Raw genomic sequence first — 72,089 nt, 5'->3', positions numbered from 1 at the left:
CTCTACTTCTAGAAACCAGACCTCTACATGTGACCTTCTTGAGCATACACACATTTGACCCTACCCTTGTCAACTTAGCCCACACAGATGTCTCCTCTTCCAGGTCAGGAGTAGGTTCCAAACAAGAGTATCCCTTGGTTTGACACCTAAAAACATCTGTTCTTCAACCAGCAGCTGCATACTTGTTGAACAACATGTTCTAACATCACATAGAACATAGGTTCCACCTCCTTGGAACAAACCCTCCTTGAAATACTTCAAGGTCTTCATATACACTACCCAAGAGTGTAAAAGAATCAGTGATCAGGTGATTCTTACCATCCTGACGTGAGAACATCATGATGAGTGGACTTGAGGGGACTCAAGTAGCTTTGACATCTTCAGAGGTTATGATGAAATCTTGAATACAGCAGCCTTTCATCCACATGAGGGGAAACTACATCAGAGTTTGAGTTTTGCCAGGTATTATGCAGCGGAAATCATAATACAACTCAACCTAAGAACACACTTTTCACCAGATCAGCCTCCAAATCCATACCAAGTTTGAATGTGATTCAATACTGGCACAAATGTCCCATCCAAAGGCCAATTGCCAACCTCCAGATACAGGTACACATTATTCCTGTCATGAACAGTCCATCCACCTACTTCAAGGGACCATTCAGGGAAATTACAGAACCTTCCACTGGTTCCAACATAACTTCTTGCAAGATACCAGAAAGTATCACCCATAGATCTCATCCAGAAGCAGAACAGGATGCCTGCTCTGATACCAATTGAAATTCTGGTGTAGTCAGAATTCAGATGTTCTGCTCCAAGTCATGACATCTGATCTAACCTTGTAATTAATACAGCAAGACAGTTATTAACCCCTGTACTAATATGCACACGATCACAGATGTCACGACATCTCATTCTATGTCACCCTAGAATGGATGAACACCTGGTTCTGTGCATCAGGAAGAATGACTCAACTGAGATCTATCCTAGCACTCACTTCTGTTGTTTTCTTACTCAGTTATCAGCATGATGTCTTACTGTTGATTTTGGACATCATCTATTACATTGTTCCAGTGTGTTTGTCTTTTACATGTATTTCCTGAATGAACACGTTAATCTAATTACCACTTATTAGATTGCTAAAAACTAGGCTATTTGTTAGGTTCATTAATTGTAGGTTAGTAGTTGGTTTCCTGGATTTTAGCTCAGTTGTTGAATCCCGGAAGAATAGCCTGAGAAAATTACTGAAACAGAAAAACCAATCAACCTACATTTTAGCACATGCTGTTGGGAATGAATGTCACAACATTCAGTTCAACAACCAGAACATATGCTGGTTCTGTTATGTTCCTGGAAATGTACTGTGCTAAGTTTGCAGTGCTGTAAAAGACCAACTAGTCTCTACTTCAGTATCAGCTTTCAGTATCAACTGTCAACACATCCAGTTTGACAGTTTCACAATCGGCCAGGTCTGTTATCCTTGAAAAGAGCAGACTTAAATAAATACTGAACTGAAATCAACCTGCTTATTATTCAGTATACGATGTCACTGATGAATGTTACAACATGCTGTTTGACATTCAAACAGAAGGCTATATACCAGATCTGTTATCATCTTGATAAGCTGACTGGAATACCAGCTGAGGTATGACAGTAATAAACACATGCAGAAGGAAAACAAACACAGGAAATTGTTAACCCAGTTCAGTCCAACATGACCTACATCTGGGGGCTACCAAGCCAGGAAGAAGATCCACTATTAGCAGTATTAATTCAGAGTTAAACTCGCCTGTTTACAACTCTTCACTTAATCCCTACCCAATGCAATCTATACCTAGGAACTCCTAGATAGAAACCTCCAGTTTCCATTCCTATCACTACAAATACAATGTAATGTTAACACACCTTGAACTTGCTTCACAGCTTCATTCAATAACAAAATCACTCTTGCCTACAGGCTTTGAGTTACAAAAACTCTCAGCTTTTACCACTGAGAAACATATGGTAACCTTCCCACAAGTTGGGAGGTTTACCTTACACACACCCCTAAAAATCATTCTAAGAGGCTTACAAATACTAGGTTACAATGTGCTATTTATAACCTAATCACCCAACTGGATTTGGGCCTTCAGAAATCGCAGCAGACTTGTTCTTTGCTGTTACAACTTCAGCAGAAAAATTCTGCTACAAACAAGGTCTTCAATCCTAGAATCTCTCCATATATATCTCCATATTTTGAGCCTATATATCTTCTGATTGAGTCTTCAAGACCTCCACATGGGAGTTAGGATATTCACCAAATATCCTTACTAATCCCAGAATAAATACTGAATTAATTAATTCAGTTTTCTACACATGTACGATGTCACAGGCATGATGTCGTGACATCGTACATGACATGTTGGTCCAGATGTTGAACTTCTTCAACCCAACATATTAAAACAACAGAGATGATTACATTATTTGTTTTACAAAATTAATGCCAATCCTAAGGAATTAACACCCACAATAGAGCTTAAAGAACTACCTAAGAACTTGAGATATAAGTTTCTTGATGAATAACTCAACCGTTCAATTATAGTAAATGCCAATCTAAGTAGGGACAAAACCAATCAACTCTTAGAGGTCTTAAGAAAATACCCCACAGCTCTAGGTTATACCATCTCTGACTTAAAAGGAATAAGTCCCTCTGTGTGCATGCACCAGAGTATGCTAGAGGAGGATTCTAAATCCTCTAAAGAACACATAAGAAGGATAAATCCTATAATGAGTGATGTAGTCAAGAGAGAAGTATTAAAACTTCTAAATGCAGGAATCATGTACCAAATCTTGGATAGTAAATGGGTTAGTCCTGTACATTTAGTACCAAAGAAATGAGGTGTCACGGTCGCACAAAATGAGAAAGGAGAATCGATAGCCAAATAAGAAGCAAATGGCGCAAGTGCATAGATTATAGGAAGCTAAACAAAGTAACCCGGAAGGATCATTTCCCCTTCAGTTTATTGACCAAATGCTGGAACATTTATCTAGACACTCTTACTTATGTTACCTAGATGGATACTTTGGATTTTTCCAAATCCTCATTCACCCATATGACCAAGAGAAAACAACCTTCACATGTCCATATGGAACTTTCGCTTATCGACGATGCCATTCAGACTATGTAATGCTCCTGTAACCTTCCAACGATGCATGATGTCTCGCAGATTTCCTGGATGAAATCATGGAAGTTTTCATGGATGAATTATTGGTATGCGGATCCAGTTTTAAAAACTTCTTGAATAGCTTAGAGAGGATTATGGAAAGATGAATACAAGTTAATTTGGTACTAAGCTATGAGAAATGCCATTTCATGGTGACTGAAGGAATAGTCTTAGGACACATAGTATCAGAACATGGAATTGAGTTCGATAAAGCTAAGATAGAGATAATAGAGAAACTTCAACCGCCCAAAACAGTTAGATAAATCCAAAGTTTTCTTGGACACGCCGGTTTTTACCGATACTTCATTAAAGACTTCTCAAAGATAACTAAACCTTTAACCAATTTCCTAATGAAAGACGTCGAATTCATCTTTGACGAAAAATGTCTGGAGGCATTTAATCTTCTTAAGAAAGCACTAATCTCTGCACCTATTATGCAACCATCTGATTGGAACCAAACTTTCAAGATTATGTGTGATGCTAGTGATTTTGCTGTAGGCACTGTCTTAGGACAGCAAAAGGATAAGAGATTACATGTTATCTACTATGATAGCAGAACCTTAGATGAAACCCAACTAAACTACACAACTACAGAGAAAGAACTCCTAGTTGTGGTATTTGCAATAGACAAATTCCAATCTTATTTAGTTGGAGCTAAGATCATCGTATATACAGACCATGCTGCCATACGATACTTATTGAAAAAATAGGACGCAAAACCTAAACTACTTCGCTGGATCCTTTTATTATAAGAGTTTAATTTAGATATCTGCAATAAGAAAGGGACCGAGAATGTGGTAGATGACCACCTCTCAAGATTAGAGTACCTAAAACTCGACCATATCCCTATCAATAATGAATTTGCATATGATAGGCTGATAGCATCAGTAGACAATTGTATAAGTCACGAAGAAGCCTTAGATGAGGTAGAACAAAAGATTGAACTTTCCTGTGTAATGACTAGTGTACCTTGGTATGCTGACTTCGTCAATTTCCTCGCGACGAATATACTACCACATGGGTTGACCTACCAACAGAGGAAAAAGTTTTTCCGTGACGTGAAACATTTCTACTAGGATGAACCCCTTCTCTTTAAGATAGAAGCATACAACATTTTTCGTCGTTGTGTTCCTGAAGAGGAGGCACTAAATATCATAACTCATCGCCACTCTGCTCCTTATGGCGGGCATGCCATCACATCCAAAACCTGCACTAAAATCCTCCAAGCAGGCCTTTACTGGCCAACTTTATGGCGTGATATGCATGTCTTCATAATTAAATGCGACCAGTGCCAACGCACTGGAAACATATCCAGGCGCGATGAGATGCCCCTAAAGAATATTCAGGAAGTAGAAATCTTTGACGTCTGGGGTATCGGTTTTATGGATCCATTCCCTTCATCTATGGGAAACAAGTACATACTCGTTGTTATCGACTACATGTCAAAATGGATCGAGGCCATCACCTCACCTACCAATGATGCACGAGTAGTAATTAGGAAGTTTAAGAACTACATATTCCCTAGGTTCGAAACACCTCGCCTAGTTATAAGCGACAGTGGATCTGATTTTATTTCAAGAATTTTTGAAAAACTCTAAAATAAATATGGCATGAGACGTAGAGTACCTATACACTATCATCCACAAACCAATGTACAAGTAGAAATATCAAACAGAGAAATAAAACAAATTTAGAAAAACCTGTCTCACTTTCTAGAAAAGATTGGTCCTCTAGACTACATGATGCCTTGTGGGCTTATAGGACTACCTATAAAACTCTATAAGGACAACACCCTTCAATTTAGTCTATGGGAAATCATGTCACTTATCCTTAGAACTAGAACACAAAGCCTATTGGGCCATTAAGGCCCTAAACATGGACTATTTAGAAACTAGTAACAAATTAATGTTAGATATCCAGGAATTAGAGGAGCTCCGACGCGATGCCTATGAAAATGATATAATTTATAAAGAACGAACCAAAGCATGGTATGACAAGCGTATCACTAGGAAAGAGTTTCAGGTAAGTGACATAATACTTTTATTCAACTCTAGGTTACACCTATTTCTTGGTAAGTTACGTTCCAGATGGACTGGACCATTCGAAGTCACAAAGGTCATGCCATCTGGTTCAGTGGAGATTAAGAGCCAATCAACTAGTCCTTTCATGGTAAACGAACAAAGACTGAAACATTACATCAATAGTGATGTACCTACCTACTATTCTCGCCATGACTTAACCGAACCACCATTTGCATGTGCTAGCCAAATGAATTGGCGCTCATGTGCATTTGCTACATGCTAGCGCCAATCAAATTGGCGCCTCCCTAGGCTCATGTATGACACATATTGACCTATCCTGGCGCATGCATGGCTCTGTATGCTTGGTTACAAGGTTTGTATGCAAGACATGGTGTCGCCAATTAGACTGACGCCCATGTGCAAGCATTGCAAGCAAGCGTCAATTGGATTGGAGCTAGGGCTTGCATGTGTGACACGTGGCTTCCCTCTGGCTTTCATGCTGGACACATCACTTCCGTATTACTTGCATGTTTGACACATGAGTCTGAGTTGCTTGCATATTTGACACATCACTTCGGACTTGCTTGCGTGTTAGACTCATCACTTACCTATTTAAGTGTCTTACTATCTACATCCAACAATCAAAACATATTCATCTACAACAGGAAATTAATTTTCATTTGCACAAGAAATATTACAATGTCATCTTCACCAAAATATAGTATCAATGTTCACTACAATGGTGAGACTTATGAGTCTGAGTTATACGGGTTTTATTTTCGAAACATCGATACCATCCGACTTACGATCAAGAGATATTCAAATTTCTTGCATCTGAAAAAACAAATTGAATCCTTCATAGGATCTGGTATTGTGTCAAAGATCACGTATCAAAATCCAATTTTTTTTAGAACAATCAATGCAATTTTTTCCCGCTAAAGGTACGGGATGATGAAGATGTTGAATATATGTTTGTTAGTCAAGAACATTCTGGTTGCAATTGTATTGAGTTGTATATTACTATTCAACCAAGTATACCATCTCAACAATCTCAAATAACTAATCAGGATGTATGCGAGTTAAACGTGGGAAACATGTTCCGCACTAAAGAAGGATGTGTGCGAGCTATCAAAAAATTTCACATGAATAACTCTACTGATTTCACATTGAAATGCACTAATTCAAGAAGGCATGTCATCGAATGTCGTAACATCCTTTGTAAGTTTCAGTTGGCTGCGTCTCACAAAAATAAAAGAGACTCTTTGGAGATAGCTTCAATAGACCCACCTCACAGTTGCATTGCAACTAACGTTGAACAAGATCACCGTAAATTAAGTGTTGCATTGATATGTCAAGACATTTTGCCGCTTGTTAACAAAGACCCATAAGTGAAGGTGAGTATAATAATATCTCATATCAGAATAATATATAATTACACTTCATCTTACAAGAAAGCGTGGATTGCGAGGATAAAGGCTGTTGAACAGGTATTCGGCAACTGGGAGGATTCATACAAAGAATTGCCACGGTTTTTATGCGCACTAAAAACATACGTACCAAGATCTGTTACAGTTATGGAGACATTGGCAGCATTTACACCAGACGGAACCTGTGTTGCTGGAAATAGAATCTTTCACCGTCTCTTTTGGGCGTTTGACTCGTGCATCAAAGGTTTTGCATTCTGCAAGCCAATTATTCAAATTGATGGAATATGGTTATACGAAAAATACAAGGGTACTTTGCTTATGGAGGTTTCACAAGACGGCAACAACAATGTCTTTCCCATTGCCTTTGCTCTGGTTGAAGGTGAAACTGCTGGTGGTTGGGGTTTCTTTCTTCGACATCTCAGAACACATGTGACTCCACAAGCCAATCTCTATTTGAGTTCTGATAGACATGCTGCCATTGAGAGTGCTTACAATAACCATGACAACGGATGGCATGATCTTCCTTCTATCCATGTCTATTGCATTAGACATATCGCAAAAAAACTCCATGCATGCTGTAACACCCCGATAAAATATGATAATTATTTAAATTAAGTTAATAGTATATTTATTAATTTAATTAAATAATTGGAATATTATTGGATTATTATTATTGGTATTATAAAATTGGAATTGGAACATTTTTGGAATCAGTAAAGAGTCCCATTTAGAAAAGGGTTTTTCACGTGAAAACAGAGAAGCGACTGAAAAGTGGAGAAAGGGAGAAGAAGAGGCTAGGGCTCAAGAGGAGAATTCACGATTGTTGAAGGTCGAAGAATCAATTGCCGGATTAACTCAGGTAAGGGGGTTTATCGTCGTTTAATGGGTATTATGGGTTAACATGTAATAGGTAGTAATAAGCCATTGAATTGACCCTAATTGGGATGAGGAATGTTGTAAATGGTGATGAATAAGTTATGTTAAAACTGTAATTGAATCTATATGTGGGTGAGTCGTAGTTTTCTGGACGTGTAGCTTTTTACGGAATCGAAATCGGAGGTCCGGAAGTCCTCCGACGGCGAAAAATGCGGGGGATTCTGCATTCTGTTCGTGTTAGCGCAGGAACAGCTTTCTGTCTTGCGTTAACCGAATAACCAAGGGTGTTAACCGGTTAACAATGTTATGAATTATGAGAAATTGCTGTCTGTCTTGCGTTAACCGGTTAACCCAGGGCGTTAACCGGTTAACACTGTTAAAATGTGCCAGGAAGCGTGTTCTGTTTTGCGTTAACCGGTTAACCCAGGGCGTTAACCGGTTAACACTGTTGGAAAAGTGAAAATTTGATATTCAAATATTGTGTACATAGTTGATGATTGGCCTATATTGGGGTATGATATAGTAGGGATCATTTCCCGTTGTTTTGAGCAGTAGGGGTATTAGTAGAGTGTGTTAATACTGTAATTTATTATTTGGCATGACATGATATGATTCTGTGATAAATATGCTGATAATGTATGATGGTATGCATAATGCTGTGAATATATCTATTATGTATGCAATTGTGGATGGACTGTTTATGGCTTAGAGTGTGAGCATATGTCCATTGTGGATTGTTGTTGATGGTTGCATGCTAGGTGATTTAGCGTGCATAGTATGGCCTTTATGGTGGTAGCTAATTCCCATGGTGAGGAATTAGTGAGTGAGTTATTGTGGATTGTTGTTGATGTTTGCATGCTAGGTGATTTAGCGTGCATAGCATAGCCCTTGGGGTGGTAGCTAATTCCCATGGTGAGGAATTAGTGAGTGAGTCACTAGGTCTCAAATGAGTGGGACTAGTGAGCTTGGTAGCCGTATCTGGATTTGATCGGTGAGGTTGAACTATGTGTTCACGAATAGTCGGTACCGCATGCATGGAGTCTCATTGCATAATGTATGTATGACGTATAATATGAATGGATGTATTCCAATATTATACGTGTGTTTTGTGTTGTGTTGTGTTGAGTATGATTATGAGTTGATGTTGTCGTTGCTGAATGTGTGATATGATTAGGGTGATGAAATGTGTTAATTTACTTAGCATTACATGATATTTTATAATGCTTATTATATCGATTGAGGAACTCACCCTTACAACTATGTTTCAGGTAACGAGCAGTGATTGAGTAGAAGCTAGTGCTTGAAGTCTAGTGTAGTTCCTTAGTGGGTCATGCTCTGGTATATGTAACATCGGGACGGGATGTTTTACCTTGTTTTCATTTGGTTGTTGAATAATTTTACATGTAATGTGTTACATGGTTTGCATATCCGCTGCGAATTGTGCAATATTTTATTTTGATTATTAAATGAGCATGACAAACTATTTTGGTGAATGGTGTGAAGTGTCAACTGTGACACCCTGAAATTGCATATCTACTCTGATTTATATTTGTTGTTTTAATTATTATTGGGGTATTTTAGAAGGGTGTTACATTAGTGGTATCAGAGCATAGTCGGTCGAGTCGAGTCGTAATTATTCTGTTTCCCTGTATGGGATAGGTGTTGTGTAACCCTATTAGTACTTATTGTTTTAGCTTGTTGGGTTCTCAGAATAGAGATGGTTGGAAGAGGTAGAGACGATGCTGCGATTGCTGAGGCTCTGGGTATGCTAGCTGGAGTACTTGGAGGAAATCCGAATGTTGTGGGACTGGGAGCTGCTCGTCAACTGAGTGAGTTCCAGAAGAACAATCCTCCAATGTTCAAGGGAGCATACGATCCAGATGGTGCTCAGAAGTGGTTGAAGGAGATCGAGAGGATCTTCCGAGTGACTGAGTGTGCCGATAACCAGAAGGTCAGGTTCGGTACGCATATGCTGTCAGAGGAAGCAGATGATTGGTGGGTTGCTACCCGCACTGAGTTGGAAGCTGCTGGGAGTGCTGAGATCACTTGGGCGGTGTTCAGAGAGAGATTCCTGAGGAAGTACTTTCCAGAGGATGTCAGAGGAAAGAAAGAGATAGAGTTCTTAGAATTGAAGCAGGGCAACCGGTCTGTTACTGAGTATGCTGCTAAGCTCACAGAGCTGTCGAAGTATTACACTCCCTATGATGAGGCTACTGGGGAATTTTCAAAATGTGTGAAGTTTGAGAACGGGTTACGTCCCGAGATCAAGCAGGCTATTGGGTATCAGCGGATCAGAGTGTTTTCTGACCTGGTTGACTGTTGCAGGATCTTTGAACAGGATACCAAGGCCAGAGCGGAGAGCTATCAGCAGAGGGTTGATAGGAAAGGCAAGAATCAGAATGATCGTGGGAAACCGTATGCAGCTGGCAAAGGTTTCCAGAGACAGAGTGGGATGAAGAGACCTAGTGGGGGAGACTCCAGTGCCCCTGCTAAGTGTTACAGATGTGGTCAGGCTGGACATCGTATCCATGAGTGTACCAGTGCTGAGAAGAAGTGTTTCAAGTGTGGAAAAGGTGGCCACTTGGCTGCAGAGTGCCGGTTGAAGACTATGACTTGTTTCAACTGTGGAGAGGTGGGTCATATAAGTCCACAGTGTCCTAAGCCGAAGAAAGAGAACCAGTCGGGAGGCAAGGTCTTTGCTTTATCGGGTTCTGAGACTTCTGCAGATGATCGTTTGATCCGAGGTACGTGTTATATTAATGGCTTTCCTCTTGTAGCTATTATTGACACAGGTGCGACTCATTCCTTTATATCTTTGGATTGTGCTGTGAAACTTAAATTAGAGATATCTGAGATGCATGGGAGTATAGTGATTGATACTCCTGCGAAGGGTTCAGTGACTACTACTTCAGTTTGTTTAGATTGTCCTTTGAGTATTTTTGGTAGAGACTTTGGGATGGACCTCGTGTGTCTTCCACTAGTACAGATTGATGTTATCCTGGGTATGAACTGGTTGGTGTTTAACCGAGTTTATATCAACTGTTTTGATAAGACTGTGATCTTTCCTGAGATTGAGGAAGGAAAGAGTTTGTTTTTATCAGCAAGGCAGGTGAATGAGGCAGTAGCAGATGGGGCAGAGTTGTTTATGCTGTTAGCAACTTTGAAGGCTAAAGATAAACTGGTGATTTGCGATCTAGCCGTGGTGTGTGATTTTCCTGATGTGTTTCCTGAAGAAGTGAATGAATTACCGCCAGAGCGTGAAGTTGAGTTCTCGATTGATTTGGTACCTGGTACTAGGCCGGTGTCGATGGCTCCGTACCGTATGTCTGCTGTTGAGTTAGCTGAATTGAAGAGTCAGCTGGAAGATCTGTTGGATAAGAAATTTATTCGTCCGAGTGTGTCACCGTGGGGCGCACCAGTGTTATTGGTTAAGAAGAAAGAAGGTACTATGAGGTTGTGTGTGGACTACAGGCAACTGAATAAAGTGACGATCAAGAATCGGTATCCTTTGCCGAGGATTGATGATTTGATGGATCAGTTGGTTGGTGCGAGTGTGTTCAGCAAAATAGATTTGAGGTCGGGGTATCATCAGATACGTGTGAAAACTGAGGATATTCAGAAGACTGCTTTCAGAACAAGGTATGGACATTATGAGTATTCTGTAATGCCTTTTGGTGTGACTAATGCGCCTGGGGTATTTATGGAGTATACGAATAGGATTTTCCATCCGTACCTAGACAAGTTTGTTGTGGTGTTTATTGACGATATTTTGGTGTATTCGAAATCTGAAGAAGAGCATGCTGAACAGTTGAGAGTGGTTTTAGGAGTGCTACGAGAAAAGAAGTTATCTGCTAAACTGTCCAAGTGTGAATTTTGGTTAGAAGAGGTTAGTTTTCTTGGTCATGTGGTTTCAAGAGGTGGTGTTGTTGTTGATCCTTCTAAGATAGAAGCGGTATCTGAGTGGGAAGCTCCGAAGTCAGTTTCTGAGATAAGGAGTTTTCTTGGACTTGCAGGTTATTATAGGAAATTCATTGAGGGATTTTCTAAGTTGGCGTTACCGTTAACGATGTTGACTAGAAAGGGGCAAGCGTTTGTTTGGGACTCAAAATGTGAAGAAGGTTTCCAAGAGTTAAAGAGAAGGTTAACTACTGCTCCTATTCTGATATTACCAAGTCCATCGGAACCATTTGAGGTTTACTGTGATGCTTCATTGTTGGGTTTGGGTGGTGTTTTGATGCAGAATAAGCAGGTTTTAGCTTATGCTTCGAGACAACTCAAGGTTCATGAGAGGAACTATCCGACACACGATTTAGAGTTGGCAGCTGTGGTGTTTGTTCTGAAGTTATGGAGGCATTACTTGTATGGGTCAAGATTTGAGGTTTTCAGTGACCATAAAAGTTTAAAGTATTTGTTTGATCAGAAAGAGCTGAATATGAGACAGAGAAGATGGTTAGAGTTTCTGAAGGATTATGACTTTGGTTTGAATTACCATCTGGGTAAAGCAAACGTAGTGGCTGATGCATTGAGTCGGAAATCATTGCATATGTCTATGTTAATGGTTAAGGAATTGGATTTAATTGAGCAGTTTAGAGACTTGAGTTTGGTGTGTGAGAGTACTCACAATAGTGTTAAATTGGGAATGTTGAAGTTAACGAGTGGTATTCTGGATGAGATTAGAGAGGGTCAGAAATCCGATGTGCTTTTGGTTGATAAGTTGACTCTAGTGAATCAAGGTCAAGGTGGTGAATTCAGAGTTGATGAGAATGGTGTTTTGAATTTTGGTAATCGGGTGTGTATTCCGGATGTTACCGAACTTAAGAAGAGTATTCTTGAGGAAGGACATCGTAGTGGCCTGAGTATTCATCCTGGGGCTACGAAGATGTATCATGATTTGAAAAAGTTATTTTGGTGGCCGGGAATGAAAAGAGAAATTGCGAGTTTTGTTTATTCTTGTTTGACTTGTCAGAAGTCAAAGATTGAGCATCAGAAGCCGTCTGGGCTAATGCAACCGTTGGCTATTCCAGAGTGGAAGTGGGATAGTATCAGTATGGATTTTGTTTCTGGTTTACCGAGGACAATTAAGAATTTTGAAGCTATTTGGGTGATTGTTGACAGATTGACAAAATCGGCTCATTTCATTCCGATCAGAATGGATTATCCGTTAGAGAGATTAGCTGAGTTGTATATTGAGAAAATTATAAGTTTGCATGGTATTCCGTCGAGTATTGTTTCGGACAGAGATCCTAGATTCACATCGAAGTTCTGGGAAGGTTTGCAGAGGGCTTTGGGAACTAAGCTGAGATTGAGTTCTGCATATCATCCGCAGACTGATGGTCAGACTGAGAGGACGATTCAGTCACTGGAGGATCTTTTGAGGGCTTGTGTTTTGGAAAAGGGAGGTGCTTGGGATTGTTATTTAACTTTGATTGAGTTTACCTACAACAATAGTTTTCATTCGAGCATTGGTATGGCACCGTTTGAAGCTTTGTATGGTAGGAGATGTCGGACACCTTTATGTTGGTATGAGTCCGGTGAGAGTGTTGTGGTTGGACCGGAGATTGTTCAACAAACTACGGAAAAGATTAAGATGATTCGGGAGAAGATGAGGATTGCTCAGAGTCGTCAGAAGAGTTATCACGACAAGAGGAGGAAGTCACTTGAGTTCCAAGAGGGAGATCATGTGTTTCTTCGTATTACTCCGATAACTGGGGTTGGTCGAGCTTTGAAGTCGAAGAAGCTGACACCTCGATTTATTGGTCCTTATCAGATTTTGGAGAGGATAGGGGAGGTAGCCTATCGTATCGCTTTACCGCCGTCACTTGCGAATTTGCATGAGGTTTTTCATGTGTCTCAATTGAGGAGGTACATTCCTGATCCGTCGCATGTGGTCCAAGTAGATGATGTACAGGTGAGAGATGACCTGACTGTTGAAACATCACCTATGAGGATAGAGGATCGAGAGTTGAAGCAGTTGCGGGGTAAAGAGATTGCTTTGGTAAAGGTAGCTTGGGGAGGACCAGCAGGTGGCAATGTGACTTGGGAACTTGAGAATCAGATGAAGGAGTATTATCCAGAGTTATTCGCTTGAGGTATGTTTTCGAGGACGAAAACTCTTTTAGTGGGGGAGAGTTGTAACACCCCGATAAAATATGATAATTATTTAAATTAAGTTAATAGTATATTTATTAATTTAATTAAATAATTGGAATATTATTGGATTATTATTATTGGAATTGGAACATTTTTGGAATCAGTAAAGAGTCCCATTTAGAAAAGGGTTTTTCACGTGAAAACAGAGAAGCGACTGAAAAGTGGAGAAAGGGAGAAGAAGAGGCTAGGGCTCAAGAGGAGAATTCACGATTGTTGAAGGTCGAAGAATCAATTGCCGGATTAACTCAGGTAAGGGGGGTTTATCGTCGTTTAATGGGTATTATGGGTTAACATGTAATGGGTAGTAATAAGCCATTGAATTGACCCTAATTGGGATGAGGAATGCTGTAAATGGTGATGAATAAGTTATGTTAAAACTGTAATTTAATCTATATGTGGGTGAGTCGTAGTTTTCTGGACGTGTAGCTTTTTACGGAATCGAAATCGGAGGTCCGGAAGTCCTCCGACGGCGAAAAATGCGGGGGATTCTGCATTCTGTTCGTGTTAGCGCAGGAACAACTTTCTGTCTTGCGTTAACCGGTTAACCCAGGGTGTTAACCGGTTAACACTGTTATGAATTATGAGAAATTGCTGTCTGTCTTGCGTTAACCGGTTAACCCAGGGCGTTAACCGGTTAACACTGTTAAAATGTGCCAGGAAGCGTGTTCTGTTTTGCGTTAACCGGTTAACCCAGGGCGTTAACCGGTTAACACTGTTGGAAAAGTGAAAATTTGATATTCAAATATTGTGTACATAGTTGATGATTGGCCTATATTGGGGTATGATATAGTAGGGATCATTTCCCGTTGTTTTGAGCAGTAGGGGTATTAGTAGAGTGTGCTAATACTGTAATTTATTATTTGGCATGACATGATATGATTCTGTGATAAATATGCTGATAATCTATGATGGTATGCATAATGCTGTGAATATATCTATTATGTATGCAATTGTGGATGGACTGTTTATGGCTTAGAGTGTGAGCATATGTCCATTGTGGATTGTTGTTGATGGTTGCATGCTAGGTGATTTAGCGTGCATAGTATGGCCTTTATGGTGGTAGCTAATTCCCATGGTGAGGAATTAGTGAGTGAGTTATTGTGGATTGTTGTTGATGTTTGCATGCTAGGTGATTTAGCGTGCATAGCATAGCCCTTGGGGTGGTAGCTAATTCCCATGGTGAGGAATTAGTGAGTGAGTCACTAGGTCTCAAATGAGTGGGACTAGTGAGCTTGGTAGCCGTATCTGGATTTGATCGGTGAGGTTGAACTATGTGCTCACGAATAGTCGGTACCGCATGCATGGAGTCTCATTGCATAATGTATGTATGACGTATAATATGAATGGATGTATTCCAATATTATACGTGTGTTTTGTGTTGTGTTGTGTTGAGTATGATTATGAGTTGATGTTGCCGTTGCTGAATGTGTGATATGATTAGGGTGATGAAATGTGTTAATTTACTTAGCATTACATGATATTTTATAATGCTTATTATATCGATTGAGGAACTCACCCTTACAACTATGTTTCAGGTAACGAGCAGTGATTGAGTAGAAGCTAGTGCTTGAAGTCTAGTGTAGTTCCTTAGTGGGTCATGCTCTGGTATATGTAACATCGGGACGGGATGTTTTACCTTGTTTTCATTTGGTTGTTGAATAATTTTACATGTAATGTGTTACATGGTTTGCATATCCGCTGCGAATTGTGCAATATTTTATTTTGATTATTAAATGAGCATGACAAACTATTTTGGTGAATGGTGTGAAGTGTCAAGTGTGACACCCTGAAATTGCATATCTACTCTGATTTATATTTGTTGTTTTAATTATTATTGGGGTATTTTAGAAGGGTGTTACACGTGCAATCAAAGATAAGAACCTTCGCAAAAAAAAGTGGTGAATGTTGGTTATGCTTTAACTCAGCCGTCATTTCAATATTACCGTGATGAAATTAGACTGTCTAATGAAGATGCAGAAAGATGGCTGGATAACATACCAGTAGAGCAGTGGACAAAGGTATTTGACGGAGGCTGTCGATGGGTCCACATGACAACAAACCTTATGGAATGCATGAACAGCGTATTCAAAGGCATTAGAAATCTACCAATAACCGCCTTGGTCAGAACAACCTATTATAGGTTGGCTTCTACCTTCGCAATTAGAGGTGAAAGATGGAGTGCGGTGTTAATGTCTGGGAAATATTCAGTGAGTGTTGTATGAAAGTGATGAAAGAGGAGAGCATCAAAGTTATCACACACGCGGTAACAGTCTTTGACCGTCATAGACAAAATTTCAGCGTACAGGAAACAATGTACCACAATGAGGGGAGACCAAATTTATCCTATGCTGTCAAACTAAACAGAAGTTGGTGTGACTGTGGAAAGTTCCAGGCCTTCCGCATTCCTTGCTCCCATGTCATTGCAGCATGCACACATACTCGCCATGACGCTTACAACCATCTATCTGATGTTTACAAGACCATTACCGCCAGCAATGTGTATAACAAAAGCTTCTCAGTGCTATCAATGGAGGAATACTGACCTCCATATGAAGGTGACATAGTTTGGCACAACGACGAGATGTGAAGAAAGAAAAAAGGACGGCCAAACAACACGCGTATTAGAACAGAAATGGATACGACTGATAAAATGATAAGACTATGTAGTATATGTCGTCAACCAGGACACAATAAGAACAACTGTCCCAATCGAGGAGCAACATCTGCATCATAATCTTTTTGTAACCTTGGATTTTTATATATCATTAACTTTTTGTTACAACAAGGTTAATAACAAACATCACTACATCATAAGCAAACTTAAAACATAACATTTCTAACTGATTACAATAATCAAACTGATGTCATCTCGTCCAAACATCATTTTCCTAGCATCCTTATCAATTTTGACTCGCACCCAACCAAATATACTATCGAATCTCTCAATACTTCTATTTTTTTCTCTTCTGGTATTTTCCCATCTAATCAACGAATCAGCTCCCTCTTCAGTTGATCAAAACTAGTGATGTTCCATAAGAGCATCAACATTTGAGGTTTGTCTCTCGAATAAATCATTTTTCCATAGTGGCGACGAATACCTAACATGTTTGCAAAATAATGAAATGAGATGTGGAAAAATAATTCATACAACACCTCTATTTATAACAAAAAAATTGCACTTTACACTGAGACACAAGACCAATTAGCGCCTCCTCTCAAAAGTAACACATGGGCGCCAATTGGATTGGCAGCACCATGCGCCCTTGCCAATCCAATTGACGTCTCCTCTCTAACTTTAGGAGCTGACACCAATTGGTCTGACACCTCCTCTTAAAAATGGGATAAAAGTGAGATAGTTTGAGAATTTTTTTAAATCAGAATTATTTTCAGAATTTTTAAAAAATTAGGAATATTAGGATAAAAAATTCATCTAATAATCTTATGATTATTAGATGATTTTATTAGGATAATAAAACAACAACCAATATTTTTGGGAACAATTAATGAAATGTTGACCTTTCACCAGGATGGAGTCTGAATGTTAAGATGCTAAGAACATTATAAGGAAATGCTGACTTACTTATATTTGCTCATAAAAAGACAGGTCTATGAGGGCTGGCCTTATCTCTGTGTAAAGCTCGAACTTTGATTTCCTTGTAAAGTTCCCATCATCATCAAAGTTTTTTTTTATTTTATATATATATATATATATATATATATATATATATATATATATATATATATATATATATATATATATATATATATATATATATATATATATATATATATATATGTCTGATCAAACAGTACATGCAAAGCTATATGTAGGCACCAGATGAGGTCTCAGATTTATAAAAAGTTTAATTACTGATCATTTATTTTATTGTTTTTTGTCTTGAATTTTTTAACTTTTTTTCAACGCAATTCAATCTTTTAATATAGAAATCATTAAATAAAATCTCTATTCGCATTAGGCAGACCTTGTCAGTATAAATTAATTTTATTGGAAAAAAGTCTTTAGACATGTTTTGTCATTTTGTCATTTCATAATCTAATAGGTGATTTAGGTGTTAGTTGTCAAGGGATTATCTTAATAATATAGTATGAATTAACTTTTATTTTTCTTGAAGAAGATAACAACTATCCACACCTTTATTGTTGTTATATCTATTATTAATCAAATGTATATTTAAATATATACTTTTTAAGTGAAAAGTGTCTTTTGAACTAACGAGTTTACTATATGATTACTCTCTAAGATGTTTTTCATAATCTAAGCAAAGTTTTTAGATTGAATAAGACAGTCTAGATATGATCTTAGACAAGTTCCTCGAGCTTGATTTAGGAAATTCTATACTATAATCACATCACTTGGTCTTTCTTCTAATGACTGTGATTATGCCTTGTTTATTAAGTTTACTTACTATAATCACATTATACTTTAATTATATGTTGATGACATGAATATTGCATGAAAGGATGTTAATGGAGTTAATGAGTTGAAATTGCATTAAGCGAAAAAGTTTTGAGATGAAAGATTTGGACACTCTTTGCTACTCTTTATGTCTTTCAATTGGTTGTTTCTTATTCTATAGTATATTAGACGCCCGGATTATTTATCATATCAGTGACACTCAATTTTAAAGTATATTATCCTCTCATATTCTTGATTAGAATTCAATGTTTATTATGTTGTTGATTAGATCAATGATCTCACAAATCCTTAGTCTTTCGTATGATCTGGTATTTTTATTAGAAATTCTCTATATATTGAAAGAATAAGAAGCAATATAATGTGTTTCACTCTTCTACAAAAGTTATGTATTATGATAGACATTTATTACTATTGACATAATTTGTGTATAATGTGCAAGTCTTGAACTTAAATCGATCGAGGTTAGAATTGTGAACGAATCAATTTTTTTTATAGTATTTCAAAGACTCTCAAATGTCATGTAGGGAAGGTGAAACTTAGAATTTACAATGAAGAAGATGTACTTTTTGTTATGCATTTTTCTGAATCAGAAATAGTGAGTTTATAAACCAAGTAATGTTGTTTTACAAAGATGCGACTCTTAATGAAACACATCCTTCTAACAATAATTTTGTATGACAAATACCTTTTTTAGTCCCGTATCTTTAGGACGAGGTTCATTTTGATCCCTCAATTTTAAAAACGACCATTTAGGCCCCTCATGTTTTCAAATAGCGCCACATTAGTCTTTTCCATTATGTATGTTAGTCAAAGTCAAAATAAAGGGTCACTTGACATTCACCTGGTGCTGGTTTGGCGACCTATTCAACCAAAACCCATATTTCTTACTACACTCATACAATTTTCTAGAAATTCATCCCATTCTTGCAATATTCATACAATTTTTCAGAAATTCATCCAATTTCCACAACTCATTTTTTTCAACTCAACCATCATCGCTACACAAAATCTGAAAGTTTGAGCTTCATCATTTCAATATTCTTCCAAATCCCCAACATATTACAAAATATATCATAATCACTTGGAATAATATGAAAATTATGTGAAATAACTTACATTAGCAAAAAAAATATTGAAAGGAAATTTATATTTTTCTAATATTCTTCCAAATTCTAAAATATATTTTTTTTGGATATTGTCGCGTTACGCGAAAAACCGGCGGGAAAACGAAAAAACAGAGCCGTCACCGTGCGTTATTTATCCCAAAAGAGGGAAAGGAAACGCTCGAAGTAAACCTGGAAAAGACATGGTCTCGTGACCAGAGAAAGATGGGATTGGGAGTCGGTTATGCGAAGGGAAGGTATTAGCACCCCTACGCATCTGTCGTACTCGACGGGATCCACGCTCAGAAAGAATAGAAGAAAGGTTGCTAAAAACTGCTCACAAACTGCACAAGGCTGGAAACAAACATAGAAAGACGGAAGAAACGGGACTCGGCAGGATATCACACCCTGGGCCTACGTAGTCTGTCAAGCACAGACATCAGAGTCGACGTAGTTCGGGACAGGGGAAACGTGCTCGCTAGGATGTCGCATCCTATGCATACGTATCTTCTCTAACCAGAGAAGAATCAGAGCACTCGTAGCTCGGCTAACGCACGCCAAACAAAACACAAACACAAACAGGAAAACGACTGCCAATCGCTGGACTTACGTCAGACTCCACACAAACAAGCAAACATTGAAACCGAATGCCAATCGCTGGACTTACATCAGACTCCGAACCAACAAACACACACCCACACAGGAAACCAACTGTCAATCGCTGGACTTATGTCAGACTCCAACAAACAAACAAGACACAGGAAACCAACTGCCAATCGTTGGACTTATGTCAGACTCCAAACGCACAACCACACACAGGAAACCAACTGCCAATCGCTGGACTTATGTCAGACTCCAACACACAACCGCACACAGGAAACCGACTGCCAATCGCCGGGCTTATGTCAGACTCCAACAAGCAAACAAGAAGGTTGAAAAAGAAAAAGGGCGCCCGGAGAGATCAGCTCATCTCCTGCCTACGTACCTCATCTGGTATGAGGATCAGGGCGACGTAGTTCCCCTAAATAGGGAAAGAACTTCTGTCCTAACCAGAGACAAAGGGAGACACAAACTACTAGGGAGACTATGACTCGAGCCTAGAAGTTGTCATGCATACGATCCCTATGTTGAGGTTTCTATCCTAACTTGCACAGGAAGCAAGCTAGCCTATACAGCACAATAGCAAACACAAGCAAGCACACACACTATATACAAACAAGTGGCTCACACAAGGCTAGGCTTTAGTCAAGGGGTCAAATCTGCCTCGACAAACAAGCCAACTGGAAAAGGGTGTGGTTAGCTCTTAACCCTAACATTGAGAGCTATGGTGAAGCAGATGAAATGGGAAGTGAGGGTAAGACCTCACAGCTCTTATCCTTGGCCTGGGAGAGCTTGACTCAAAAAGAAAGTGTGAGAGTTCAGAATGTAGGAACTCTTCTCCACAGATGACTGACGCAACAGGATCTTGGGTTTCTATTCACAATGCATCAACACATGGTGTGTGAGAAAGTGAATGACACAACTGAATAGCAGGGGATGGATTGCACATCCCTTGTATCTGCCAATGCCTCTTAAGAGGTCTTTACCTGCTTGGCACAATATTAAACAAACACAAGCATTGCCTCTTAAGGAGGGCTTCAGACAGGTGCCTGCCCACATAACAGGACAGGTCTTCCAGACTACATGAAGTCAGAAGAATTATACCTCAGTGGTAAGCAAACCACAAGCTAGCAAAGCAAGTTCAAAATGAACTCAAAGCAACTTAGGTACCTGTGAAAAATCTAAACCAATCAGTTCAACTGTACAGACAAACAATCAACAGTTAATATCACACAGACAGATAAGCATCATCAGACAACAATGAGCAAGCCACAAGCACAAATGAATTGGTTCTCAAAGCCTACAAAACACACAAAGGTTAGCCAACACAACCAATAATCAAGCTCAAATGAAGGATCATCATCACTCATGGAGATGTACTTGAACCTGAAATCACAATCCAAATGGTAAGTCCAAACCACTAGGTCAAAGCCTAGGGTCAAAAGAGGATCAAAAAGTCAAAACAGAAGCTCAAACTTGTCATGAAGCAACTTCAAACACATATTGACCTATCCTAAAAAGGCTCACATCAAAATCATTAACCAAATGCATTTCATGATCAAGTGAAGTCAAAGGTGATTTCAAAACATCCAAATGGTCAACATGAATGAAAAATCTCAATCAAAACAGAAATGATTCCAAAAAACCTGGAAAAAATCATGAGCAATCTAGACATCCATAACATTCATCACACAAAAAATTAGGAGCATTGGACATCATTTGGCATGGAAATCACATTGCACAATTCAAGCAATCAAAGGTGTGACACAAATTGTCACGCCAAGTTAGAACAATCATAAAACAGAATTGGATCATGGGAAAAATGTCAAACCAAGGCCAAAATGTTCATCAACATGTCTAGAAGCTACACACAAAATTTCAGAGTCATTGAATAATTTTTGAGCATTTTATGATGAAAGGAACAAGGCAATATCATAAATGGATACATGTTCAATCACCCTAGGACAAATTATTTTTCCAGCCAAGCACAACTTGCAAATTTATGCTCATAAAAAAGTAGACAAACCAAGGAGCATTATGCAAAAAATTGGAGTGAAATTGATGCATTTTTCAATTTATAATGATTTTTCTAAGTTGAAGAAAAAATTAAAAATCAAAATGGAGCTAGCATGGAATAATGTGGAGGGAAAGTGAAAAATGCATGGCAATTTGAAAAAGGTCTCAGCCAAGAATCGATCCATTGCCAGATTTGAATTTATGCGCGCCAACCAAAAACGATGACGTTTTGGTCCTAACCCTAAGCGCTGGGAAACCACAATTTCGTAGCTAATCTCATGAAGATTTCGTAGCAAAATGGTAGCAAAACCGTGGCAGAATCTGGAAACGCATGAAGTTCAAGGTTGAAGATGAAGATCATGATGATCTTCATACGCATTTTTCCAGAAAATCACAAAATGTCCAGAAATCAATAAATTTAGCACCAAACGATTCATCATATCATGTACATTCAAGATCAAACATCAATTAACCATGGATCATCATATACAACTCAGATCGAAGCGAAGAAAATTTTTCATCCAAACTTGAATCGAGCATAACTTTGTCAATACATCACCAATTCACTCAAAATTTGTATCAGAATCATCACCAAGCCATGATCTACACAAATATCCTAATGAATCTCCACAATGCTTATTGAAGTGCTTGATGATGAATTTGAAGCTCAATTGCACACGAATCCAGCAGATTTTGCAAGTTCCATGGATGCTTCAAGCTTTGAATATGAACAAATATGGCATGATTCCTGCCAATTCCACGTTCAGATTTGCTCAGAAACACTTCCTAATCATGAATCTATCAAAAGGAATGGCTCTTGTGTGAAGAATTTTGAAAAAAATTTGAGAGAAGAATTTTGATGATTTTTTGATTCAGATCTGAAATTGTAGCTAATGACCAATACAGTTATGATTAACCATATATATGCCATGCTAATCATGTTTAGAACCTGCTTAAGCCAAATGCAATTAAGATTAGCAAGTTTGAAAGTGTATGTGCAAAATGTGTTTTTCACCCCCATGCATGAAGTAGCACGTGAACAGTACTCACTTATGATCCAAAGTCACTTAAAATAAGTCCATGCACACTTTTGAAATGGTTTTTTATGCTCATGATAAACCAAAATGAGTTTATGAAATTTTCTTCAAAAATCTTCATGAATAAGCACATGCCCATGCAAAGGAAATTCGTGTCATGTAATGGTACATTTGGAAAGTGCATGTTATGAAGATCAAAATGCAAAAAGAACCACTCATTTTGGAGCTTTGGTTGAAAAGTTATGCTCATTTGAATTTTCAAACACACTTTGCTATGATTGGATCATATCTCCTCATCCACACATTAGAAATTCATGATCTTGGACTTTTTGGAAAGGGGAGAGAAAGATCTTCAACTTTCATGTTGGACAAAATTTCATTTGAAGCTTTCTTTATGATGTAATCTTGAGTTGAAGTTGGTCCAAAACCTTTCCATTTTTGGAAAGTTCAAATTATAGGTCACCTGCTATTTTGGGAAAGTCTTGATCTGACTTCAAATTCTTCAATGTTGGTGTTTGAAATGTCAAATGAGACTTGTTTCCACATGAATGAAGCATCTCTAACCACTTCCCACCTTCAAATCCACAGTTGACTTTGCAGTTGACTTCTGTTGACTTTTATGGGCCTCAGATGAATTGATCATGCACTGATGAGTTCTGAGCCTTCAACACTTGGCCAAGCTACTTCAAAATGATCCTTGGGTCATGTGAACTCATTGTACCAACCCTAGGGCTTTGATCTCATGGAAAATGCTTTTGTTGCCTTGCACAGTTGAATCTCCTGACCAGTCTTGCCTGATGAGATGTAACATGCTATGCAATGACAATGCAATGTTAATGTGATGTTAATGACCTAAAAATGAAATGAAATGAATGTACAAATGGGAGGTGCAAATTTGAGGTGCTACAGATATGAGCTTCACCCTATCAATATTCTTTCAAATTCCCTAAATTCAGCACCACTATTACTGTCATTTTCCCAAATTTCTTCCAAAATAAAACATTGACACCACAACTTCATCACTTCTCCCTCTTCGTTAGTCCTTCCGGCCGATTTTGTAGTCACAGAGCTGTAGAAGAACTTGATATGTAACCACATTAAGTTTAATTTTTTCTTCCAAATTTCAAAAAGTAGCATATACCCAAATCACAAGTTTCATATTTTCTTCTTGATATTTTCATCAGAAACCCTATGTCGAATTCAAAATAAAGGGTAAGGGCTACGACGACAGTGTTGCCCAACCAATCATGGAGAAGAATGAAAAGTGTTGCTCTAGGTTGTCACACTCACATGTAAAGTTTCTACTTTTTCGAAGGATTGTTTGATCTAAGATATGTTATTGTTGCTTTTGATTTCTTTTTGGTTTTGATTGTTGTTGATTTTTTTTTCCAATTTTTGTTGTTGATTTCGATTTTACTTTCAGTTTCAGTTGTTCTTGTTGATTTAGGTTTCAGTTTTGATTGTTGTTGTTGATTTTGAATTCATGTTGTTGTTGACAAAAGAATAATGTTTCTGTCAAAAGAATAATGTTTTTATCAAAAGCATCATGAAATTTTCATGTTGTTGTTGATTAAATTTTCATGTTGTCGTTGAGATTTCATTCCACCAAATTATGTTTTTGTGGCATTTCGTTGAATGTGTTGATGAATATGTTAACGGGATGATTCATGTTTCTGGATTTAATCATGTTTATGGATTTTCAACTTGTAGAGTTATTCACCAGAGGATAATAAGTAGGGATGACAATTTGACCCATCCCCAGTGGGTACTGTAGCGGGCTATTCGTTACCATTAGACTTATTGACTAAATCCAAGGTAAACCATACAAGTCGAGTCGCCACCTCACTTCTGTTTATCCAAAGGAATGGTTAGAAAGCGAACAAAAACCTAATAGTTTTATCGAATCAAAAACTAGTAAAAATGTCAGAGATCGGGGTAAGGGGGTTGGTTATGCAATGGGAAGGTTTTAAGCACCCAAAACATCCTAGGTACTCCTAGGGAGCCCTTTTCACACTTGTTGTAAGGTTGATATTTTTGTGAAAATTTGTTTGTGCAAATATGATTGGGGAGATGAGAGAAGAATATACAAGTTATTTACAATTTTGTGTTTGAATGGATAAACCCACTGCCTACGTACCATCTTAAAAAGATTAGGATCAAAACCTCGTAGTTCGGGGTAAAAATCTCAAAACAAGTTGGTGAATTGATTGGTCCAAAAGCCTTAAGGTCTTTTGTTATCCAAGGGAGAAAACTCAACCTAAAACCACAAATCCACCATGTGAGGATAGCTTCAACATGCTAGTGAGGGGTTAACCCTATAATAAGCATGGAAGACTCATTGTCCATCACTAAGGATATAGGTGAGTATTATATCTACCTCAAGGATAACTCAATCCTAATAGCTAAAGGTTATGAAAAGTTTTTGATAAGAAAGTGGCCATTGAAACCACAAAAGCATTTGAATGAATTATATTTACCAATGAAAAGTATTTACAAAATATGGTCAAAGTTGACTTAAAGGTTCAATTCAAAATAAGTGTTATGAAAAGAAGGTTGGAAAATCAAAAGCATAATGCTTAGGTTTCTAATGTTTGAAAACAAGTGTTAATGTTTGCACAAAAGTTTTGGCTTGGATTAGAGTGGAGGGAAGAAGAAGAATGGCTAAAGTCCTAATCATACAAGAGATGAAGGAGAAGAAGTAAGACCACAAATGGAGTTCCTCTCTTGAGATCATATTGATGATCCAAGTAGCTCCCATCCTTTGGAATAAGCAAGCAAATAAGTGTATACTCAAGCAATCAATCAAGCAAGCAAAGCTCTTAGGAATCTTCCAATGGCTCTTGTATCTTTCACTTTAGAAGCACATGACAATGGTTCTTCAATTTGGCTCAAATAGGAATCCCTAGCACAAAAGCACACACATCAAAAAGTTCCATGAAGTAAATCAAGAATGGACAAGAGTGAGTTTAGAGATTTGGTCCTTCTAATCCATCTTCAACATTAAGGCCATTTTACTCCATTTTGCATAGGGAAAGTCCTAGAATCTAAGTCCTTTTTTGTCCATTTTTGCATTTGGTCCACAATAATCAAAACAAAACATAAGCACAATAATATATACACAATTATATGCTCAAGTGAGCAAAAGGCAAATTGCATTAACATAAACATGTGCTCAAATGAGCAAAGGGCAAAAGCAAATGAATAATATGTACAAGAATAGTAAATTGCATAAATGTAAAGTGCATGAATTAAATGTTAATGGTTAATGGTTAGTGTCAGAGTTAGTATGCCATAAGGCAATTTAGCGCTATGTTAAGCAACCGCAATTGGACTTATGTAGAAGTCACAACTATCTGAGGCCAGTCAATCAGGGTACGACGAAGCACGCCTGGTACGTAAGCGAATACGGATCACGTGGGTTTGTACTGATCCGCTTTCGAGCTGTCGAGTGAGGATTGCTCCATCTATGAAGAAAGGACGCAGGGGGCCTCTCTTATTATAAAGGGGTTACTCTCTAATAATGTAGGCAACAACACAAGTTAGAGATTTTGATTAGTGAATCAAACTCCTACAACTTGCCATGCCAAAAAAAGATGAGAAATGATCTTGTATTGATTTAGGTTCTTTGCTTGATTAGGAAGCAACCTATCCTTAATGCAAAGCCATTCACTTGATCCATGATCAAGTTGAATTAGATTTGAATCAAGGAAGGTTAAACCTCCCATGTATCAAGGCTAACCACCAATCTTTAACTCATTGATCAAAAAAGAAAAAGAAAAAGAAGAAGAAGAAGAATAAAGTGCATTAATGGAAATGGAATGAGGTAATCAACAAGCATTGACCAAAGATAGAGGAGATCAAGGTCAAACAATAGTAAACAGAAGCAAAATGAAGATTAGAAGTCAAGAAACAAATAAAGTATTTTTGGTATTTTTCAAAATTAAAATAATACTTGAATTAAAATAATAAAGAAAGGTCAAACTTCTAACTCACTTCAAATCAACTTTGAAAAGTCCAAGTGAATTATCCTAAGTTCAACAAGGTCAAACAAAGTTTGACAAAAAATTTCAGCATTTTTAGAAGTCAGAAACTATTTTTAATCAATTAAAAATGCATAAAAATAACCTAATTGAATTAAAATCTCAAATAAATCTCAAATCAATTAAGAAATTGATGAGAATATTTTTCACAGATCTATCATCATTCAAGGAGGTTAGAAAAGTATTTTTGTATTTTTTTGAATATCAAAAACTATTTTAAATGAATTAAAAATAACTAGAAAAGAGAAAATTCCTAAAAAATATCAAATGATAAAATAAAAAATATTAAATATCATTTTTAGAAACTAGAAATTAAAAGAAGAAAAATGCAATTGGTCTCGCATTTTTTGGACCAATAATGAAGGAGATATGATTTTTTGAAATGAAATGGAATTAAAGAAATAAAAAGAAAATAAAAATCAGAAATTAAAATGTCAAAAAAAAAACGTGGAGCGTTGGATGAAGGGCTCATTAGTTGAGCTGGTAAATCCTTTAGACCACACGCGCGCATCCACCATGCGCTTCAGTCAATGCATCACACATAGCCATTAAATAAGTCATAACATTGAGTGGCTTGGATTAAATCTGGAAACATAAATGCACGGTTCAGATTCAATCTGGAGACCAGACGGTGGTGTACACCACCGTCTTCTCCGGCCAACCTCCGGCGATGGCCAAAATTTGCAGAGAATAAAAGTTCACCGAAAGCCACGATCCAGGTACCAAATGAAAGCTGGGGTGATGTACATCACCCCTGTACCAACCAAATTCGCTCTATGCTTCCATAGAAAGAGGAATCAGAGCTTGAATTTTGTGGTGTTCAACTGAAACTTGTTGGATTTTGAAAATTCAAAGCTCAAAAAGATTGCCTCTATGTAGAGGACTTCAGACAACCCAGCAACAACAAGAAATATGCAATATATAAGTAAATTCGAAGAAAACAAATTCTGAAGTAAACCTCTGAAATGCAGAGCTTGAGAGCACGATCTCTTGATTTTTAAGCTTGCAGTGTGTTCTATGGATCAAGGTGAGCAAGGCTTAGGAACTGTAGATCTAAAAATCAATCAAGGAAATTGAAGTTTAGATCTGAAAAATTTGAGAGAAAATGGTGAGTTCTTTTGAGTATGGTTGAGGAATGAATCGTGCAGCATGTAAGGCGCCCTTAGGTTGTTGAAATGAGAAGCCTGAAGCACTTATTTATAGCAAAATGTAGCTGAATGCATGAGCATTTCGTGTGCATGGTTGGAAAGGGCCTCCATGCATGGGCCTGTACAGGCGCATGGAGGGCCCAATTCCAATTGGAAATGAATGCTTATCATCAGCAAAAGTGTTTTGTATGTGCATATTATGTATACTGAGCTCATGCAATGCGTTTTCAATAAGTTTCCAAAAATGCACTAAATCTTTCTCTTCTTCGACAATGACATTTCAAAAACTGAAGCATAACCTTATGGGTAATGTTTGGAAAGCTTTTGGCATGAGGATCAAATGTTATGTTGACCAAAACTTTATTTGGAAATGGGAATTTGATGAAAATTGATGTGTTAGCTTGACGAAACTGCTTCGTTGTTATTTCAAATATTTTCGCTTGAAGCTTCGACTCTGTCAAAACGCCTACGTCGAAGAGAGCTTTGTGGAGATCCAAGAAATCTGCTAAGTCCCAAGCTTCGACAAGAAACATTTGTTTACCCAAGGAAAGATTCCAACAAAACAGCTTCGACACAACCATCTTTTCATTTATTCTCCAAAACGTAACACTTCCAAAGAACTTCAACCATTTGTCAAAATCTCCACTTCCATCCTTATGAGTGGAACCGTCAAAGAATAATCTCCAAGGTTTCGACTTAACTTGAAGTTGAGGATCTTCGACCACATCTGGACACATTAATGAGCAAAGGGGCTTCTATATGCCTTGGATCCTGTGATTGCCCAAGCTACAAAACAAACAAAGTTATTGACATATTTTTGTGCTTTTGGTTAGTAAACAAAAATAAGAAAATCAATAATATACAATTCAAGTATGCTTGGTGATCTCAAACCAACAAAAGTTCCCACCCTAGGGTTAGGAGCCAAGATGCTATGATCCTTGAGGCAAGATGCAAAGGCAATGTTATGATGCCATGAGGGATCTTAGGGTCAAAATTGGGGTCTTACAGGTACCCACAAAAATATCCACAACGGGTAGGGTAAAAACCTGCATACATGGGTACTGGCATGGGCTCGGGTAATTACCCACTTAAATAAACGGGGATGGATGCGGGGATGAGCACCTTAGTACCCAACCTGCCCCATACCCGCACAATATATATTTATATATTTTAATTTATATAATTATATAAAAATAAATATATATCAATTTTTAAAAATGCATCAATTTTAAACTACTGCATATTTAATATAAGTGGTCATTTATTTTATAATTGATCGCGACTTTATGAGTCGAATGGGGTATTAACTGCAAGTGCACAGTCTTATCGCGTAGTTTTAAAAGATATCGATCCCACAGGGACTTATGAATCGATATACCGTTTTTCTAAGGTTACTTCGTAAAGCTAAGGCGGATGATACTTTGTTGATTAGGGGGAAAAAGTAAAACTAAAATAAGATCTAGATTAAATATCAAATAAGCGGATATCGGTATGTAGTTCGTCGTAATTAGGGAATCAAATCTTCGTTGGTTTCGTAGTTTTAAAATAAATCTTTTCAGTAGACACTATTGATTTAAAAGCCTTTTCTCAAACTCTCGCTCTGTTGAATAGACTATGACTTTATATTAACGTGCGCTGTCACTAATTAGTTAAGTCCAAAATCACTTTTTGAAAACAATAGAATCTATAGAAACTCTTTTTAAGAAAATGCTAACCATTTAAACACCCTCGTCTCAAACTCTCGCTCTGTTGACTTAGATTATATAATTAAACTTAAATGCTTAACTCTCGTCCTCACATTTAACCTTTAAAAATACTTTTTGAAAATGATTAGAATTTAATTAACTCTAAAAATTGTTTTCGCCCTGATTTAAAATTAATGTCCAATTTACACTGTCCAGTTAAAAACTCAAACCGTCGTTCTATTGATTTTAACTTCTTTATGTTTTTTACTCTCGTACAAAAACCTTGGTATTAACTCTGTAAATTGAGACCATAAAAAGAGTGATTGTGTTTTTAAACAAAATTAAACCAACTTAGTTTTGATTCCTTCATTCCGCTTACTTTACATACCGATATCTAAGTTTATTTAGCCAGACATGCTAAACAAGCCTAAATAATAATTATGCTTACATACAGCCATATCAGACAGACAGTATAAATAAATAGCAGTGCAGAGCATATATAAATTTAAACAATAAAATTAAAGAACCTGTAAAATTAATAGAAGTCTTGATTATTCCTAGCTTCGATGCTTGAACTCTCCACCACAAACCGGTTGGATTTGTTCTTACAATCTTCGATCGGACAGGAAAATAAAAACGAAGGAATAAAATACTATGATCTAACGTAAGGTTAGATCCAGTAAAAATTACACAATAGTTTCCGGTGTAGAAACTGTTGTGTGAAAAATTAATTGAATGCTTTAAAATTGACTGGAAAAGAAAAGGAAATAAAAATTGCTAGGAAAGTAGAGTGCTGGAAAATAAGAAAAATAGTAAAAATAATGTGGTGCCGAAAACTGGAAAATTGAGCCCCCCTTCAGGGTTCCATCATTGGTCCTATTTATATTAATCCATTTTGTAGCCGTTTCTTCCATTCAGTAGGTTTCCTCACGTCAACTGGTCAAGCGAAGAAAGAGGAAGAACGTGCTTCTGTTACGCGTCAAACCCAAAAATATAGGAATGGGGGTGTGACGTTCGTCACACCATGTGTTACGCTCGTAACACAAAGCAGGGGGACGTGACGCTCGTCACACCTTGTGTGGCGGTCGTCACAGCTTCAGCGCTTCTAGTTGATAGTTGTGGGCTGGGCTTTAGTGGAATTGTTTCTCATCATCTTTTTGCACCTCCCTTTCTTTCTTTTTCACGTATGCTTCAAATAATGTTGCCTGGAATAAATAGAAGGAAAATACCAAGTAATATCGAATAAAATAAAATAAATCGAATCAAATAATAATATAATTTAGTTAAATCGAGTCCAAAAATGTGATATTATTTCATGTTATCAAACTCCCCCATACTTAGACTTTTGCTTGTCCTCAAGCAAGATACAGTATAGAAATCGTTTTAAAATATTAGCCAGATGAAATTTCCAGACACACATCAATTCGTAGTAGGTTGCAAGTAAATCTCGTTTAGAAATAACCTGAGCTTAATCTTAACATCAACAACTACCGTTACAACGTCAGATACCCTCACCTTATGCAAACCAGTTCGAGTCACGCTATTATAGCTATCCTAGTTCTTTTACTCTTATTTCACCCGTTTTCATTCTAGCGAAATCACATTAAGCCCTTTATCTTTTCGCGCACATAGTGGAGTAACCGGTTAGCGATTCTGATTCCCTTTTTAGCTTGAAGTTCTGGTACATAAGTTGGATAACTTCGTTATTTAGTCCATTGCAAATTGCGGGGGATCGGACCGTAGTCCGCCCTACCAAGTTCAGCACCAGAAACCGCTCAACCAACTCATAATGGATCGTTCATACAATGTTTTTGTAGGGTCCGCAACCTTTGGATTAAATGATCGGGTAAGGATCACCTAACTTAATTAGTGCATTTCCTGATTTTTTTTCTTTCTAATATATTGTCTTGGGAATCATTCACTTATATTCATCGGCTCTCCACGTAGTTTGCTATTAGGATGGTGCCGACTTCTCGTATAAACTACTCGGGGTTACTATAAAACTAAAAGTTCAAGGGATTGGTATAATAGGGACTTTTCTGATCTAACATGTTGAGGTTTTTAGAGCGTTGGGGCGGTAATAATTTTTGTCTTAATTTTACTCAAGTTTGATAAAATAAGCAACCTTTATACTTATTGAGTGTGTTGAATTTTTGTTATGGCTCAAGAAAATTGAGGGGAATAGATAATAAAAAAAAATCACACTAGGGACTTAACTTTAAAATAAATATATATTATAAATTTTTTTGTTGAAGATAAACATTTAAATGAAAGGGAAATAACAATGAAAAGGGAAATACATACTTGAAAAATAAATGTTGAAAGAGGAGTAATCATAACTGAAACAAAGTTTTTCCCCCCCACACTTAAATGAAACATTGTCCCCAATGTTTCAAAGAAAACAAAACAAAAGGAAAAAAAAGGAAAAGGGGACCCGAACTCAATTCTGCCTGCGTCCTCTTGTTCTCGGACCCGGTGAGCGTTGACGTACTTCCAAGTCATCAAACCTGTTGAGCAAGTCCGTGAACCGCTGGTCGGTTATTGCATTCCTCACTTCCTGTTGATGTTGCATCTGGCGCATCAGTTGCATCACTTCGTTATTCTGCGCATGCATAGTATCAATAGCATCCATGATGTCATCATTAGTTGCTGGCCTTCTTCTTCGACGACGTCGGGAGGATGGACCAGTTGCATTGTCGGAAGGGTTAAGCGGGGCTGATTGTTGTTCAGGACCTTGATCACCTTGCTCCATTTCTTCAAACTCGTCCGGGGGCGGGTTTGCTTGTGAAGGCTTGGTAGCTTCGGGAGCATTCAGATCATAGATGAATCGGTTGGGGTTGGTGACATCTGTGAGGGTAATGTTGGGCAAAACAACGCTTGGGACTTCTTGGTTGTTCACCATAAGATAATACCTTCCGCCTACCCTATTTTTAATTAAGCGGCTGGAGCGACAATAGCTTATATCCATAAATAGGGGTGGCAGAGATTGTAAATTTTGAAGTCTGTCCCCTAGATTCAAACCAAGGGCTATGGTGGTTATTAATCCTCCAATCACAAAAGGTTGACGACCTCTAGCACATAGGGTGCGGATATGATGAAATAAGAAAGAGGCGGCGTTTACCTTTGTATCCATTTCAAAGACGTAGTGGAGGAAGAATAATTCCTTTGCGTTGACTTTGCTGTTGTTGGATCGACCAAAAATGGTGTTTTGCAGGATGCGGATAAAATATCGGATGGTTGGGTTATGTATATGCGAAGCAAGTAGTACATCCCAGTTGTTGGTTTCCACACCGGATATTTTTCTAAAGAGGTCAAAGGCGTTTAAGTGCCACTGTGAGTTCTGAGGGATTCTTGGTTGGACTTGGCCTTCTACAGGGAAGTGTAGCATGACACTCAATTGGTTCTGGGATAGTGAGTACTCGGTGTTGAGCATGCAGAAAGTTGCGGTACCGGTTAAGTACTCGTCTTCACCGGTTGGAGTGTTGTAAGAATAAGAAATTAAAAATTCTAAGGTGAGTGATGGGTAGGTAGGTTGATTGTGTGTGCAAAGAAAGGTTAAATCAGCAAGCCTAAGCATCCATTGTACACCTTGAAGTAATCCTAATTCTTGTAAACAATTTAAATCAGGATACCTGGTAGAGACGACACCTCGTTGTTGAAATCGTTCGAACTGCTCCCGTTGGAAGTTATCGTCTTCGGATCGGAAGATGATATTTCCGAATTATTGGTTTTCCGCCATATCGATAGGTGGGTTGAAAGAATGAAAGAGGGTGAAAATGTATTTGTATAGAGTGGTTTGTTGGAATGATGTGGTTTAGGGAGAAATGGAGTGTAGGTATTTATAGGGAAAGTTTTTGGAAGTTGGAAGAGGAGTGGGTGAAAGAAAAATAAATGTGGATGAATGTGATTGGGATGGAGTAAAGGTGAATGAATGGGGAAAATAAAAAGTGAGGTGTAACGGTCGTGTCCCCAACGGTCACTAACGTTCACCTATTTTAGAGTTGTCACGCCCGTGACGGAAGGTGTTACGGGCGTCACATGCACTTGCGTGACGACTGTGATGGCTTGTGTGACGCTCGTCACACCAGTCAGCTTGCAACGGTCACTTACGTGGGTGCTTCATAATTTGTTATTATTTTTTTTTTATTGTTTTGTTTTGTTTTGTTTATGTTTATTTTGCTATTGTTATATTTTAGAAATACCATGTATGCTATTCTACTACACATCATAGTGCACGAATATATTTTTCTCTAATAGGCTATGTAAGTAGCATACAGTAAAGATCATTATTGATAATTGTAGATATTGCATAAATCGAAATAAAATAAAATAAACCAATAATGCAATAGCTTCATAAAATAACCATAATGTAACATTGGAAGATAAAGGCAAACATGCGAAAAAAACAAATACTAAGATTAAAAGTAATGTGAAACAAAACTATAAATAGCCTAAAACTAAAACTAATTAACTAAAAACTTCTAGACACTTGCAGGGTCTCTGACCGGAGGAGCAAAGGAATTTACACGGTGTAGCAACTCATGAAATTGATTTGTCATACTACTCATGTATCCCAGAAATTCATGTCCCATATTAGTTAACTCTTTTCTGATGGCTTCTTGTTCTGACATCAAGGCTTGAATGGTGGTGTTATAATCAGTTCCGGGCATATCATGTCTAAGATCAGGTATTGCCAACTCTGCGGTCGGGATAGGATGAGGCGGAGAGGTAACGTCATGGTAACCAATAGGTGTCTGTGGGTCAGACTCGGCATAAGGAATCGGGTCGTCACAAATCTCATAGTCTTGGATGGATTCAATAGATCTAACAGGGGAGGGTATTTCATTCAGGTTGTAGAGCCAATTGTTTCGGTTATGAACACTAGTCATCGGACTAGGCAAGGTGAATAGGCAAAGAACTTGGTTGTTAATTATTAGCTCAAACTCTTCAGGCCCAAGGTTTCCTATAAACATAGTGTTGAAGAGGAAAGGTATACTCATAGGCGCAATGCCACAAAAAGGGCTCAAGTCAAGCATGGGTTGGCGCAATCCAATAGCATTAGCAATCATGGTTATCAGTCCTCCTATTAGGATCGGTGCACGGTCAGCTTGAATAAGGCGGTCAAAACTCGCCAACATATAGGTGGCACCATTCACTTGACGGTTCTGGGAAGCACAAAATATTATGAAGAGTTCATCACGTGATACTGTGGTATTGTTTGATTTCTTCCCAAAAAGAGTGTGTGCTAGGATCTTGTGGAGATAACGAAATGTTGGGTTACGTATGTTTCTAGAAAGAAACTCATGTTCCTCAGGGTCGTCATTACCCGTCAAACTTCCCCAAAAATGTTCAAGCTCTCTATATTCAAAAAGGTCTTCTTGGCTCATGGTGAATGTATCAAAAGAGGTAGGGAACCCTAAAAAGTTAGTAAAGTCTTGAATGTTAAATTGATATTCCATATTGAACATCCTGAACTGAATGAAACCTCTGCTTATTCCTTTTCCATGGCTGGGTAGGTAGATCAGGGAGCTAAGGAATTCTAGAGTTAGCCTCCGGAAAGTGACAAATTGTCTTCGAATAGGTGTGGTTTCCCACCCTATTTGACTCAGCAGATACATGACACTCTCTCTTAGTCCAAGGGCAGTCATTGCCCAATCATCAACATAGAAACTTGGGTGCATCTCTCTCTCTGCTAGCTCTTTGAATTTTTGTTTCTGAGCTTTCCCTCTGAATTTGATACCCATACGATCAATTTGTCCCATCAGGTTAGTGTTAACTAAAGAAAAGAAAAACAAGAATTTAGTCAGGATTTGGCCAGATGCCGAAAGGAGAAAAAGAAGAAAAGTTTTATAAAATAAAATAAATTAAGAATGAATACTAAATAAAATCAAAAGGGATAATCAAAGAAAAATAAAATGAAAATAGAAAATAAAACAGAAAGTTGTGGGTTGTCTCCCACGAAGCGCTTTGTTTAATGTCGCAAGCTCGACATAAAACTAGTAACTGTTAATCTATAGATTTAGGAGACAATACGTCTAAGTGCAGGACTTGCGAGTCTTCATTGCTTTCATCATGGTGATAATGTTTCAGACGCTGCCCGTTTACGATAAATGCTTCCATAGGTTTTCCCTTAATTTCTACAGCTCCACTAGGGAAAACATTAGTAACTTGGAAAGGGCCTGACCATCTAGAGCATAGTTTTCCTGGGAATAACTTAAGCCTAGAGTTAAACAATAGGACTACATCGCCTTGTTTGAAAGTTTTCCTTGATATGCGCTTATCATGCCATTTTTTCGTTCTTTCCTTGTAGATTCTGGCATTTTCGTAAGCGTCTCGTCTAAGTTCCTCTAATTCGTTTATATCAAGGATTCGCTTTTCACCGGCGGCTTTATAGTTTAAATTAAAAAATTTAATAGCCCAATAGGCCTTATGTTCTAACTCTACCGGGAGGTGGCAAGATTTACCATAAATAAGCTTAAATGGGGTTGTTCCTATGGGAGTTTTGTAAGCGGTTCGATATGCCCATAAAGCTTCGGGTAATTTTGATGACCAGTCTTTCCTTGAGGTGGCGACTGTTTTTTTCCAATATCTGTTTGATTTCTCTGTTAGACACTTCCACCTGTCCACTGGTTTGAGGATGGTAAGGTGTCGCTACTCGATGTCTTACACCATACTTAAACAGTAGTTTTTCGAGTATCTTAGATATGAAATATGATCCACCATCACTGACGACTATTCTTGGGACACCAAATCTTGGGAAAATTATATTCTTAAAGAGTCTAGTTACTACTCGTGTGTCGTTTGTTGGAGAAGCTATGGCTTCAATCCATTTTGATACGTAATCAACCGCTACGAGTATGTACTTGTTACCGAAAGAAGGTGGAAAAGGTCCCATGAAATCTATTCCCCACACGTCGAAAATCTCTACTTCCAAAATGCCCTTTTGTGGCATCTCGTCACGTCTAGATATGTTTCCTGTGTGTTGACATCTATCACATTTCTTGATAGCAGCATGCACATCCCTCCATATGTTTGGCCAATAAAAACCGGCTTGTAGGATTTTAGAGCAGGTCTTGGATGTACTTGCGTGTCCACCATAAGGAGCGGAATGACTATGTTGGACTATACTTTCTATCTCTTCTTCAGGTATACACCGACGGAAAATACCATCGGGGCCTCTTTTAAAAAGTAAAGGGTCGTCCCAATAATAATGTTTCAAGTCATGGAAGAATCGTTTCTTTTGCTGGTAGGATAAATTAAGTGGAACTATTCCGGCGGCTAAATAATTGACAAAGTCGGCGTACCATGGTGTAACGCATACAGCCAAGGTGGTCTCTACTTGTTCATCAGCTCTATTTTCTTCCAAATTAGCTATAAGTCTATCGTACGAGAAGTCATCATTGATCGATGTTCTTTTCGGTTCCAAATTTTCTAGTCTAGAAAGGTGATCTGCCACTACGTTTTCAGTTCCTTTTTTATCTTTAATTTCCAAATCAAATTCTTGTAACAACAAGATCCACCTTAGGAGTCTAGGTTTAGCATCCTTTTTTGTTAAGAGGTACTTAATGGCAGTGTGGTCAGTGTAAACGATTATTTTAGCTCCGACCAAGTAAGAACAAAATTTATCTAGTGCAAACACTACTGCTAAAATTCTTTCTCGGTCGTGGCGTAATTCATTTGTGCTTCATCTAGAGTTCTACTTGCATAATATATGACGTGAAGTTTTTTATCCTTTCGTTGTCCTAAAACAGCGCCTACGGCGTAGTCACTTGCGTGACACATTATTTCGAATGGTTCATTCCAATCCGGAGTCTGCATTATGGGCGCGGAGATCAATGCTTGTTAAGCGTTTGAAATGCTTCTAAACATTTATTGTCGAAGATGAATTCAGCATCTTTCATTAATAATCCGGTTAAAGGTTTAGTTATTTTAGAGAAATCTTTAATAAATCGTCGATAAAAACCAGCATGTCCTAAGAAGCTTCGTACTTCTCTCACAGTTTTCGGAGGTTGAAGGTTTTCGATTACTTCTATTTTGGCTTTGTCTACTTCAATTCCTCTATTTGATATGATGTGTCCTAAAACAATTCCTTCTTGTACCATAAAGTGACATTTTTTCCAATTAAGTACTAGGTTTACTTTTACACATCGTTCTAGAACTCTTTCTAGGTTTTCAAGACATTCTTCGAAACTTTGCCCGCATACGGAAAAGTCATCCATAAAGACTTCCATGATGTTTTCGAGAAAATCGGCGAATATTGCCATCATGCACCTTTGGAAGGTTGCAGGAGCATTGCACAAGCCAAACGGCATTCGTCGATAAGCGAAGGTACCAAAAGGACATGTGAATGTTGTCTTTTCTTGGTCATTAGGATGAATTGGTATTTGAAAGAAACCTGAGTAACCGTCTAGATAGCAGAAATGAGAATGCTTTGCTAATCGTTCTAACATCTGGTCTATGAATGGTAAAGGAAAATGATCTTTTCGGGTTGCTTTGTTTAGTTTCCTATAGTCAATGCACATTCTCCATCCCGATTCGATTCGTTTGGTTATAGTTTCTCCTTTTTCATTTTCGATAACTGTTATACCCCCTTTCTTTGGTACTACGTGTACAGGGCTAACCCATTTGCTATCGGATATAGGATATATGATACCTGCCTCTAATAATTTTGTTACTTCCTTCTTCACTACCTCACTCAGGATCGGGTTTAGTCTCCTCTGATGTTCCCTAGAAGTTTTACAGTCTTCTTCTAGCATGATGCGATGCATACAAATAGAAGGACTTATCCCTTTAAGATCGGTGATGTTGTATCCTAGTGCGGTTCGATATTTTCTTAAGATATGTAGGAGTTTTCCGGTTTCGAGTTTTCCTAGGTCTGCATTGACTATCACTGGTCGTTCAAGTTCTAAGTCTAGGAATTCATATCTCAGATTCTTGGGAAGTGTTTTCAGGTCGAGGGTTGGTTTCTTAAGGCATTGCGTAGGATCCGGTGTTATTGCTAAACAATGGTTCAGTCTGTCTTCTACACGATAGTCAGACGATTTGTCATTTTCTAACTCTGTTTCTTTTATGCATTCGTCGATGATATCCATGAAGTAACATGTGTCATCTATTGCAGGTGCTTTCAAAAATTGGGAAAGAACGAACTCAATTTTCTCTTCTCCTACTTCGAAAGTGAGTCGTCCTCGTTTTACGTCTATGATAGCATCGGCGGTTGCTAAGAATGGTCTTCCCAATATAATGGGTGTAACTTCATCTTCTCTTATGTCCATAATTATAAAATCGGTTGGGATGTAGAATTGAACTATGCGCACGGGAATGTTTTCAAGAATTCCTACAGGATATCTAACGGAACGATCTGCTAATTATACAGACATTTTAGTTGGTCTTAATTCTCCCATTTCCAGTTTCTTGCATATGGACAATGGCATAACACTGATACCGGCTCCTAAATCGCATAGAGCTTTGTCTATGACAAATTTTCCTATGTGACAGGGTATAGAGAAACTACCAGGATCTTTAAGTTTAGGAGGCATATTCTGGATTATAGTGCTACATTCAGCAGTGAGTGTAACGGTTTCGCTTTCTTCAAGTTTCCTTTTATTAGAAAGAATTTCTTTTAAGAACTTAGCATATGAGGGCATCTGTGTAATAGCTTCTATGAAAGGAATGGTGACGTTTAATTTTTTCAGTAGGTCAACAAATTTTTTAAATTGGCCCGCGTCTTTGGCTTTAATAAGCCTTTGAGGATAAGGGATAGGTGGTTTATAAGGCGGTGGAGGTACATAAGGTTCTTTCTTTTCTACGGTTTCCTTATTACTCTCTTCCTTTTCCTTAGGTTTACTTTCTTCCTCAGTTGACTTTTTAGAGTTTTGGTTTTAAATCTTGGATTAGATGGTCCTCCTACCTCTGTTCCACTTCTCAATATAATTGCATGAGCGTGGCTTTTCGGGTTAGGTTGGGGTTGTCCAGGAAATGTACCAGTTGAGGCAGCAGTAGGCGCTTGTTATTGAGCTACTTGTGAGATTTGTGTTTCCAGCATTTTGTTATGGGTAGCCAGGGCATCTACTTTACTTGCTAGTTCTTTAATCTGTTCGTTAGTGTGTACATTCTGGTTTAAGAAATCTTTATTGGTTTGCTGTTGAGAAGCTATGAAGTTCTCCATCATGATTTCCAAGTTGGATTTCCTAGGAACGTTATTGTTAGATGTAGATGGGGTCGGCTTTTGATATCCAGGAGGTATAGCTGGGGTTTGATTGGGAGCTTGTCCTGGTGCGTATAAAGCATTATTACTCTTATATGAAAAATTAGGATGGTTCTTCCAGTTTGAGCATAGTTCACTTGCTCTGCTTGGATTCCTGTTAGGAGTTGACAATCTGTAGGAGTGTGACCTTGGATTCCACAGACTTCGCAAGTTTGAGTTACGGCAACCACGGTGGCTGGAGGTGATACATTTAGACTTTCAATTTTCTAGGCAAGAGCATCCACTTTTGCATTAACATGATCAAGGCTACTTATCTCGTACATGCCACTCTTCGTTTGAGGTTTTTCTACCATTGTTCGGTCGCTTCCCCACTGATAATGATTTTGGGCCATGCTTTCGATGAGTTGATAAGCGTCAGCATAAGGTTTATCCATAAGCGTACCACCACCAGCGGCGTCTATTGTTAACCTTGTGTTGTATAAGAGACCATTATAGAAGGTATGAATCACTAACCAGTCCTCTAAACCATGGTGCGGATAAAGTCTCATCATGTCTTTGTATCTTTCCCAGGCTTCGAAAAGAGACTCGTTATCTTTCTGTTTAAATTCATTTATCTGGGCTCTTAACATAGCTGTTTTGCTTGGAGGAAAATATCGAGCAAGAAAGACTTTCTTCAACTCAATCCATGTGGTGACTGAGTTGGAAGGAAGAGACTGAAGCCATCTTCTAGCTTTATCTCTTAACGAGAAAGGAAAGAGACGAAGTCAAATTGCCTCTGAAGTGACACCATTAGCTTTAACAGTATCAGCGTATTGGACAAATACGGATAAATGAAGGTTTGGATCCTCGGTAGGATTTCCAGAGAATTGATTCTGTTGCACTGCTTGTAACAGCGAAGGTTTAAGTTCGAAGTTGTTTGCTTCGATTGCGGGTGGAGCAATACTCGAATGCGGCTCATCTTGCGATGGAGCGGCGTAATCTCGAAGAGCACGAGCTGGTTCTGCCATCTCGGGTATCGGCGAAGGAAGAAGATTTTTGAGATCAGGAATTTCGATTGGAGGAAGATTGTTTGCAGCACGATACTCTCGAATTCGTCGTAAGACTCGGAGATATCGTTCAACGTCGTTGATTCGTAAGTAGTACGGTTCGCCTTGTGAGCGAGTGTGTGGCATATAAATCAACGAAAGACAAGGAAAAAAAATAAAATTGCCTTAGTATCTACAGCGTAACACAAGAGTTACGATATCGACCAAATAAAAGTCTCCGGCAACGGCGCCAAAAACTTGATCGCGACTTTATGAGTCGAATGGGGTATTAACTGCAAGTGCACAGTCTTATCGCGTAGTTTTAAAAGATATCGATCCCACAGGGACTTATGAATCGATATACCGTTTTTCTAAGGTTACTTCGTAAAGCTAAGGCGGATGATACTTTGTTGATTAGGGGGAAAAAGTAAAACTAAAATAAGATCTAGATTAAATATCAAATAAGCGGATATCGGTATGCAGTTCGTCGTAATTAGGGAATCAAATCTTTGTTGGTTTCGTAGTTTTAAAATAAATCTTTTCAGTAGACACTATTGATTTAAAAGCCTTTTCTCAAACTCTCGCTCTGTTGAATAGACTATGACTTTATATTAACGTGCGCTGTCACTAATTAGTTAAGTCCAAAATCACTTTTTGAAAATGATTAGAATTTAATTAACTCTAAAAATTACTTTCGCCCTGATTTAAAATGAATGTCCAATTTACACTGTCCAGTTAAAAACTCAAACCGTCGTTCTATTGATTTTAACTTCTTTATGTCTTTTACTCTCGTACAAAAACCTTGGTATTAACTCTGTAAATTGAGACCATAAAAAGAGTGATTATGTTTTTAAACAAAATTAAACCAACTTAGTTTTGATTCCTTCATTCCGCTTACTTTACATACCGATATCTAAGTTTATTTAGCCAGACATGCTAAACAAGCCTAAACAATAATTATGCTTACATACAGCCATATCAGACAGACAGTATAAATAAATAGCAGTGTAGAGCATATATAAATTTAAACAATAAAATTAAAGAACCTGTAAAATTAATAGAAGTCTTGATTATTCCTAGCTTCGATGCTTGAACTCTCCACCACAAACCGGTTGGATTTGTTCTTACAATCTTCGATCGGACAGGAAAATAAAAATGAAGGAATAAAATACTATGATCTAACGTAAGGTTAGATCTAGTAAAAATTACACAATAGTTTCCGGTGTAGAAACTGTTGTGTGAAAAATTAATTGAATGCTTTAAAATTGACTGGAAAAGAAAAGGAAATAAAAATTGCTAGGAAAGTAGAGTGCTGGAAAATAAGAAAAACAATAAAAATAATGCGGTGCCGAAAACTGGAAAATTGAGCCCCCCTTCAGGGTTCCATCATTGGTCCTATTTATATTAATCCATTTTGTAGCCGTATCTTCCATTCAGTAGGTTTCCTCACGTCAACTGGTCAAGCGAAGAAAGAGGAAGAACGTGCTTCTGTTACGCGTCAAACACAAACATATAGGAATGGGGGTGTGACGTTCGTCACACCATGTGTTACGCTCGTAACACAAAGCAGGGGGGCGTGACGCTCGTCACACCTTGTGTGGCGGTCGTCACAGCTTCAACGCTTCTAGTTGATAGTTGTGGGCTGGGCTTTAGTGGATTTGCTTCTCATCATCTTTTTGCACCTCCTTTTCTTTCTTTTTCACGTATGCTTCAAATAATGTTGCCTGGAATAAATAGAAGGAAAATACCAAGTAATATCGAATAAAATAAAATAAATCGAATCAAATAATAATATAATTTAGTTAAATCGAGTCCAAAAATGTGATATTATTTCATGTTATCAATAATTCAACAGTAAATTTTTTTAAAAACTTTTTAATGTTGCTAAAAATTTAAAATAATATGATATTTTATACTTGACATATTTTTTTATTAGAAATGCGGGTAACGAGTACGGTTACGGACACTTACATACCCATAGGGTACGGGTACGAGTGCCAATATTGGTACCCAAGCAGGTATAGGTTTGGGTATTATAGTACCCTACCCAAATCCTGCACATTGCCATCCCTAATAATAAGTTTGGTTTTTGTCTTCTTTTAATTTTTAAGATTAAAAAGGAAATTAAATTAATACATGAAATTTGGTGGTGAACATATGCCACGTCGGATGCCACGTGTGCAAATATAGATACTGCTTGTGAGAATTTGACAGAAAGGACTTATAAGCCGCAATTTGAATACATAAAGGACTACATTGGTCCTTTTTAAAGTTAAGGAATTGAAATGGACCTTGAGGTATAAATAAGGGACGAAGAAGGGTATTTTACCATTTTCTATTAAGTGTTGCAATTTTTTGTCTACTGCTACATTTCTCAAGCGTTGCCTATTTCAATTGCTTACTGAAACACTTCACGAAGCGTTGCCTATTTCTGAATTCAAAAAACAAACTTCCTACTGCAACACTTTACAAAGTGTTGTCTATTTTTGAATTTAAAAAAAAAATTGCCTACCGGAACCCTTCAGAAGCGTTACATATTTTTCAATTCAAAAAACAAACTTCACTTACATATTTTTTTGTCATTTTGGAACATATCCATGGTCATTAATTATTATTATTAATTACAAAAATCTCCCATTTGTTCTAATAATGATAAGATAAACTCTAGAAAAAAGGGAAATAAAGAATGTTAATACAATTAAGCAACTAACAAGAGTTTCAAAGAACTGCAATAGAGAAGAGAAAAATGCGCAAGTGATAGATAAGTGTAACAAACCTTATCAATTTGAGCTACAAATTTAGTATGTTGTTCATATCACTTAGTTAATTTTACTAATATTTCTGTTAAATAGTTTTAGCTTTTCTTAGAGTTGTTTTGCTATACCTATATTTTGTGGAGGAGTTGTTTGGAGTGTGTTTCACATATTTATTGTTTATTGGTGAAGATTGTTATTATCACACTTCGAGAGAAGTTTTCCACGTTAAAAAACACGTGTTCTTGTTATTTTATTTTTCTGTTATTATTATTATGCTACGGAATTGGTTAAGCTGGTTATCTATTTAAATTGCACAGGTTTGGGAAAGTATTTTGCTTGAAAAAATATTCTGATTATTTGATAATTTCCTAACAAAGTGGTATCGAGAGCTTTGGTTAACTTGTTTTGTGAATTTTAAATGGAGAAAACTCAAGAGTACAATATGATTAAGCTCAACTATACAATTATATACTCTGGAAGACTCTCATGGAAGATAAGTTATACAACAAAGATTTGTATGATCCTATTGAAGGGGAAAAAGGTAAACCAAGTGATAAGTCTGATGCTGAATGAAAGAAGATGAATTAGAAGATAGTTGCTATAATTAAATAATGGTTGGACTTGAGTGTATATCCACACGTTGAAGCTGAAACTGATGTGCAAAAAAATATTGAATAAATTAAAAGAGTTGTATGAGGGCAAGAACGTGCAAATAAAGCATATTTAATTAAGAAGTTGGTTAATATAAAATACAAGGATGATGACTCAATGATAGAGCATATAAATGTGTTTCATAATACTATGAATCAGTTGGTAGAAACTGGTATTAAGTTGGATGATAAGTTGCAAGCCTTATTACTGCTTAGTACATTTCTTAATAATTGAGAAGTTCTTGTTGTAACACTTACTAATTTTGCTCCGAATGGAATTTGGTAATGCCAATGATCAAAGATAGCATGCTTAATGAATAAGCTAGAATAAAGGAACATGGTTTGATTGTTGCTCCTAATTAGTCTGAAGCTCTAGTTACTGAATCAAGGGGGAGAAGCAAAACCAAAAAATTTCATATGCGTGACAAATCTAAGAGTCGTGGCATGTCAAGAAGAAAGTAAAAAACTAGAAAAGAAATTATATGCTACAACTGTGGCAATGTGGCACACATAAAAATTAATTACAGATTTCTCAAAAGAAAGTATTCAAGGGAAAGAGATAAAGGGAATGAGAAGAAAAATGATAAAGATTCAACTTGGATTATTGATTCAAGTGACTCATACCAAGTTACTCCTAGGCACGATTTCTTCTTATCTTATACTATTGGTGATTTTGAAACGCTAAAAATGGAAAATGAGGGAGTTTGTGAAATTATTGGTGTGGAAGATGTTTGGGTTGAAACTAATGTTGAATTCAAGCTTAAATTGAAGAATGTGAAACATGTTCTTGATATTTGTCTCAACTTGATTTCGGTCAAAACCTTGGATATTTTATGTAAGATCATCAAAGGATCACTAATGGTAGCAAAGGAGCAAAGTCTTACAAATCTTTACAGGGTTCCTGTAAAATTATGCAGAGTGAATGTTGTTGAAAATGCATCTTGTGATTTATGGCATACACACCTTGGTCACTTGAGTGAAAAATATCTCAATATTGCAAAGTAAATATTTCTTCGGGTGAAAGATATTACTCTAAAAACATGCACTCATTGTTTTTCTGGTAAGCAACATAGCTTCAATAGTAATGGTCCTCACAAGAGGTCAAATATTCTAAATTTAGTTGACACTCATGTTTGCATGATGGATGGTAAATCTTTAGGTAGTGCTTCATATTTTGTTACTTTTATTGACGACCATTCTAGAAAAGTATGGCCTTTTGTTTTGAAATCTAAAGACCATGTACTCGGTGTTTTCAAGTACTTTCATGAAAGTGTTGAAAGTGAAAAAGGAAGGAAGCTAAAATGTTTCAAGCTTGATAATGATGGTGAATACAAAGGTCCATTTGAAGAGTATTGTAAAGAGAATGTAATCAATCTTGAGAAGACTATTGCAAAGACTCCTCAATATAATGGGGTTGCAGAGAGAATGCATCGTATAATTAGTGACAATATTAAGTTTATGCTATCTCATGTAAAGTTATCAAAGATTTTTGGGGTGAAGCATTGACAAATGTAGTGGATTTGATCAATATTTAGCCTTCAATTCCACTTGATGCATGTGTTGCAAACAAAGTATGGATAGGAAAAAATGTCTCTTATGGTTACTTAAGAGTGTTTGTTTGTAGGGCTTTTGTTCGCATCCCAAGAGTTGAGAGATCCAAGCTTGATAAAAGGTCTAAATGATGCGTGTTTGTAGGTTATTGTCATGAAAAGTTTGGTTATAGATTGTGGAATTCAGTTGACAAGAAAATTATCAGAAGTCGTGATGTGATATTTCTTGAAGACCAAACTATTGAAGTTTTGACAAAACAGAGAAGCCAAAATATGATGGTAGCAGTTACACTATGTTGTGCCTAAACCTCCTAGTGGAAACTTTATTGATGGGGGAGATATACATGTAGATGATAAGAATGTAACCGCTGACTAAGAATCTTATCATGATGAGCAAGTTGAAGAGGCTCTACTTGAGCCACCAATTGAACCTGAGTTGGGAAGATATACTAGAGAGCGTAATGTTTCAGAAAGATATCCTCCACATGAGTTTGTGATGATCACTGATATTGGAGAGCCATAATACTACTAAGAATCCATTTCCAAACTTGATAAAGAAAAATGGTTGAAGGTCATGCAAGAAGATATGAATTCCTTGCATGAGAATCACACATTTGAGTTGGTGAAATTGCCTAAGGGTAGAGTGCACTAAAGAATAAATGGGTATACAAGATAAAGTCTGAAGAGAATAAATCTCAACCAAGATACAAAGCAGTATTGGTTGTGAAAGGTTTTAATCAGAGAAATGGTTTTGACTTTGAAGAAAGTTTCTCACATGTAGTGAAGATGACATCTATTCTAGTTGTGTTGTGATTAGAAATTAGCTTGAATTTAGAGGTTAAATAACTTGATGTGAAGACTTCTTTCTTTCATGGTGATTCGGAGGAAGGGATTTATATGGAGAAAACTTAGGGCGCTGAAGTCAAAGGTAAAGAAGATTTTGTTTTGTAGATTGAAGAAAAATTTGTATGACCTCAAGCAAACTCCACTAAAATGGTACAAAAAGTTTGATTTTTTCATAGAAATAAATGGTTATGGTAAAACCACTGTTGATCATTACGTGTTTGTGAAGAAATTCTATGTTGATGATTATTTTATATGTTGTTATATGTTGATGACATGTTAATTGTTGATCATAACACTAAGAAAAATCAAAGCTTAAAGAAAGATTTCTCGTGATAATTTCTCGTGATAGGAAGAAAGTTAAATTATGGTTGTTTCAACACAATTACATTGAGAAGGTGTTAGAGAGGTTTAACATGAGCAATTCAAAATGTATGAGTACTCCATATGTCAGTCATTTCAAACTGAATTCTTAACAATGTACTACAAGTGAAGAAGACAAAAAATATATGAAAAATGTTCCTTATACATATCTAGTTAGTAGTTTGATGTATGTTATGGTATGCCCAAGTTCATATATTGCTTATGTTGTTAGTGTTATTAGTCGGTTCCCCTCTAATCCTGGTAAAGATCATTGGCAAGCATTGAAGTGGATTCTCAGATATCTTAGAGGTACTTCCAGAGTGTACATATGCTTTGAGAGGCGTGATCCAGTGTTAGATGGCTACAAAAATGCATATATGGCCAGTGATATTGATTTTAGAAAATCTACTTTTGTATAAATGATGACTTTTGCAGGGGAGCAGTGTTTTGGCAATCAAGATTACAAAAATGTGTTGTTTTATCTATTATTGAGACTGAGTATATTGTAGAAAGTGAAGCATCTAAAGAACTTTTATGTATGAAGAAATTCCTACAAGAATCGGGTGTTAAGCAAGAGAAGTTCGTCTTGTTCTGTGTTAGTCAAAGTGCAATTCATCTTGGTAAGAATCCTACATTTAATTCCAAATTAAAGCATATTGAGGTGTGATATCATTGAATATGAGATGCATTGGAGACAAAGTTGTTTTCACTTGAGAAGATCCATACTGACGAGAATGGTTCAAATATGATGACAAAGATCTTCCCTGTGACAAAAATGATTAACTGTAGAAATGAGGCAGACATGGTGGAACAATTCCTTCCCACTTAAGTCGTAAGGGGAGAGATTTGTAGGTTGAATTCACTCTTAAAATGGGTCCCATCATTTATTTAGAGAAAAAAAGAAGAGAAAAAAGATAAAAGAAAAAAAAAAGGTTTTTATTTGAATTATTTTATTTGGGTCAAACCCAACATGCATGTATTTAAAAGGAATTTTTTAATCCCTAAAGCATGACAACAAATAAGCAACTAAACAGGGATTTCAGAGAACTGCAATAGAGAAGAGGAAAATACATAAGTGATAGATGAGTGTAGCAAACCTTATCAGTTTGAGCTATAAATTCAATATGTTTTTCCTGTTACTTAGCTAATTTTATTTATATTCTTGTTGAGTAATTTTAGTTTCTCTTAGAGTTCTTTTGGTATACCCACATTTTATGGAAGAGTTGTTTGGAGTGTGTTTCTCACCTTTATTATTCGTCAGTGAAGATTATTATTCCCTAGTGTTACTAGGAAGACTTTTGTATACTCATTATTGATAAAGATAAAGGTTTTACTGGACTAGATCTCATGGTTTTTATTCTCTCAATTTGAGTGAAGTTTTCCATGTTAGAAATTTGGTGTTCTTACTATTTTATTTTTCTGTTATTATTATTGTGTTCTGGAATTAGTTATGCTAGTTGTTTATTTAAATTGCACAGGAAAACATTTTGCTTGAAAAAATATTCCATTTATTTGATAATTTTACAACAACATGCAAGAATACCCATGATAATTTAACCTATTTAGAATTTGCATAAGACCGATGAAACTCAAATGTAGGAAAGATGAAATTAGGAATTTGCAGTGAAGAAAATGTACTTTTTGTTATATATTTTTATGAGTATGGAATGATAATTTATAGGTCAAGTTGTATTGTTTGACCAGGTTGCGATCCTTGATGAACGATTTTATATTAAATGTTGTAGTTTTTTTGCCCACTGCAACATTTCTCAAGCGTTGCATATTTCAATTGCTTAGTGCAACTCTTCACGAAGCGTTGCCTATTTCCAAATTCATTGTCTATTGCATCACTTCACAAAATGTTACTTATTTCTAAAAAACAAACAACCTAGTGCAACACTCCATAAGCGTCGCCTATTTTTGAATTCAAAAAACATACTTCATTTATATATTTTCTTGTTATTTTAAAATACATCCATGATAATTAATTATTGTTATTAATTACAATAAAAGTGCATTCAAATTTCTCATAATTCGATCATTCATTAATTAATGTACCAATCGCATTAATATTGATTGATTATGATTTAAAACAATTAATACTTGAAATCCCCTATTTTCTACTATTTTATAGATCAATTCTTTTATTTTGTATAAATTTAGTTTCTTATAAAAAGTATATTAACTTCAAGAGTTTAATGGATAGCACTCATGGTGCAAAATGTTTTTTACATTGTTATTTAACATAAATTCATTGTTCAGCTATGTCATACTATTAATTAATTCAACCAGGGATGTGTCTTTGTCAAATTTTCCATCAATTATGTGCATCTTAATTTCGTCACCTCATCCTCTATTACTATAGTTTAAAAAGGGTTGTAAGCAAAATAATTGATGTTTCTCTTTTTCCCTTCAAAACATATATATTCTAAAGTAATTACTATGTCTTTGATATAAACACTTGTTTATTTATAGAATTGCTGCCCTTAAGAGTAAAAAATGAATCAGCAAATGTATATGGCCAAGATCTTATTCATTCTCAAAAGCACTTCACGAGCCTAGTGAATTGCATAATGCTTTGAGAAAGACTTTGATACTAATCAACCAGCACATAGGGCCAGGTACATTGAAATGTCTTCAATTATTCAACTCTATCCACTTTTTTTAAGGTAAAAAATGAATGTCTTATAGCTATTAGATTAGCCTTTTGATATGTGACATGAACCTGTCCTTGTTAATTGAAATTCTTGATGTTATTAGTTGTTTACTTTACTGAAATGAAGAAACACATTGAGATTTATACAAGTAGGATTTTTCTTAAAAGAGAAAAAATCTTATCTTCAGTTTTTTATGAGCCAAACCTAAATAGTTCAGTGTTATCTATTCCATTTATGTTTTGTTACTGTGTCCATTATTGATCAATGTTCTCTTTTTTTTTTTATTTAAACTTTTTTTGAGCATAGTAAACTCTTCATATTTTATTTTATAACACTTATTTTAACTTGTTAATAATGTAACAAATCATATTCTGTATCCAACAATTAAGTACTATGTGTCTATAGTGACAAAGTACTATTTATAGTGATTTAAAGTTTGATATTAAATCTATCAAATCTGATGACAACTATGTTTAATAAGACAACTTGAAGTTCAAAGAATTTAGTGCTAGTCTTAGTCATAAAAAAAATATGCTTTTTCAACACCACTTAAAATATTGATGTGTATTGTGTCAAAGTCGCAATGAATTGTAACTAGTTAACCTTACAAGAATTTAGTATATGAAAAAAACGAATTGCATTTCTCTGGACAGCGGTTCCGTTTTAACAAGATCAAACTATTTAAATTTAAGTTTAGTATTTTAAATTATTAAATAAAAAATAAAAAATACATTTTATTAGACAATTAAACTTAATCGAATGGTCACTAATGATCTAAATGTGTGAATGTTAAACTTTGTGAAGATAGATAATTCATTTTTAAAAAACCTTACAAATAAATGAAATCAATAAAAAATAATATTCAATTGCTCATTATCAAATTAATGAAAATTTTAATATAGTGTTGGATTTAAAAACCAATTTTAATTTTGAAACACGCATTGCATTTGTCATAAATAAAATGCGTTCTAGAACATAGTCTGCTTTGAAAAAAACGTAGTGTATTCCTTCGTATTAAGGAAATACACTATGTTTTTTCGGACATCTATAAAAGAATTTTTGAAGCCATTTTATGAGCGTGGGAGAAGATATGAAATTTTAGTGAAAAAAAACAGACAAAAAGAGATTCTTAGGGTTAAAAAACATTTATACATACTTTGAATTTGTGGATTTATATATTGAGAGTTGAAGAGATTTTGAAACATTTGAGTAAAAAATAAGAGTTGTTTTTAGGAATATGGAAGACTATTTTCTTGTATCTCTTCTGTAATCTCTTGTAACAACTCCAAAAGTATAGTGAAATGAAGAACTACTCTATCCTCAAAGTAGCTCAATTTATCAAATTTAATGAACAGATTCTTAGTGTACTCGTCACTTTATCTTATTGTTCTTTCTCATGTGGATTTGATAACATTTTCATGTGTGTGCATTACTTTTGCTTGAGTCCATTTATTTTGATTGTCATTGTTTTTTGTTCTAAATATCAAAATGTCTTAGTGTGGTTTAACCTTTCAATTTCACAATAAGCGGCACCCGTCATGAGACAAAAGGGTTAAGTTACAAGTAAGCACCATCAGTTCTAAATGAGATATCGAATAATTTTTCGGATACAATGACTTTGGATTGTGGAAAGTGAAAATGCATAAATGTTAATTGAACAAAGGTGTGTAGAAGCATTGAAGGGTGATGCAACACACACACACACACATACACACAGACACACGTAGACATACACACGTGCACACGCGCACACAAACACACACACACACACACGCGCGCGCGCGCACACACACACACACGCACACAACAAACAAAGAAGATCGAGATGACGGATAAGAAATGGAGTGTTATTATCTTGTACCACAAAGATTAAGTTTTAAAGAAATTCGTAATGGAGAAGACTGCGGATTTGATGTAGTTCATTCTTGAATAATTGTATATGAACAAGTCTTTGGATCATATTTTGTGTATGAAACAACAACTCTAGTCATTCTGAATAATTAAGAAAAAAAAATCTATTTTGGTGCAATTGACATAATTTCACAAGATCATTGATGACTTAGAGAATATTAAGGTGAAAATTAATGATGAGGACAAATATCTACTCTTGTTAAGCTCATTTTTCAGATTCTTTGATCATTTCAAGGATCCCCTTATTTATGGTAAGGAATGTACTATTATCTTGGATGAAGTCCAGACGACTCTGAGGTCCAATAAGTTTTCAATGATGAAATTTTTAATGGTTGACGATAATGGTGAAGGTTTAAGTGTTTTAAGAGTAAGAAGTGAGAGTAGAGGGAATTCTAAATTCCATCATTTTGATAAATTAAGTTTAAAATGCTTGATTTTTCATAAAATTATTCACTTCAAGAAAGATTGTCCCGAGAGGGAGGGTGACAATGATGATTATGTGTCATTTAATTATTATTATGTATACTATTTTCAATATATTTATAAGATTAAATTTAATAAAAGTGTAATATTTCATGAAAACATTATCACTTGTCTTAATCTGTGTGCAAAAAACTGTGTGTGCGTGTGTATATGAAAATAAATGTGAAAGGACAAATTATTTATTCTTTTCTCTCTGCAATGAAAAAGTACTTGAGTCATTTCTATATCATATATTTTTATTTCTTTCTCTATAATACTCTTTTACTGTGCTAGTTAGTTAGTAGATAAATGAATATATTTCATCAGTATCATAAAAAGTGTCTCATTTACACTTAATTTATGTCTCAAAATAAATGTCATTTTATAATACCAATACAACATTTATTATTTTTTCACTACTTTACCCCTATCTATTAACTTTCACTCTTTTCAACAACTCCACTAACTATAATAAATAAGACTATTTTAGTAAATGATATTAATTTTATCATTAAAATCAACACATCTAATCATTTTTTTAAGAACCGCACATAACTCAAATAAGATACTTATTATGAGACGGAGGGGGAAACTTTTTAATTCTAGCACTAGATTCATTCTCTCTACTTTCATTTGAAACAAAAAAAAATCACTTTTCTTTACTCTTCTCTCTCCACTCATTCTCTCAATTCAACTAAACATCAATGACTCATATCATTTAATGGAGATCTCCCCAAACTCATATCATCAAGAAACACCACCACATAATAAATGTGTTGCTTTTCCTCTTTTTATAATTTGTGTGCCATTATCTTCCATCTCTCCTCAAGGTTATTATATAATTTAATGGTAAACCATAAAAATATTAGATTAAACTAATGTCTCATGGAATATGACACATATTTATTTTTCTAAGTTACCCTTCTCTTCAACGAGATTTTTATATCTTTCCATCAAGAACTTTTTCTCTTCAAATATCGTGCAGCTTTCCTTCTATATTTTTTTGTAGTTGGTGAGGTTTTGCTTCTCTCATGCTCACCATTGTTATTGCTACTATGCAAAACCGATTTGACCTCTAAAACCATTTAAACCTCCGGTTTTACTCGATTTGGTCCGATTTCTCTCTTGTTTTAAGGTTTATGGTCCAGTTTTGGTAATAGGCAGTTTGTAGCGTATTTTAGACCGGATAACGAACTGGTTCTTGGTCCAACCGGTCCGACCGGCTGGTCATGTCCAATTTTCACTACATTGAGTATTAGTAATAATGAGATTAATTAGATTTTTATTATTTTATTAAATTAAATAGTTTAGTGTGAATAAAGGGAGAAGGGAATCGAAGAGGAAGAGTTAGTGGGGAGTGAATAGGAGTTAAAAAATTTAAAATCATATTTTAAGGGAAAAGAGAAAAACGTAAGAAAAGGGAGGGACAAAGAGGGAAAAGGAAAGGGAAAAAAAGTTATGTGCTACGAAGTAGAAAACTATAACATTCCAAAAACCATAAAAATAACCTTATTCTTCCCCTGAGACCTCATTTCACCAAAAGCTTTGCAATAGAGAGTGTGCAAGAGAGAACTCCTGCCATTGTCAGGAGCTTCACAGATAATTTTTGTCAAACACAAGTTAGGCGTAATTGTTCTATAATAGTGATGCTTCCCTTGTAACCTGACTTCGGCCTAATTCCTCGTGGGAATTTACCTAAGGAATGATTAGTAATGAATTCTAGATGAGGTTTTCTACTTGAAGGATAATTCTGTAGATCATTGTGTAAATTGATGTGTTTCTCCTTAATCACGTATATGATTGTTAATACCATGCTTTTATTTTATGAAGATGTGTTATGATGAATTGATTGCCTTAAATCAGTGTTTAAGTGATGTCGTGTTGTGTTATGTTTTTGGAATTTCGTGCATGTATTGTTTTTCGGAGTTGGTATCAGAGTTTGTATGTCTATCAGACCTTTGTGTCACATAGTTGGTATCAAATTCGGTCTGTCTATCATGCATTTTTGTGTTATGAATATACTATACCCTTTGTGTAAGACATGTGTTGTTAACCCTGTTAGTAATGTATTCCCTTATGTGCTATTTGTTTTACTGCTTATAACTAGTATATATTTTCATGTCTGTTTGGTGGAGGAAGGAATGACTGCTAGAAGAAATTACCCTACGATGGATGATTCCCTTGAAGCAATGTCTAATGTTATGGCTTAAGCTACTCAAGATTTTCAAGGTGCTCATAATGAATGAGCTAATGATTTGTGTGGGCTGGGAAAATTTCTAAAGAATAACCCACCTACATTTAAGGGAAGGTATATTCTTGAAGGTTCTCTTACTTGGATCCAAGATATTTAGAACATATTCAGTGTAATGACATGCACAGATGAGGATAGGGTATCACTCAGAACTTAGATGCTCGCTAAAAAGGCTGAGTACTAGTGGGATAAAGCTTGCCATAGATTGCAAATAACAGATACTACTATTACCTGGAAGAATTCCAAGAAATAGTTTTTATAGAAATATTTTCCAAAAGGTGTCTGTAACTTTAACAAAATTGAATTTTTGGAGCTGAAGCAAGGTGACATGACTGTGGTTGACTATGCATCAAAATTTGAAGAGTTATCCGGGTTTTTTACTCATTACAACGGGTAGATGTTAGAGGTTTCAGATGTGTGAAGTTTGAAAATGGTATGCGTCCTGAAACCAAGAAATTTATTGGTTATAAGAAGATTCATCATTTTCTAGTGCTGGTAAATAAGTGAAGAATATATGATGAAGACAAGGTCCACTCATTATAAGAGTGTGAATTCTGGAAAGTATAAGAAATTTGGTAATCAAAACCATGGTAAGCCATATGCGATTCCAAGTGGATAACAAAACTTTTTTGGTAATTAGAGGACTACAACTGGAAGTGGAAGAGGTAACAATAGAGGGAATGGAAGTAAGAATAACATGGGTTCTGGAAATAGTAGGGGAGGTAATTCGACTCCTCGGATATGTGGGAAGTATGGTAAGATAGGTCATCAAATTTTTGAATGCAGGGATGCAACTCCGACTTGTTTCATTTGTGGAAGACAAGGTCACACAAGCAAATTCTATCATAGGTCGAATAAGGAACCAAGTAGTGATAAAAGTTCTCAAGAAAATGAGAGATTTTTTTCTCTTAATGGTGTTGAAGCCTCAGGATCAGACAATTTGGTTCAAGGTACATGTTTTATCCATATTATTCCCTTAATTTCTATCATCGATAATTGTGCAACATATTTATTCATATCACATAAGTGTATCAAGAGGTTAAATCTTAAAGTGTCCCCTATGAAATTCAATGTGGTCATTGAGATGACAACCAATGGTTTGATGGTCACGTTAGTCTCTTGCTTTAGTTGTCCTTTGTCCATTTACGATAGGTATTTTGTGGTTGACTTAATTTTGTTACCCTTAAGTCAACTAGACATTATTCTTGGAATGAACTGGTAATCGTCCAATCATGTTCACTTGAACTATTTCGATAAAAAAAATTGTTTCATGGACCAGCGGAGTGTAAGGATTCATGATGTATCACCACCAACCAAGTAGAAGTATCTTTGAAATAGGATGCCTAAGTGTACATGATGCTATCTTATATGAAAGTAGAGAGCAAATCTTCGTTCAAGGAAATTTCCTATGGTATGTGCCTTTCCTGAAGTATTCTCAAAGGAAATTTAGCTCGTGTTTATGTCGCATCCTGCGAAAAATCAACCGGCGAGCTAAAAACAAAACACACACAGAGCCGCCACTGCGCGTTATTTATCCCAAAATAGGGAAAGGAAACGCTCAGAAAAATCTGGAAAGGAAATGGTCTTGCGACCAAAGAGACAGGGTAAGGGAGTCGGTTACGCAAGGGGAAGGTATTAGCACCCCTCACGTCCTAGGTACTCCTAGGGATCCACGTTCTAAAATAAAGAATAGGTTGCTAAACATCACACACACACGCGGGGAACGCAGGTGGGGTTAAGAGGAAAGAGCTCGATAAGGCGTCGCACCTTATGCCTACATATCTTGTCTGGCACAAGAATCAGAGCCACTGTAGTTCGGCTTACGCACGCCAAACAACACAAAACATACAAACAAGCAAGGGTGGCAAACATGGAGCCCGACAACCACTGGATGGAATTACGTCGGCATCCGAACCAAAACACACTCAAAAGGGCAAACGTGGAGCCCGACAGCCAATCACTGGGCTTACGTCGGCATCCGAACCAAACACACAATCAGATAACAAGTAAACACACGCAAAAAGAAAAAGGTTGCCCGGAGTGGTCTCGCACGACCACCTGCCTACATACCTCGTCTGGAACGAGGATCAGGGCGATGTAGTTCCCCTGAAAGGGACTGAATTGCTAGCCAGAAACCGGGGAAAAGACACACTACTAGGGAGCTGGACTCGAGCCTAGTGTTGTCATGCATCGTTTACCCTAAGTTCAGTTTTCTATCCTACTTGCATAAGCAAACTACTCCTATCCAGGAAAGAAGCAAGCACACAAGCATACAGCATAATTCAAGCATACATCAAATGAGAACAAGCATCTCAAACAGATATCCACACAGCACGCACTATAACCAAACAAGTGGCTCACACAATAGGTTTGACTGCCGAAGCGAGTCGTCTGTACGGGTTGGGTTTGCTCTTAACCTTGCCATTACGAGGCTAAGGTGAAGCAGATGAAAGGATGAAGTGAGGATGAGACCTCACAGCTCTTATCCCTAACCAGGGAGAGCTTCTGACAAATGAGCATGGGTCCAGAATGGGGGAACCCTTCTATACTCAGAGACTCTGACACAATGTGCACTGCACAAGATCTTGGGCTTATGATCTCAATGCTACAACCATGTAATGGGAGCAAGGAGAAGACTCAACTGAATAGTGGGGGGTAGACTGCATACCCCTACCTTCCACCAATTGCCTTATTTAAAGGACTTTCACCTGCTTGGCACGAAAAATAAACAATCACAATCATTGCCTCTTAAGGAGGACTTCAGACATTTATTTGCCCGGCCCGGTAACAGCCGGGTCTCCAGACTACATGAAGTTAGGAAGTTATACCTCAATGCAAGTTGCTTAAGCAAAGCAAAGCAAAAGTTCACAAGGAACTGAGCAACTAAAGTACCTGGAAACAATCAAACACAGTTAGTAATCAGACAGACAAACCATAAACAGCAAGTGTTCAATCAATCAAACTATACAAAGCAATGCACAACAAAGCAAGCTCAAAGCTCAAGCCCAAGCTTCAAAACCTACAAAACAATGTTATGTTAGTATACAAACATCAAACAACATCAATTGTATTAACTTGATTCATTCTCCATGTGCATTATGCCTTTGATCCTGAAAAATCAAGCAAATATTAGCCACAAGACCACTAGGCCAAGCCTAGGGTCCAAAGCAAGAAAAAATTCCTAAACAGCAAGGTATTCTCAAACCAAAGTCAAATTAATGTCAAACAAGAGCAAACCCCATTGGTCTCATGTTTATATCATTCATAATGTTCATGTTATGCACAAAACAATCCACATTGGTTCAAATGAAGCACCAAACACCCAAACAGAACTATTGCATTCAAATCCACATCAAAACAATTCCAAAAATTCTCAAATAATTTACACCTAAACAGAGGATATTCAAGGTCTACCATGTCAAATTTGAGCTCAATTGGGCAAATGGAACCATGTTAATGAAAATCAACAAAAACAGACACAATTTCATGCTCCAAATCACAACATCAATACATGCTTCCACTTCAAAAATTCATAACTCAATGAAAACAGTAAAGAAATGGATGGGACCAAAACAGGGATGTCACACAATGTGTCTATTATAAGCATACCAAATTTCATGATTATCCAACACCATATGAGCATTTCACATCAAAATTACAAACATGTACCACATGGACTTGCATATTTGACCAACAGAAATGAAAAATCACAATCAATTTGAAAATGCAATGTAAAATTCCACAAAAATTCATACAACATCTCAACATGTTAATAATTCATCATGCAAAATTTCATTTCATTCTACCAAGTCAAGGTCACTCAAATAAATCCAGCAAATTGACATAATGAGGTGTGACACAAATTGTCACACCTAAGTTCAATAATTCATATCTCAATGATCAGGTATCAAAAATTCATGAAGTTTATATGGAAATGACCATCAGCCAGTCAACAATTATCACAAAAATTTCCAAGAATTTATTTGCAAGCATGTGCATTTCACAATTAAAATGGTAGAATGTATCAAATTTGAACACATGTGAAACAACCTTAAGGCAAACAAAATTATTACCAAGCACAACTTTGACCAATAGGTCAAAAAAATCCTAAAGTCAACAAGGAAGTCAAAGGAAAAATTCTCACATTTTTCTGAATTTTCTATAATTTTCTATGAATTTTTTAAACATGTTATGAATTTTTTAGAATTTTTTAGAATTAATATTAATTAAATAATTTAACCAATGGCAGATTTGTAATTAAATTAGGCGGGAGCGGGAAACGCTCAATTCAAAAATTCGAATGGAAATCTGGATCAAACACAAGTTTATCGTCGTTTCCAATCAGAAATCACCAGAACACGCAAGAACATGGAATTTCCAAACCAACACCAAAATGCGCAAATGAGTACTCGTTAGAACCGTATGAACATGCACAATCCAAATACGAACTCGAATTAACCTAACAGTTGCTATATCACACGAATCGATCATGTTAGGGTTTTGGATCAAAACTTCAAACCTAGATTTCTCAGCCTACAGTTCATCATTTGCAAATCTAAAAGCATCACGATGCTCTACATAGCATGACCTATAGAACGCACATAAGCATTAAGCGAATCATGATGATCGAATTTTGAGGCACCTGTTACGGCAGTGATGCTATTGATGACCTTTGCGCGATTCAGCTCCAAACAGTTGCACTATATGCTCGTGGAAAGGAGATGCGAAGCTTAGATTCACTCGATTTTGCTCCTAGCGCTCCAAATCACAATTCACCATTGATGGAGCTTGAAAGTGCAGTCGAGATTGGCACGGTTTTGGATGTTGAAAAGCACAAACAGATGGAGCATATGGTGATACAAGATCAATGCAACAAGAATTTTGCAAATTGATGCAAAATTGAAGAAGTTTGATGAATTTGAAGATTTTTGTGTTCTTGAGATTTTGAGAGAATTTGGAAAGTTTCAGATCCAATTTTGGGGAATGTGCATTCTGTTATGATTATTGTGTGATTAGAAATATATATGTGTGCTTAATCCAAGCTTAAACATGTAATTAGCCATTTGGAGATGATTAGTGAAATTGGTTTTTTCAAGTGAGGGCAAAATGGTCACTTCCACATACAAGCCAATGCCAACTCATGTACAGCTCACACACTCTCTAAATGACATGTGTGAGCTGTTGCCACTTGTTTCACCTTCATTGGATATGCCATTCTCATTTTCACTATGTAATTGCACTTTGTCCAATTTTTGCACTTTCATTCTACAAGTCAAATTCCAAACCATAAGGCCTAGGCATGGTATGATGATTCCAACAATTTTCAAATACCAATTATGAGGTGTAGCAAAAATCCTCACTCAAAAATTCCAATTATTTCACAAGTTGGACAATTTTGCCCTTGGTCCATTTAACTGTCCAGTTGAAAATTGACTTTTTGCATTGACCACTTTTGAAAAAATCCAATTATGCACCATGAAAGTACATGTCAAATGGAGTTTGTGCATATAAAGAACTTGCAATTTGGACAAACCATGTGGAAATTATGGCCTCCTGATTATGGGTCATTTCTGAAATTCACTGAGCCATAATTTTCCAACCATACATGGGATTTTCAAGTTCTTGGACTTTTTGGAAAGGTGAGAACAAGATCTACAACTTTCATGTTGAACAATTTTTCATTTGAAGCTTCCTTGGACACGTGGTCTTGAGGTCAAAACTTTCCATTTTTGGAAACTTCAATTACAAGTCACTTTCTATTTTTGGCAGTTTTTGTCCTGACTTGATTTTCTTCATTTTTAAGCTTTGAAATGTCATATAACACTTGTTCCAACATGAATGAAGTGCATCCAACTCATTTCCACCTCCAAATCCATCAGATCATGTACAGTTGACCACAGTTGACTTTTTCCACTGATAGATGAAATTGGCAATGCATTGATCAAATTAAGCCCCAATCTTCAACCGAAATGGCTCAAGGGTGAAACCCTAGCCTCAATAAGCACAAAATAATCACATAATGAACCCCATATCCATCATAAACCTCATCTCCTGATTATGCCCTGATTGGCCCAATACAACTGATTAGGGTTGACCAGTGGTCAAAACCCTAATCTCAAGGAATCTGCTTCAACACTTGATTCTTCTGATGATAACCAACCATGATGATGATGATGTATCATTGCAATCAAGATGAAGACCAACATCCATTGAGAATCATGAAACCCTAATTCACAGTCCAATCCTCAGATGGCCAATGATCAGTCAATAAACCCTAGGCTTGCACTTTGATTTTCTCATCCTCTGATCAAGACTTGAGAGCATGGCTTGCACAATGTAACCACATGATATGCAATATGCAATGCCTAATGACCTAAAAATGATATGTACTATGTTAAGCTTAGTCCCAAGAGAGGAGAGGGCAAATTTTGAGGTGTTACAGTTTATTTAAAGAGAAGTTGATGTGAGAGAAGTAGGAAAGAGAGTGTTATCTGAAAAATTGACTACTTCTTCTGTTTGGATGATTAATCAAGTAAGAAAGAGATCTTAAAACTTGTGAGATCCATCATTTTTTATTTTCTCGTCTGATTTGCAAAGAAATAGTGAGAGGAGATATTTCGTATCTCTTCCACATTTACCCTTCAATCTAACACTAATTTATTATATGGAAAATGAAAGTACAAACATATGTAAACTTGCTAAAATAATATGAATGAGAAAACCGTTATTTTTTTCATAGTAATGCGTGATGTTATTTTAATTTATTAAAAATAAATAAATGAATAAATCATATTAATTTAAAATATTAACTAAATTAAGAAATAATATAATAACCAATTAAATTAGTTTAAATAATTGAAATATTATGATATTAATTACTAACTAATATAAATATAAAACATTATAAAATAATTATTTACTTTTTAAATTAAATTAAAACAAATATTTGAGTTCATGTTGATAGAAATTGTTTAGGAAATATTTAAGAAAGTTGATAAAAAAGTAGATTTTAAATAATATAAAATTTTATATTGATTTTTTTTTAATTTTAAGGGTATTTTTGTCTTTACAAAAATAAATACACTTCTTTCTCTCATATTTCTCTTATACTTCTCTTATACTAAACAATATATCAAATCTACTATATTTTTCGTCTCTTTCTCTCTTATCATACTCTTTCTCATATATTTCTCTCTTCTCATTTTCATCGCACAGCTAAACACACCCTTATAGTTTGTCACCCGAGCTGAAGTTGAGTTTTTAATAGGTTTAGTACCTGGTACTAGACCTATACCTATGACACCATATAAAATGTCTGCATCAAAATTGAGCGAGCTTAAAAAAGCAGCTAGAAGAGCTATTGGAGAAGTAATTTATAAGACCTAGCATATCGCAGTGAGGTGTGAATGTGTTGTTAGTTAAGAATAAAGATGGAACCATGAGGTTATGTGTGGATTATTGGCACTTTAATAAGGTTACTATTAATAATATTTATCCTCTTCCTAGAATTGATGATTTTATGGATCAGTTGGTGGGAGTGTGCATGTTTAGCAAGATAGATCAAAGATCAAGTTACCACCAAATTTGAGTGAAGTTTGAAGATATTCCTAAGACTCGATTCAGAAATAGTTATGGTCATTATGAGTATTCAGTTATGCCTTTTGGTGTGACCAATTCCCTATGAGTGTTCATGGAGCATATGAATAGGATTTTCAATCCCTAATAGTATCAATTTGTTGTGGTATTTATAGACGACATCTTAGTATATTATAAGATAGAAGAAGAGCATGCAGAGCATCCAAGGATAGTATCACAAAACTTAAAAGATCATAAGTTGTATGCTAAGTTATTTAATGTGAATTTTGGATGAAAGAAGTTAGTTTCCTCGAACATATTATTCTTGGAGGTTGAATAGAATTGGACCCGTCTAAGGTAGAACCTGTACTGCAATGGTAAACATTTAAATTTGTAACGAGTATCAGAAGTTTTATGGGATTGACCAGTTATTAAAGAATATTCATAGAAGGTTTCTCAAAATTAGCAATGTATTTAACCAAGTTGACCCGGAAGAGCCAATATTTTGTGTGGGGTGCTCAATGTGAAGAGAGTTTTCAAGATCTTAATAAGAGATTGATGTCAACACCAATATCAAAATTTCCAAGTTCTAGAAAATCTTTTGTGGTGTATTGTGATGCATCTAAGTTAGGTCTGGGTGATGTGATGATGCAGAAAGGTCAAGCTTTTTCCTATACTTCAAGGCAATTTAAGATTCATGATAAGAATTATCCCACCCATGATTTAGAATTCGCAGTAGTAATTTTTATGCTTTTGTTTTAGAGGCACTATATATATGGGCTGAGGTTCAAATCTTTCAGCGATCGTAAGAGTTTAAAGTACTTGTTTGATCATAAGGAATTGAACATGAGGCAGAAAAGGTGGATATAGTTTTTTAAAGATTATGATTTCGAATTGAGCTATCATTCAGGTAAAGCTAATGCAGTAGAAGATGCCTTGAGTAGGAATTCATTGCATATATCAACTTTAATGGTTAAAGATATGGACTTGATTGAAAAATTTAGAGATATATGTATGGTATGTGAGCTAACATAGAGAAGTGTGAAATTAGGTATGTTAAAGGTAACTAAAAATGTGTTGGATTGGTTAGCACTAATAAATCAAGAAAAATAAGTGGATTTTAAAGTAGGTGGTGATGGTCTTAGGAGATTCAGGGTAGGATTTTTATACCAAATATATAAGAACTCAAGAAGTTGATTTTGGAAGAAGGTCATAGAAGTAATTTGAATATTCACCCGAGAGCTACCAAGATGTATCAAGACCTTAAGAGAACATTTTGGAGGTCAGGTATGAAGAAGGATGTTGCTTAGTTCATGTATTCTTACTTAGTTTGTCAGGAGTCGAAGATAGAATATCATAAGCCATCTAGATTGATGTAACCTTTAAATATCCTTGAGTAGAAGTGAGATAGTATCATTATGGTTTTCATAGTGAGTTTTCCTAGAACCTCTAAAGGGTATGACTCAATTTGGGTTATAATGGATAAATTGATTAAATCGACTCACTTTATTCTAATTAATATGACTTACTCATTGAAGAAGTTAGCTGAGATTTATATAAGTGAAATAGTCATATTGCATGGGATTCCATATAGTATAATTTCAGATAGAGATCCTAGATTAACATTGAGATTTTGGTAAAGTCTTCATAAAGCTATGAGAACCAAGGTAAAGTTGAGTTATGCCTATCATCCATATATGAACGGTATGACAAAAGGACCTTCCAATCCTACGAAGATCCCTTAAGATCATGTGTTTTAGAACACAGAGGTAGTTGAGATAGTTATTTAGCGCTAATTTAATTTACCTATAAGAATAGATTATATTCTAGTATCATAATGGAACCTTATAAAAGCGTTATATGATAGAAGGTGTAGAACACTCTTGTATTGGTATGAATCTGGTGAAAGAGTGTGTTAGGACACAAAGTAGTTCAACAGACTACTGATCGCTCGACTGTGTGAGTCGAGAATGGGATACAAACTGCAAGTGCACAGTTCTATCGCGTAGTTTTAAAAGATATCGATCCCACAAGGACTTATGAATCGATGTACCGTTATCTAAAGTTACTACGTAAATCTAAGGTGAAAATGTTTGATTGTTTGGGGAAAAACTAGGAGCTAAACTAATATCTAGATTAAATATCAATAAAACGGATATCGGTATGTAGTTCGTCAAAACTAGGGAATCAATTCCTTGTCGGTCTCTCGGTTTTAAAACAAATCGTTTCGATTAACTTTATTGGTTAAAGGTTTTATCTCAAACTCTCGCTCTGTTGAAGAAACCATGATCTTATATTAATGTAGCTGTCACTTATAATTAAGTTAAAAATCATATTTTGAAAACAATAAAGTTGCAGAAACTCTTTTTAAGAAAATACTGACCGTTTTAAACACCCTTATCTCAAACTTTCGCTCTGTTGACTTAGGTTATACAATTAAATCTAAATGCTTAACTCTCGTCCTCACATTCAATCTTTAAAAATACTTTTTGGAAAAAAGTCAGAATTTAATTAATTCTAAAACTTGCTCTCGCCCTGAGATAGATTTAATGACTAACTTACACTGTCCAGTTAAAACCTCAAACTCTCGCTCTGTTGGTTTCAACTTCTTTATGTCTTTTACTTTTGTAAAAAATCTTGTTATTAAACCTGTAAGTTAAGACCATAAAAAGATTGATTCTAATTTTAAGTTTGATTAGACCGACTCAGTCTTGGCCCCTCTTTCTGCTTACTTTACATACCGATACCTGGGCGAATTAGCCAGACATGCTAACTAAATAATAATTATTATCATGCATACACAGACTCATTTCAGGCAGGCAATGTAAATAAACAATAGAATAAAACATTAAATATTAAATAACAATTAGAGAACCTGAATGCGTAATACAAAGGTCTTGAACACTCCTCCACAAGCCGGTAGGATTTGTTCTTCGATTCTTCAATTAAACAGTAAATTAAATCAAGGAAATAAAAAAAACTCGAATATAACGTAAGGTTAAATCCGGTATAAAGTTGCACAGTAGTTTCCGGTGTAGAAACTACTACGCGAAAAATATTTAAAAGTTAAAAACGGGAAAGGTAAATTTGCAAGAGAAGAAGAAAATAAAACTTGCAAAATAAACAAATAAAATAAACAATATTAATTCTGCTGGAAAAAAGGAAAAATAAGCAAAAGCTTGAACAGAAAATCGGCAGAGCTTCGGTGTGTGTAAACGGCAAGGAGAGGAGTCCAAACGAGAGGGATTAGGGTAGCTATTTATAGTAGTGCTACTAACTGCCTTTTTCTTCTTTTCCACGAGTCTTCAGCGTGCTAAATTCACGGCTTGGGAATAGGACACGAAGTCCTCAACGTTACTTCCATTCCTCTGAGAGCGTAACTTGCGCCAAAAAGCTAGTGGACTGGTGTGACGCTCGTCACACCATGTGTGACGTCCGTCACAAGGCTACTTCGCGTGACGCTCGTCACGCGTCCTGTGACGTCCGTCACAGGCACAACATTGGTGACTTGTGCGCTTTGGGCTGGGCTTTGGCCTTTGGTTCCTTTTCTCTCCTTTTTGTTCCTTTTTACACCTCCTTTTCTTCCCTTTTTCACTTTTGCTTCAAAATGGGTACCTGCTATAAATAGAAGAGGAATACTGCATAATATCTGATAAAATGAGATGAACTAGCGTAAATGATAATATAATTTAATTGAATTAAGTCTTAAAAAGCGATATAATTTCGTGTTATCAAACTCCCCCATACTTAAATCTTTGCTTGTCCTCAAGCAAAATTCAGTATAGAACTTGTTAAAAGTTTTTTTTAGCCAGATGAAATTTTAAAGCGCACATCAATTCGTACTAGGTTGCCAATGGATTTTTGTTTAGGAGGGCTTGAGTTTAATCTTGACATCAACAACTACCGTCACAACTTAGATAACCCTACCTTATGCCAATCAGTTCCAAGTACACTATGATGGCTATCCTGGTTCCTTTAGTCTTATTTTACCCGTTTTCATTCTAGCGAAATCACATTAAGCCCTTTATCTTTTTCGCGCACATAGTGGAGTAACCGGTTAGTGATTATGATCCGCTTTTAGCTAGAAGTTCTGGTACATAAGTCGGATAACTTCATTATTCAGTCCATTGCAAATTGCGGGGGATCGAACCGTAGTCCGCCCTACCAAGTTCAGTACCAGATACCTACTGAACCAATTCATGATGGATCTTTCGTATTGTGCTTTTACATGATCTGCAACCTTTAGATTAAATGATCCGGTAAGGATCACCTAATTTGATTAGTGCATTTCTTGATATATTTATGTATCTCAGGTTACTTTGGGGATCATTCACTTATATTCATCGGCTCTCCACGTAGTTTGCTATTAAGATGGTGCTGACTTCTGTATAAACTACTTGGGGTTACCATAGAACTAAAAGTTCAAGGAGTTCGGTATAATAGGTACTTATCCTGATCTAACATATTGAGGTTCTCAGAGCGTTGTTATGGTAATGATTTTGTTTTGATTTCACTCAAGTTTTATAAAGTAAGCAACCTTTATACTTATTGGGTGTGTTAAAATTTTTGTTATGGCTCAAGAAAGTTGAGGGAAATAGATAATAGAAAATTTTTCACATTCAGGACTTAACTTAAAAAAAATATTTTGTTTTTTTTTTTTTTTTTTATAGGGAAATAACAATGAAAAGGGAGAGTACATACTTGAAACAAAGATGAGAATGGAAAGAATAATGTTTCCCCCCCATACTTGAACTAAACATTGTCCTCGATGTTTTAAGGGAAAGAAATACAAAATGGAGATGAAAAGAAAGATACAACTAAGGCTGCCTTCCACCTCTGGTTCTTGGTCCTGGTGATCTTTGACGTATGTCTAAGCTGTCGAATCTGCTAAACAACTCAGTAAACCGCTGGTCGGTTATGGCATTCCGAGCATCCTGTTGCTGTTGCATTTGACGCATCATCTGCATCATATCTGCATTCTGTGCCTGCATACCATCGATAGCATCCATAATGTCGTCGTTGGTCGCAGGTCGTCTTCGTCGACGACGTTGGGAGGATGGGCCGGCTGCATTACTGGAAGGGTTTAGCGGGACTGATTGTTGTGTTGGCGGATGATCACCTTGTTCCATTTCTTCAAACTCATCTGTTTGCTGGTTTGTTTGTGAAGGCTCGGTGGTTTCAGGAGCGCTAAGATCGTAGAGGTGGCGGTCCGGGTTTGTGACATCGGTTAGGGTGGTATTGGGTAGCACAACACTTGGGACTGCTTGGTTGTTCACCATAAGATAGTATCCTCCGCCTACTCTGTTTTTAATCAGGCGGCTGGAGCGACAATAGCTGATATCCATAGACAGGGGTGGTAGGGATTCTAAAGTTTGGAGTTTATCCCCTAGGTTCAGGCCAAGTGCTATGGAGGTTATTAATCCACCAATTATGAATGGTTGCCGGCCTCTAGCATATAAGGTGCGGATATGATGAAAGAGAAAAGAGGCGGCGTTTACCTTAGTATCCGATTCGAAAACGCACTGGAGGAAAAAGAGTTCTTTTGAGTTGACCTTGCTGTTGTTTGGTCTTCCAAAGAGTGTGTTTTGCAGGATACGGAGAAAATAACGGATGGTGGGGTTATGGATGTGGGAGAGAAGGAGTTCTTCCCAGTTGTAGGTATTTATAGGAGAAGGATTGGAAGGTAGAAAGAAAAAGTGGTTGAAAAGTAATTAAGTGTGGTAAATGAAAAATGAATGGGGAATGTAAAAAGGTAATGGGTGTAACGTTCGTCTCCAACGGCTCCCTAACGTTCACATGTCTGAGGGGCGTTACGCTCGTCACAAGGCTGTGACGCTCGTAACAGGCACTAAGTGTGCCGTCCGTTATGGGTGGTGTGACGCTCGTCACACTTCCTTTTTGGAAAGGCTTAGTAGCGCTTCACAGAATCACTTTGGTAGCGTATTTTAATGTTTTATTTAGCTTATGGTTATTTTTAGTCTGCAATTTTTAATGCACTGTGCACGTTACTTGCTTTGTATAATAATAATAGGTAACAACAGTAGAACGTAACAGGCATTTGCATAATAAAATTAACTAAACAGCTTCAATAAAAAAAAGAGATCATAATGTATTACAGGAAGGGAAAATAATGAAATGAAATAGAAATAATCATGAATTCAAACAACATTAATGAAAAAAAACTAGCCTAAAACTAAATAACTTAGAAAGGAAAAATAACTAAATTCCATCTATCTTCGGATCTCTGGCCGGAGGAGTAAAAGAGTTAACATGATGCCGTAACATACGTAACTGACTTGCCGTGCTGCTCATGTGTTCTAGGACTGCAAGTCTCAAGCTGTGGAAATCTTCCCTGAGGGCGTTTTGTTCTGACATCAAAGCTTCAATGACGGTTTTAATATCTGTTCCTGGCATATGATGTCAGAGATCAGGCATGGCTGATTCTTCGGTCAGGACAGGCTGAGGAGGAGGATCAATATCATGGTAGCCGGATGGAGTCTGAGGGTCAGATTCAGCAAGAGAGATATGGTCAACATAGTGCTCATAGTCATCACAAATCTCATAATCCTGGATGGATTCAGTGGATCCATCAGGAGTTGGGGTTTCATTCAGGTTATGGAGCCAGTTCCTTTGGTTATGAACACTAGTCCTAGGATCGGGCATGGTGAATAGGCAGAGAACCTGGTTATCAATAACAAGCTCAAACTCATCAGACCCTATGTTTGCTATAAACATAGTGTTGAAGAGGAAAGGTATACTCATAGTGGTAATGCCACAAAAAGGGTTCAGGTCAAGCATAGGCTGACGTAATCCAATAGCATTACCTATCATAGTTATCAGGCCGCCTATTCTAATGGGTGCTCTCTCATCCTGGATAAGGTGGTCCAAATTAGCTAACATAAAAGTAGCACCGTTTACTGGACGGTTCTGGGAAGCACAAAATATGATGAAGAGTTCATCACGTGAAACTGAAGTACTATTTGGCTTCTTCCCAAATAAAGTGTGGGTCAGGATCTTATGGAAATAGCGAAAAGCCGGGTTATGTATGTTTCCAGAGAGAAACTCATGTTCTTCGGGCTCATCATTTCCAGTCAGCTTACCCCAAAAGTGTTCAAGCTCTCTATATTCAAAAAGTTCTTCCTGGCTTATAGTGAATGTATCAAAGGAGGTAGGAAAACCCAAAAGGTTGGTGAAGTCTCTAATATTAAATTGGTACTCCATATTGAACATTCTGAACTGGATAAAACCTCTGGTAATTCCTTTTCCATGGCTAGGTAGATAGATTAATGAACTAAGGAATTCTAGTGTGAGCCTCCGATAGGTGGTGAAATGCCTCAGGATAGGGGAGGTCTCCCATCCTATCTGATTCAGCAAAAACAGGACACTCTGTCTCAGTCCAAGGGCAGTCATAACCCAATCATCAGTATATAAACTAGGTAGCATCTCTCTAGTGGCTAGTTCTTCAAACTTTCGTTTCTGAGCCATTCCTCTGAACTTGATACCCATACGGTCAAAATGTCCCATCTGGTTAGTGTTAACTAGAGAAAAGAAAACATGAGTTTTAAGTCAGGATTTGGCCAAATGCCGAAAGAAGAAAAGAATTATTATTATTATATATAGATATATTTTTTTTTCTTTTTGAATAAATCAATAATGAATACTAAATAGAAATTAAAAGAATAATTAAGAGAAAAATAGAGAAATGATAATAATAATAGAATAATAAAATAACAGATTAATTTGTGGGTTGTCTCCCACTAAGCGCTTTGTTTAAATGTCGCAAGCTCGACAAAGAAACTGTTAAATATTGTCTATGAGTCCTGGGGGCGTTTCGTCTAAGTGTAGAATTTGCGAATCCTCGTTGGTTTCCGCATAGTGATAATGTTTCAGACGTTGCCCGTTTACGGTGAACGGTTCTGTAGATTGTCCTTTAATTTCTACCGCTCCACTGGGAAAGATTTTAGTGATATGAAAAGGTCCTGACCATCTGGATCGTAGTTTTCCCGGGAATAACTTTAGTCTAGAGTTAAATAAGAGTACTGCGTCGCCTTGCTTGAAGATTTTCCTTGATATACGCTTATCATGCCATTGTTTTGTTCTTTCTTTATAGATTTTGGCATTTTCATAGGCGTCTCTTCTGAGTTCCTCTAATTCGTTTATGTCAAGGATTCTCTTTTCACCGGCGGCTTTATAATTCAAATTTAAATTTCTAATAGCCCAATAGGCTTTATGTTCCAATTCTACCGGGAGGTGACAGGATTTTCCATAAATGAGCTTAAATGGGGTCGTCCCTATGGGAGTTTTATAAGCAGTTCGGTATGCCCATAAAGCTTCTGGTAATTTCAATGACCAATCTTTCCTTGAAGTGGCGACTGTTTTTTCTAGTATTTGCTTGATTTCTCTGTTAGATACTTCCACTTGTCCACTGGTTTGAGGGTGGTAAGGTGTTGCTATCCTATGTCTCACTCCATATTTAAGTAGTAGTTTTTCGAGTACCTTGGATATAAAGTGCGATCCACCATCACTGACTACTATCCTTGGGATGCCAAATCTCGGAAATATTATATTTTTAAAGAGTCTAGTTACTACTCGGGTGTCATTAGTTGGGGAAGCTATAGCTTCGATCCACTTTGATACGTAGTCAACTGCCACGAGTATGTATTTGTTACCGAAGGAGGATGGAAATGGTCCCATGAAGTCTATTCCCCACACGTCAAAAATCTCTACTTCCAAAATACCTTTTTGTGGCATCTCGTCACGTCTAGATATGTTTCCCGTGCGTTGACATCTGTCACACTCCTTAATAGCCGCATGTACGTCCTTCCATACAGTTGGCCAATAAAAGCCAGCTTGTAGGATTTTAGAGCAGGTCTTGGATGTACTTGTGTGTCCACCATAAGGCGCAGAGTGACAGTGTTGGATTATATTTTCTACCTCTTCTTCGGGTACACATCGACGGAAAATACCATCGGGACCTCTTTTGAAGAGTAAGGGATCATCCCAGTAATAGTGTTTTATGTCGTGGAAGAATCGTTTCTTCTGCTGGTAAGATAAAGTAGGTGGAACTATTCCGGCAGCTAAATAATTAACTAGATCAGCGTACCATGGTATGACAGATATAGCTAAGGTGGTTTCTACTTGCATGTCGGAGTTGTTCTCTTCCAAAGTAGCTATGAGTTTATCATACGAGAAATCATCATTAATGGATGTTCTTTCTGGTTCAAGGTTCTCAAGTCTAGAGAGGTGGTCTGCTACTACGTTCTCAGTTCCTTTCTTGTCCTTGATTTCTAAGTCGAATTCTTGTAGTAACAAGATCCATCTTAGGAGTCTAGGTTTAGCATCCTTTTTTGTTAGAAGGTACCTGATAGCAGCGTGATCAGTGTAAACTATTATTTTGGCTCCTACCAAGTAAGAACGAAATTTATCTAGCGCAAATACTACTGCTAGGAGTTCTTTCTCGGTTGTGGCATAATTCATCTGTGCTTCATCCAGGGTTCTGCTAGCGTAATATATAACATGAAGCTTTTTATCCTTTCTTTGTCCTAGAACAGCACCTACAGCATAATCACTGGCATCGCACATTATTTCGAATGGTTCATTCCAGTCTGGTGTCTGCATAATGGGTGCGGAGATCAATGCTTGTTTAAGAGTTTGAAATGCTTTTAAACAGTTGTCGTCGAATATGAATTCAGCATCTTTCATCAATAGTCCGGTTAAGGGTTTAGTTATCTTAGAGAAGTCTTTGATGAATCGTCGGTAAAAACCGGCGTGTCCTAAAAAGCTTCGTACTTCTCTCACGGTTCTTGGGGTTGAAGATTTTCGATTACCTCTATTTTGGCTTTGTCTACTTCAATTCCTCTGTTCGAGATGATGTGTCCTAAAACAATTCCTTCTTGTACCATAAAGTGGCACTTTTCCCAATTAAGTACTAAGTTTACTTTTACACATCGTTCAAGAACTCTTTCCAGGTTTTCAAGGCATTCTTCGAAACTTTGTCCGTATACAGAAAAGTCATCCATGAATACTTCCATGATGTTTTCGAGAAAGTCGGCGAAAATCGCCATCATGCATCTTTGAAAAGTTGCAGGGGCATTACAC

The 72,089-nt window shown here is 36.6% G+C and overlaps 1 pseudogene; it reads left to right on the top strand.

The window, feature by feature from the left end:
- Positions 1-40,470: 40,470 nt before the first annotated feature.
- On the top strand, positions 40,471-40,570 carry LOC127124644 (uncharacterized; annotated as a pseudogene).
- Positions 40,571-72,089: the final 31,519 nt, after the last annotated feature.

Source organism: Lathyrus oleraceus, chromosome 2, assembly GCF_024323335.1.
Source record: "Lathyrus oleraceus cultivar Zhongwan6 chromosome 2, CAAS_Psat_ZW6_1.0, whole genome shotgun sequence".
Lineage (NCBI taxonomy): Eukaryota > Viridiplantae > Streptophyta > Magnoliopsida > Fabales > Fabaceae > Lathyrus > Lathyrus oleraceus.
The sequence above is the reverse complement of the archived record's forward strand: the minus strand, read 5'-3'. Positions and strand labels throughout refer to the sequence as shown.